Source organism: Chanodichthys erythropterus, chromosome 15, assembly GCF_024489055.1.
Source record: "Chanodichthys erythropterus isolate Z2021 chromosome 15, ASM2448905v1, whole genome shotgun sequence".
NCBI classification, from domain to species: Eukaryota; Metazoa; Chordata; class Actinopteri; order Cypriniformes; family Xenocyprididae; genus Chanodichthys; species Chanodichthys erythropterus.
This window is the reverse complement of record NC_090235.1, coordinates 31,449,334-31,511,840: the sequence shown is the minus strand read 5'-3', so window position 1 is coordinate 31,511,840 and position 62,507 is coordinate 31,449,334. Positions and strand designations below refer to the sequence as shown.

Below are 62,507 nucleotides of genomic sequence, written 5' to 3'. Positions count from 1 at the left end.
ATAAGCTCTGTACTCACCTGACGGAAGACGGCAGGGGATGAGCTGAAAGCTCTCAGATGCTGAAGGCGGCACGAGGGCGGCGCGGTGAACAGCTGCTAGAGAGCGAAGATGCATGTGCCACAGCTGTGGCGCGGCATTGAGGCAACGCCGCCGCCATGAAAACGGTGATTGTAGCTCTTTTAGAGCGGCGAGAGCCGCTGGGAAAGCTCTTTTAGAAAGCGGCGTTAAGCCGCGGGAAAAGCTCTTTAAACGGCGCCGGATGGCGGCAGGAGACGCGCTGAGAGATGGCCGGAAGCGGGCGGCTCGAGAGCGGCGCTCGAGGCGGCAGTCTGCGAGGGCGCCGGCGCTGTCTTCGTTCGGCGGTCTCAGCTCAGTCCGCTGCGAGTGCCTCTTCGACGGCGGCGAGAACTTCTCCCAGGGGAGCTTCTTCCAGGCGTGAAGGCTTCAGCCGGAGATCAGCCAAGAGTTATATGAAGTCGTCGCTGAAGGAGAGAGAACTGAAATCCTATGGCGAAGCGCCTGCTTATATAGCTACCCCGCCCATTTCAGCGGGAATATTCGCGGGCTTTGTCGCCATAGGCCGCGCAGCTATGCCGCGCCGTCATTGGTTCAACAACTTGTCTATGAGTGAACCAATGACGATGCAGTTACACTGCATTATTGAAAAAGACTTCAGTAACAGGGAAAAAGGAGACCTTTCCCATACGCAGTACGAGTGAAGTATCGAAAGGGAACTGAGTAATTTAGGCTACACCAAAACAAAAGATAACATCTATGCTTTCATGTCCAAAAACATTATTTTTGTCTTACATTTCATAGTAAATTCTATATCATTGTTTGATCATTTGTAAAGAGAACACACACAAAATGGCGGTCACTACAACGAGTCACGTCGCCGCTGATCGCCCAGAGTAACGTCACGCCTTCGTTGATCACCCAGAGCAATGTCACGTCACCACTGATTGCCCAGAGCAACGTCACGCCTTCGTTGATCACCCAGCGCAATGTCACGTTGCCTCCAGATCAGTCAGGGAGCGGAGAGGACTACGTTCCAGTGTGGCTGATCCTCCACTGACTTCAGCTCGAGCGGCAGGCATTCCGAAGCATCTGCCGGATGCTTCGCTCTCAAGCCAGCCGGCCGCCCCGCTCACAAGCCAGCCGGCCGATTTGCGCTCAAGCCGGTGGTCGCTTCGCACTCGGGTCTGCCGGCCGCGACGCTCTCAAGTGCGTCTGTTTCAACGCTCTCAAGTGCGTCTGTTTCAACGCTCTCAAGTGCGTCTGTTTCAACGCTCTCAAGTGCGTCTGTTTCAACGCTCTCAAGTGCGTCTGTTTCAACGCTCTCAAGTGCGTCTGTTTCAACGCCCTCAAGTGCGTCTGTTTCAACGCCCTCAAGTGCATCTGTTTCAACGCCCTCAAGTGCGTCTGTTTCAACGCCCTCAAGTGCGTCTGTTTCAACGCCCTCAAGTTCGCCGGTTGCAACGCTCTCAAGTTCGCCGGTTGCAACGCTCTCAAGTTCGCCGGTTGCAACGCACTCAAGCTCGCCGGTTGCCATGGACTCAAGCGCCCTGGATACGATGGACAAGATGGCTGCTTTGCCAGTGCCCACGGGCAAGATGGCCGCCCCCTCGGAGTTCCAGCCATTGAGTCTGCTCCAGAGACCGCTCCAGTCGGTGAACCATCGCCTCACTCTCGGAGGAAGAGGAGGAGGAGGAAGAAGGCGTCCTCCTCTCCTCAAGATGCAGACGCCCTTCAAGAGGCCGCTGTGGGCCTGGGGATCATTCCAGAGGTCTCTCCAGCTCCGCCCAAGCGACATGCTCTACCAGCACCGCCTAAGCGTCTTGTCCTGCCAGCGCCTACTGAGCTCCTCACTCTACCGGCGCCACCTGTACTCCTTGCCCTGCCAGCGCCACCTGTGCTCCTTGCCCTGCCGGCGCCACCTGTGTTCCTTGCCCTGCCGGCACCACCTGTGCTCCGTGCCCTACCGGCGCCACCTGTGCTCCTTGCCCTGCCGGCGCCACCTGTGCTCCTCGCTCTGCCAGCGCTGCCCAAGCTCCTCGCTCTGCCAGCGCCACCCAAGCTCCTCGCTCTGCCAGCGCAACTCAAGCGTCTTGCCCTGCCAGAGCCACCCGAACTCCTTGCCCACAAGCTCGCAACGTACCCCGTTGAAATCCCCAAGAACTTTTTGGGGGAGGGCAGTATACCTGAGGGTGGGGAGCTTGTGGGTGGGGAACCTGCTCAACCATGGCCGTTAAGGGCCTCCGAATTATTATGGCCCTTAATGGACTCTGACCTGCTGGGGAAGCCTATAGACTCTGACCTGCCGTGGCTGCCAGAGCCGCCTGACCTGCCGTGGCTGCCCGAGCCGCCTGAGCCGCCTGAGCCGCCCTGGCTTCCTGACCCGCCGTGGCCGCCCGAGGCTCCTGACCCGCCGTGGCTGCTTGAGTTCCTGGACCTGCCCTGGAGACCTCCATACCCGCCTGCACATCCAGTATCTCCTGCCTGTAGGTCTCCAGGGCACCCACCCCCCCTCCCCAGTTGTGCCATCTACGGCACAAGGACGCGCCTTCCGGGAGGGGGACATTCTGTCACGATCACCATCTGTTCCCGTCTTGTTCCTGTTCACTCCGGACTACATTTCCCATCATCCCCCCTGTCAATCACATGCACTCACTCCACCAATCACCTGTTGCCACATCCACCCTAGCACACCACACTGATCACCACACCCAGCTGCAGCTCATTATCAGGACTATAAAGGACTCACACTCACATCACCAGTTTGCGAAGTCTTGATTTCCCTGTGTGTCATTTCTAAGCGTTATATCTGTCTGCCTGTCTGTTGCCGTTCCTGCCTGTTTCCTGTTTTACGATCCTGTGCTGCCTACCTCTGACCCTTGCTTTGTTTACCGATCTACGAGTGATATCTGCCAGCCCTGACCACTGCCTGTACCGGGATTACGTTTATGTCAACCCTCTGCTGTACCTGTTTGCCCCTGTTTCACTCTGCTTGTACGACTACGCTTATCTTTAATAAAACGCTGCATTTGGATCCCCTGCCTCAGTCCCGATTTGTTACAGTAACACAATGGTAGTTGAACTAACTCAGTGTTACAGGATTTATTTTGAGTTGACAAAACATGAATAAAAGAAAACACTTGGAATGCCTCCAGAAGAAGGTTTTAGTTACAGATCTTTTGCAGAACAGCCATCAGTTTTAGGCAGGGCTGTATGATTAACCATAATTGATTTTCGATTTTGGCTTCCAGTGATTATGAAAACAGGATAATTGACGTGAAATGATTATTGTGCCACTGCCGCATTCCGTCCAATGCACCTTCCTTTCCTTTACAGCAGTACACTTTCATTCCTCCCTAAAAGCCCAAACTTGACATCCAAATCAGCCAAATAAGTGGGTGTTGTACTGTAAAATGCAGTCTACTGTTGCTAAACTGTGGGAGGGCCATTCCACTGAATGGGTGGCATCTGCTTGTTGTAACTCTTTGAAATTAAACTTTATTTTTAAAATCTTTTTTCAACACTGAATCTAATACTACACATATTAAATTATTCAAAATATGTATTGGTCAATCTCAGGCAACTTTATTTAATTTTTACAAGGTTTCAAAGCAGAAGATGGATGTACGTTTTCTCAGTCCTGTTACCAAAACTCATGTGCCCTTTAAAAAGCATGTTTAAAAGCATGTCAGTTAATTCCTTTGTATTCACCTCAAGAAAGTGTTTATTTTAAAGAAATGGTTATTTGTTCAAATAATTGATATTTGTGACTAAAAAAATCACTTTATATTAAGGCAAGGTATATTTTAATAAATGCGAAACCTTTTTTTTTTTTTTTTTCATTTAAAAGAAGACGCAAGCCTCAGGTTTATCATTTTTTAAATAATTTAATTTATTTAACAATTGTATAAATGATGGACCAAACAAAACTGATAAAAACAGTAGTTTAACTTTAGATTTTTAGAAAAAAAAATACAATTCAGTAACAGGAATGAGCACTTTGTAACAGGAATTAACACTGAGTAACAGGAATGAGAATCCATATGTGTGTGCATGTGTGTGAGAAAGAGAGTGTGTACATTGCCGTGTATGCATGTGTGTGAGTGAGATTTCTGGGTTGAAGGGATGTACTATGTGCTAGTAGTACATCACAGCGAAGGAAGTGGAAAGAGTTTAAGTTTAAGCCACTTTGTGGTGGACTGGCTTCCTGTAAATATGGTATTCACATTGTAAAGCTAATCCTAAAAATGTACAATTTAAGTAATTTCAACTGTAAACTCATGGTACAGGTGAATAGTATTATATCAACTAAAATTCACCCTATTAAATCAACAAAACAGATGATTCTACTCAATTCTGTTACTTTTACTCACTCCTGTTATTTTTCAGTTACAGGACTGCAAGGAACTGGATTGAGTTTTTAAGCAAAAAATTATCAAATACATGACAGGGCCACATGACATACATGCTAATAGCACGAGGATAAGCAAATTCTAGCGACTTACTTAAAGTTCATATTTTTAAAATAGATAAATAACATCTAAGAAATAATTTAGGTAACAGGAAAGTATGTTGAGATTGACCTTCTCGGTCATAGTTACAATTTCATCAAATATATATACATTAAAATGAGAGGACTTACTTTTGGTCTTCTCATGGCCTGCATAAGATCCAGATGATGCAACTTCCTGTTGAAAATGTGTCTTGTGGCATGTTCCAAGTTTTTTAGAGGGGGCAATGTGTGAGAGTAACAGGACTGAGTGAAAACCTGGGGACACGACTAAAATGTGTATTTTATATAACATATTATGGATTTCTTATGAAATTTCTTTTTATTTAGCATAAATGGTAGATGGAGTCAAAAAAAAAAAAAAGATTTCAGAAAGATTTTAAAGATTATATTTCATGATAAAGTTAAGTTTTAGATAGCGGGGACTTGTAACAAATGCTATTTTTTTAGTGTTCTCAGTAGTTTTTAATAATGTTTTAAATTATATATTTTAAATTTGTAGTGAGATGAATGTTTAGGATTCTTTGCCTGATAATAAAATGTACTTTAGAGTTAATTTTCAGGCGTATTTATACATACAATGTCCTAGGGACAGAAATGTCACCCATTCGGTGGAATTGCTCAGGATGCTTGATATTTAACAGTGTTATTAAAAGCATAAGCCATGAAAGAGATATTGTTAGGTGGCCTCCTGTGCATGCGCTCTGAGACGGGGCAGGACGCGCATAAGCGAAGTATACTCTGGGCTTCAGATATGCACCTAAATGGTCAAATAGCTTACACACAAATATGTTTAAATGGTGTTTTGGTAAGTTTCCTCTTAAAGGGTCATGAACCCCTCCTGTTTTAGCCTGTTCATACACACCTCTGAGCTGCAAAAACTCAGTAAAAATGGGCGTGTAAGGCTCTGGAAAAGTGGGAGTATAGAGGGGGAGAAGAGGGGAGAGAACAACCAATGAAGCACAGACATAGAACACACTCATTATACAGAATAATGAATATTAATATATGAATACGGAGAAAATGACAACAAACTCACAAGCACAAGGGGAATGCGAAAGAATATTTAATAGGGCTAATAATAGGCTACTTTGATTACGTTTAAGAGCACTGCAGTCTCAAAATCAATCTTTTGTCTATTATAATAATCGTGTCGTCACATTCAGATAGGCTACACCACTGTATCAGTATCCAGTTTGCACATATAATTCATTTGAAGAAGACTTGATCAAATATGTGTGCACCGTGCTGGTTAATGTTTGGTGCAGGAGAATGTGTGAAATAAAAACTTTAAACACGGATACTTTACTCTGTATGAGCTATGTGCCATGTGGCTAGTGTTATTAAACTCATCGCGGAGCTCTGCGCTGAAACCAATCATATGCGCGCTCCGCGTGTATAGCATAACAGTCGTATTTTTCATGTGTTCGTATTCAAACTCCGGTTCTGACCACATCGCGAACAAAATACAAACAACACGTGTTGTTGTGCTGGGGGAAACATACACATGGCTCGCGTGTTTGAACGCAGCTAGAGCAGGTGCAGAGGTGAATGAACAGCACTTTTGTGACATTTGAATTCTCCGCTGTAATACGTTCTCACGCGAACATATTTTCCATTTGTGCTGGTAGATTACAGCAAAACAATCCACATGCACACAAACCTCTGCTCTGGTCGCATCGCAGGAAAACACATTGTGTTGTAGCACTGAGGAAACGAACACCAACGATATGTCTATGAATGACAAGAGACGGAGGTGACAGAAGTGATACTTTCTCATGCATAATACCGCAATTATAATCGTATGCATACTACAGCGCAGTGATTGGATTAAATGAGATTTATGTCATGAATATATGTTGAGAATCACTCAAAACGGTCTACGTCAGCATGTTCGACCATGCCCATACTTGGTACACGATTACGTCAGATTTTGTGACGTTGTTGCTGCAGTCAGTAATGTTAATCTAACAACAAAAGACAAAGATAAAATCACTCACTGCTCTTGAATGAATAAACTGCAGTTTTAATAAGGATTAGTCTATTTTAATGTATGCAGCATTGTTATTTTATATTTTATTTAATGTCTGTTTTAGGCTATTATCTGAATACCACTGTAAGTTCATCTTCCTGAAAAACCTAAAGCATTATTTATAATATTTATTTTTGTTCCGTTGTATTTTTTTGTCTTTTGTTAGTAATTTAGTTTCTTTGTTCTTATTACTGACTGTTTATTTGTCCTTGTAATGAAGTGGGACTGAGGCAGAGATCCATTTGCAAGTTTTTATTCAAAGTGAGCATAGTCGTACAGGCTGGGTCGATCAGGGGCAAACAAGAACAGCAAGGAACAGGCAGAGTCGTAGTCAGAGTACAGGCAGTAGATCGAGGCAGGCGGATATCATTCACAGGTCGGTATACAAGGCAAGAGTCAGGACAGGCAGCAACGGGTCAATAAACAGGAACAGGCAAGATCAAACACGGGCAGACAGGAAACACAGAAACGCTCAGAAATGACACACTGGGAAATCAAGATTTCGCGGTGAGGTGGTGTGAGTGAAAGTCCTTTATAGTCCTGATAATTAGCTGCAGCTGAGTGTGGTGATTAGTGTGGAATGATTGTGAAGTGAGTGCAGGTGATGAGCAATGGAGGATAATGGGAAATGTAGTCCGGGATGTGACAGGAACATGACAGGAACAGATGGTGATCGTGACATAACGCCCCCCTCCCGGAAGGCGCGTCCTCGCGACGTAAATGGAACAGCTAGGGAGGGGGGGTGGGTGCATTGGGGACTGGTATGCGGACATGAACAGGGTCCCCAATGCAGGTTCCAGGAACTCGACCACCATGGCGGGTCAGGTGCTACGGGCAGCCACGGCAGGTCAGGTGGCTCAGGCGGCCACGGCAGGTCAGGTGGCTCAGGCGGCCACGGCAGGTCAGGTGGCTCAGGCGGCCACGGCAGGTCAGGTGGCTCAGGCGGCCACGGCAGGTCAGGTGGCTCAGGCGGCCACGGCAGGTCAGGTGGCAAGGGCAGCCACGGCAGTTCAGGTGGCAAGGGCGGCCACGGCAGGTCAGGTGGCAAGGGCGGCCACGGCAGGTCAGGTGGCAAGGGCGGCCACGGCAGGTCAGGTGGCAAGGGCGGCCACGGCAGTTCAGGGACCGCTGATGACCGCGGCCGTGCAGGGTTCCCACCCCTAGGTATACTGCCCCCCCCCCAAAAAGTTCTTGGGGATTTCAGCGGGGCCCGTCGCAGGTTCGTGGGCAAGGGGTTCGGGTGGCGGCGGCAGGGCCAGGCGTGTGGATGAAGCCGTCAGGGCAAGACTCCTGAGTGGCGTTGGCAGCGCAAGGAGTTTGAGTGGCGCCGGCAGGGCTGGAAGCGTGGATGGCGCCGGCAGGGCTAGAAGCGTGGATGGCGCCGGCAGGGCAAGAAGCACAGGTGGCGCCGGCAGGGCAAGAAGCACAGGTGGCGCCGGCAGGGCAAGAAGCACAGGTGGCGCCGGCAGGGCAAGAAGCACAGGTGGCGCCGGCAGGGCAAGAAGCACAGGTGGCGCCGGCAGGGCAAGAAGCACAGGTGGCGCCGGCAGGGCAAGAAGCACAGGTGGCGCCGCCAGAGCGAGGAGCACAGGTGGCGCCGGCAGAGCGAGGAGCTCGGGTGGCGCCGGCAGGACAAGACGCTTGGACGTAAGAGGGGGAAGAACAGAAGGAGCCTTCTTCCTCCTCCTCCTCCTCTTCCGAGGATGAGGCGATGGTTCACCGACTGGAGCGGTTTCTGGAGCAGACTCACTGGCTGAAGCGGGTTCTGGGGTGGACTCCATGGCTGGAACGCCCCCTACCTCCGTGAGCACCGAAGGGGCGGCCATCTTGCCCGTGGGCACTGGCAAAGCAGCCATTTCGTCCATCGCGTCCAGGGTGCTTAAGTCCACTGCAATCGGCGAACAAGAGTCCATAGCAACCGGCGAGCTTGAGAGCGTTGAAACCGGCGAGCTTGAGAGCGTTGAAACCGGCGAGCTTGAGAGCGTAGCAACCGGCAGGTTTGAGAGCGAAGCGGCAGACTGGCTTGAGAGCGAAGCGACCGGCTGGCTTGAGAGCGAAGCGGCCGGCTGGCTTGAGAGCGAAGCGGCCGGCTGGCTTGAGAGCGAAGCGGCCGGCTGGCTTGAGAGCGAAGCGGCCGGCTGGCTTGAGAGCGAAGCGGCCGACGGAGACTTGGGGATGCCAGCTGCTCGGACTGAAATCAACGGTGGATCGGTCACACTGGAACGCAACCCTCTCCACTCCCGGACTGATCTAGAGACCTGACGTGACTCTGGGCGATCAGCGGCGACGTGACGTTGCTCTGGGCGATCAGCGAAGGCGTGACGTTGCTCTGGGCGATCAGCGAAGGCGTGACGTTGCTCTGGGCAATCAGCGAAGGCGTGACGTTGCTCTGGGCAATCAGCGAAGGCGTGACGTTGCTCTGGGCAATCAGCGAAGGCGTGACGTTGCTCTGGGCGATCAGCGAAGGCGTGACGTTGCTCTGGGCGATCAGCGAAGGCGTGACGTTGCTCTGGGCGATCAGCGAAGGCGTGACGTTGCTCTGGGCGATCAGCGAAGGCGTGACGTTGCTCTGGGCGATCAGCGGAGACGTGACGTTGCTCTGGGCGATCAGCGGAGACGTGACGTGGCTCTGGGCGATCAACGGAGACGTGGACTGGTGTTGCTGTTATGGAAGCCGCCATCTTGTGAGTGTCCTTAGGTGCAGCGGCCATTACACAGCCAGCCGAGGAATCGCATTCCTCCGCGACACCCACAGTAAATGGAGAACCAACTAACAACAGAGCATAGTCCATAAAACCGCGGAGTGATGAACGCGGTCCCTCTCGTCTTAATCTACTCTGGAGAGGTTGGTTGACGCCATCACAAAAGAAGTCAATCAGAGCACAGTCCGGTAGATCAGAGAGGTAAGCAATGTTCAAATATTCCTGCACATATTCCTCTAGCGATCGTGTACCCTGTGTACTCCACAACAATAATTGAGCAATGTCCATACCGTTTATATGCTCTCCGGGAAAGCTGCTGGATCGTGGTGGCGGCGAAGTCTTCTGTAATGAAGTGGGACTGAGGCAGAGATCCATTTGCAAGCTTTTATTCAAAGTGAGCATAGTCGTACAGGCTGGGTCGATCAGGGGCAAACAAGAACAGCAGGGAACAGGCAGAGTCGTAGTCAGAGTACAGGCAGTAGATCGAGGCAGGCGGATATCATTCACAGGTCGGTATACAAGGCAAGAGTCAGGACAGGCAGCAACGGGTCAATAAACAGGAACAGGCAAGATCAAACACGGGCAGACAGGAAACACAGAAACGCTCAGAAATGACACACTGGGAAATCAAGACTTCGCGGTGAGGTGGTGTGAGTGAAAGTCCTTTATAGTCCTGATAATGAGCTGCAGCTGGGTGTGGTGATTAGTGTGGAATGATTGTGAAGTGAGTGCAGGTGATGAGCAATGGAGGATAATGGGAAATGTAGTCCGGGATGTGACAGGAACATGACAGGAACAGATGGTGATCGTGACAGTCCTCTGTAACTGTTTTGAGGACTTTTACTTACATTAATTAACCCAGTATTACATTTTTTCTTAAGTATTGATAATTGTGAAATTTTACTGACATTTAAAATAACTCATATCATCAAATAAAACTTTGATCATATCACCCACCTATAATCATGTTAAATAATTGATTTCAATATTGAGCAAAATAATATTATTATGATTTTGCCATAATCGATCAGCCCTAGTTTTAAGATTATTTCTTCCCAAAAAATAAATAAATCACACAGATCAGGTTTTGTAAATGTTTTAATAAAACAACTTACAAAGACAAGTAACTGAAATAAAATGTATTGAGAAAAGTTTATACTTAAGCATAATTTAAAATTATTAGCAAGCTTTGCAAGATTATGGCTTTAATGCATAAGGCCTGATTTTGAGATCCTACTAAAATCCTACAGCTTTATATGTTTCCCATAAGTGTTCTTGAATTTAATTGAGAAATTGTGAAATAATTGAAGTCTGGGCATGTCTTTTTGTTTGCTTCATCTGACCATAGAACATTTGAAAGGTAACTGACACTACTGGAACTTCAAACAAGATGGTTTCTATGGTCAGATGAAACAAAAAATTAGCTTTTTAGCAGCAAACACTTAAGATGGGTTTGGTGCACACAGGGGTAAAAAGTACCCCATGTGTACAATGAAATATACTGCTGTATCTTTAATGTTGTGGGCCTATTTTTTGCTGGAGGTTCTGGACATCTTGATCAGATACATGGCATCATGTATTCTATCAAATACCAACAGATAAAAAATCAAAACCTGACTGTCCATGCTATACATCATATAATGGGCTGTGGTTGGATCTTTCATCAGGACAATAATCAAAAACAAACATCAAAACCAACACAAAAATGTGTCACTGAGCACAAAATGAAGCTTCTGACATGGCCATCCCAGTCCCCTGACCTGAACCCTAAAGAAAATGAGTGGAGTGAACTGAAGAGAAGAAGCACCAACATGGAGCTGGGAATCTGAAGGATCTGGAGAGATTCTGTTTGAAGAAATGGTCTCTGATCTCTTGTCAGGTGTTTTCCAAACTCATCAGGCGTTACAGAAGAAGACTGTTCTCTTGGCAAAAGGAGGTTGCAAAAAGTATTGAATAAAAGGGTGCTAATAATTGTGGGCAACGTGTTTTGGAGAAAAAAATTTATTTCATAATGTTATTTCCCCCCCACTTTCAATTCTTTTCCTTCAATGAAAGGTTAGATTTTTGCTAATTTTATAAATTAAAGATCAAAAGGATGAACAATGCAGATTTATTTTTAGAGTCATCTTTGATCATATTTATGAATGGGGCTTATAATTCTGGCCACAACTGTACATCTCCATACAGACCATTGGCTCTAAGGTTGTGAACTTTCAGGGTGGCAAGTCCTTTTTGAACTGGACAACAGTTAGACTTTATAATTTGACTGCTTTCACAAACACAAGCACATCTGTCTCTTGCACTGCTCTTCCTGCCAATCTTGCAAGACTCAGAGCAAACCTTCATGAGGGCATTTTCAATTATGTATTTTTCAACAGCTCTCTTTAGTCCTTTCCTGGCAGGATGTTTAGTACTCAGTAAGAAATGGAGGGGTTTCAGAGAGTAGTGCACAATGTCAGGGAGGCTCTTCAAAGATTCAAGCCAGTTTTTAAGGGAATTTGGGTGTGATGAACCAGAAAAAAGAATATCTTCACCATTTATGTTTCCTCCGATAATATCTGTCTGACGCTCATTGAACATGGTGCTGAACTTTTGATTTGTCCCCATCTTCTTCTTTTTTTCTTTACAAAAATGTGACTCTGCCTTCACAATTACTTCTTTGAGTGTACCAGAGGCTTCTACATCCAAACAGTCTTTTACTGCAGTGTCTGTAAGCCCACTCATTGTTGCCTGACAGGTTTTGATGGCTGTTATGGCTTTCATTTGCCCCCCTAACTTGACATCTTTGATATAGTGAGTGCCATATGTGGTGATCAGGTTGCGGTAGGCGTCTGGATCGTAGGATGCAGGGAGTGATTTGATTGCTTCAAGAAACTCTGCATGAAGGGGAGGCTTTTCAGCTACATGATATCTGTAAAGAAACAGTAAATACCTTTGAATTCACTGAGATCAAAAGGGAGCAATTTCCAATTAAAGTTTTCATTGCTTTTCATAGTCACTCTATGAGGAAAAACAAGCCAGCTCTCACCTGTAAAAGCTGCATCTAACTTCATGTTTGGTGAAACTGTATTTGTCTTCTTTGGATTTTGTCATTGCAAATTTTGCTTCCCTGGAATGAGTGCTTCCGGCCGCACGTCCAGCAACCTTCACATCTAAACCAACTTTCCAGTCGACGGAGAGTGCTGATGAGGAATCATTGACCAGTGCTTCACTTGATTCAAAGATCTGACTGGAGACTTTCATTGAACACTTTGGCAAAGTCCTCCAGTCTACAACTGCTGCTGGTAGCTTCTGTTTTATTCCATTCATGTAATCATTCTTGCACAATTTGCAAGTGCTGTTTCCTAAATCCCATTTCTCCATGTTAATCACGTAAGATCCTTTTCGCTCCATGGTCACAACATCAAATCCCTCTCCAGCAAGATTGGACCCCGGAAAAAAAAATGGAGCATTCTCACACTCTTTTGATGCACCTGTGTCATCCTCTGCAGATCATGAGAAGCAATGCCCAGAAAATAATAAGATAAATCTGGAACTGTCCCATCATCTGTAATGAGATAAGAACATTTCAACATTTCTGTCAAATCATTATTGGTGTGAAAATTAACATCACAATAGCCTAGAATTGTAATAATAACACCTTCATAAAATTTGCAATATTGTTATTTCTAAAACAAATAACATTTTGTTTAAAAACATATTGAAATGTCATTTTCTCTTTAAAATCATAATATGATTAAGTGAATGATTTTTTTTTTCAGTTACCTACTATTAAATGTACAGCTGAGCTCATCAAAAATGAGTCATGGAATAAGTTGTCTCTCTAACCTGTATTTTATACGCCGGCTATGTCGATGTGGGTGTGAAAGGTTTGCAGTGCAAATGATATGCAAAAAAGTGGCTATGACAAATCTTCTAATATTAGTTTAACACATTGCATGGGCCTAAGATGAGCAATGCTATAAATATGTTCTGTGAACAAAGAAGAACATTTTAAGTACAAGTTAGCAGATATGCCAATAACATTTGAAAATGGATGGCAGTGTTACAAAGAAGACAAACATCTATGTTTATGAGTTGAATTTTAAAAGATGCTCTGGGGCCGTATTCACAAAACATCTTAAGGCTAAAAGTAGCTCCTAAATTGCTGATTTAGGAGAAACTCTTAAAAATAATGGGCGTGTCAGTCCTAATTTTAGGACTCCTAAATTTTTGCTCTAAGAGTATTTCACAAAGCATTTTAGCGCTAAAACTAGCTCCTAAATCTGTGAAACGTTAGGAGTAGTCAAGAGGACTCCTAAAGCCCCGGGTATACTTAACTTTCCGCGCCTGGACGCGTCACGCACGCAGTCACGTCTTTCAAAGTATACTACACCACGGATGCGCGCGAATGACCGCGTTCGTCACATGCGCAGTACAGTTTTTTTCCATGCTCTACCAGACATCGGAGAGCATCGTGTCATCAATGTGACATTCACTGGGCATGATCGGAAAAGAAAAGAAGTGCATCCTTTCCCATATTTTACTTATCCCCCTCCATGAATTTGCCCCCCTAAACACGTCTTTGTACTCTTTCAAACATGAATTGTACAAATGTGGTTACTTTCTAATCTCTTCGCACAAACGCTCGTCAAGTTCGCTGACCATTGTCGTGTTTTTCTCTTTTCAAGCGTGTTGTTTTTAAAAGGTCTTTTTACAATCTTCTTTGACGGCTGAACACTGTGCTCAATACTGTGCGCATTGCCACCTAGTGGACTCTTCTATACTACTTGCGCATGCGCTGTTGCACGCGGACTGTCCGCGTGGTCTCGAAATTTGGCCTGCACGCGGCCAGGGTGTGCGGCTGACCCCAAGCCCTCCGCATGATGAAAATTACGTCATGCGGACGGTGCCCGAACGCGGATGGCCAAAGTATACCCGGGACTTAAGTCACTAAGACCAAATCACAAACAGTCCTAATCCACCCAAAGATACTGTACACGATTGAGACAATAGGGATAGAGCCTTGGGTGCTGAACCTTTTCTTCATTAATACAATACATTTTGATTTATAGATTTGAATCTACGATGAGGCGCCAAAAATAAATCTTTAACAAATAAATAAATATTGTCCGATAACCTGTGGCAGTGGTTTTCTTGAGTTCACACTTACAAATGATTGAATAGAGTAATAAAATATATAATAAGCGTATTTGGTGTGCTGTCCAAAGAGATCGAGGGCTCCAAGCTTGGAATTTATCCCAAACCCAAATTTCTCCCCGTATCCCCAGCCGAGATGCAGAAAACTGTCAAAGTAACTATAGGTGAGTCAGCTCTTATCTGTGTATTCCTCCTCTCGAGCTGATTAGAAAGACTGTTTGAATGTGCTCCTCCCAAACTTGGTTTATAAAACATAATTTGTTGCTTGAATTCTGCATTCTCTTGAGATGCAGACATCTAAGAGGCAGACAATTAACTGTATATACTAGTTTAATTAGTGACACTTAGACTACATTTTAAAACCTTTATTTAAATATGACAACATTTGTATTTTAAAACCTTTATTAGAATATGGCAACATTTGTATTTTAAAGCCTTTATTTTAATATGGAAACATGACACCTCATTCTACAATATTTCTATGACTAAATCGCTGACTCCTCCCCCATCAGCCAATCACTGTGTGTTTACTCCATAGCAACGAGGTCAACCCCACCCTTACTCTTAGCTTAAGACTTCAGTCTATTCCTTAGTAAAGGTTTGTCTCAGCAGCTTTGAGAATAGGTTTTAAGAGAAAACTCTTAGCTAAGAACTTTTACTGCCATTTAGGAGAACTCTTAATGGTAAGATAAAATGTTTTGTGAATACGGCCCCTGGTTTCTTTCTGAGAGGTCCCAATAAATAAGGGAAGATACAAATTATCTGTTTATCTGCTATTCCTTTACATTATATTTTTAATTATTAATTTAATGCTAATTCATGAACAAACAGGTATACTGGTTAAGATTGATTGAAAACAATAAAAGAAACTGCTGGCAGTGACAGAGAGGCTAATAAAATTAAAGTCCCTAGTCAATGATATTCTTTCCTTGACCCATAATCTGGTAAACACCAGTCTACCAGTGACATCAGTGGTCCCAAAGGTTTGACGATGTGATGTCACAAGCAACTGGATACCATACTAGCATGATTCTGAGATGGTTGCAGCCGGCAATGATAAAACTTCCCACACTCTAGTTTGTCAGCTCAATGTAAGGAACACCACTCCTAACATTTTTGTTAAGTTTGATTTCTCTAGTGATGAGGAAGTCACCAGAGGCCAAATAAAAATGGCAAGCGCTTCCTGATATGATTGGTTTCAATTGACTGGCACTACAGATTTGGGTGCTGCACCAATGTACCAGGAAGTGAAGCTGATACAATAGCTGCGAAGACCAATTGCGTCACAGCGGCACGACGAAGGCTGCTTCCAAATGTGTCCTTTGTTTCCCTTCAGTTTGTGAACCCTGTTTTGTTTTCAGACAGTTTAATAAAACTTTAAATAAAGTCCAGTACAAAAATTACTGCCACTCATCAACAGCAGCTGTCACAGTTGTTAGGTGACAAGAACGATCCTCCTTAGGCTACAACTTCTCATTTAACAACCGAACTTCATGACTGTCGAAGGCATTGCCTTTGAAGTCTGCATCTTTCAAAGATTTTCAGGTGTTTTGCTTTAGGTGGAGTGTGCCTTTCGTCTGATACCTGTCTATAGAATGAAGTGGGGGTGTGGTTGCTATTTCCTCCTTAGATCCCTGACAGCCTTACTGAAAAAAATCAGCATTGCTGATCACCAGCATAAGGTATGTTAAGCACATGATGCTGGTTACTGGTCATAGGAAGCAGGTGAGCTGGTGGATCAGCAAATGTTTTATTTTGGTTGCTGGTAAGATCCCAGTAAGACCACAATAAAACTTTCTTACTGTGTGTTCATAGTTAATTAAAGACCAAGATATTTTTTCCAAGTATTTTTATGAATTTTTATTTAAGGAAATAAAATACATTGTCATTGTACCATTAGTGATGACACCTGCAGTTAACAAGCACCAAAAGAAAGAGGAACAACAAGAAAAGAAAAACAGAAACAGAGGAGACAAGCAGACAGCACAACAACTCACCGCCTTAGATGAAATCAACTGCAAACAAAATCAATGATAACTCACCAGAATATGCTCAGACAACTCCAAAATCAGCATTAGCATATCAACATATTATATACCAGTCAACTTTGTGATGATTTAGTGTTTTCCTTTTGGGCACTTAAATTATTTCTGTTTCAGCAATTGTGTCCTTTGAAACATTTTGACACATGCTCACAGCATCACAGACAATATATTAACAATTTATAAGATGAATACCTGTCTGGCCATCTGGAATTTTGGTATGGAGATAAAGGTTATGATTATAATTTGTGGGTAGTATTACACCACATCATGTGTGTATATTAGCACCATTTGTTGTTTTCTTGTGGTATGAGATGAGCGCTTGGACCCAGAAGCACTGCCGCGTGACGTCTGACTTAACAACCAAATTCCTAACCTTACCCATATCCCACCTCAGTAGCAGCAAGAACCCACTGTACATTTTACTTATTTTTTTATTTAACCCTGTTCTCACAATAATGCTTGCATACACAAAACTGGCCTATTCACACCAAGGAAAACACTCCACCCATCTTGGTTAACCACCTTCACAAAAAAGACCATGCTGGTAAACCATCTCTACTTGAGAACAGCATTACTATGCTGGACCATTAGCTAGAACAACACTATACTAGCACTAACTTTGACCAACAAGGCATTTGTGCTGGTTTATGCTGGATTTTCAGCAGGGCGCTGTGGTTTAACTTGACCCAGAGACCTTGCCACAGACACTATTTCACAAAAAAAGAGCTTCACTAAGTGATATTTAACAAAATAATTTAAATGATTTTATTTTCAAATTAGTCATTCTATTCAAATAATCATGATGATATAGTTGTCACATGCACACTTTCGACTCTGCTCCACTTACAGGGCACTGATCAGTGAGCCATTTTAAAGGCTGTCTCTATCACAAAATCCTATCAGTGCACTGAAATGTTCACTCCCTAAAAAGTCCTTCAATGCACAATGTAAACCAGGCCGCATCGATGCTCACTGTGTTCCCTTAACATCTGAAGCGCAAAACATAAATCATGTAAGCCAACTCACTACACATAATGACACGTGATAGATGTTTTTTTTTTTTTTTTTTTATGGAAACCATTATTAAATTATATTTCAGCATAAATATACATAGACAGGTAATGAAGATAATCTAGTTAACATTTATAAATAGCTGAAATTTGCACGTATATGTAACTTCTTAAGCCGGGTTCACACTGTGCGATTTTGGCCAAGATTTGGTCGTCTGAGACAAATTTTTCAAATCCTAAAAGATTCCTATAATCCTAGCCTAAAATCTGTTGTCTTTGATCGCTAGTTTGACATGTTCACCGACAGCCGATTAATGACCGTTGCGATCAAATTTTACCTCAGACGAAATTCTGGCAGTGTCAGAAGATTTGGCGCACAATCCTCCAGTGTGACTTCTCCTACGACGAACGTCAAATTGTCTTCGTTTTTCAAGACAAGCCGTGATCGAAATTAATGATAGAGATGTCGTTGTTAGCCACCATTTCAGTCCTGTGTGTAACGCAGCTCACTGTCAACGAATGTGTATGTTTTGATGATGTAAAACTCTGGACAAGTTTTCATGTGCGCGTCCGTTTTTAACGCGTTTTGACTGTCGTGCAGTCTGACATTAATGACATCTGAGATCCCACAGTGTGACATGAGGATCATGTTCGTACAGTCTGACAAGTAACCATCGAAAAGGACTATTATAAATCGCACAGTGTGAACCCGGCTTTAGTAATGAACCATCCCCCGAAAAGAGTCACTAGAGCAGATGGCCTATGTCACCAGGACTACCATCAGATAAGAAGCCCGTACACACGTGGACACGTTTAGCTTTATACATAAAAATGTTTTTTCATATTGGTGTTTTGTCCAAACGGAACAGCCAATCCGTATATTTTGTGAAACGATGAAGTCTCCACCCCACTTCTTGAACCTGGTCAGACACCGCTATGTCACAAAACAGCAACAACAACATTGGTGGACTACATACTTGTGTTTGTTCCGCAGAAGCTACTAAGCCTATTAGCTTTACTAAAGTAAAGCTTCATTACTAAGCTTTACTAAAGTTTATATACAGCGCACAGGGTTTATCCACATGCTTTTTGAAAAAAATTCCATAAAAACGGCGTGAAACCACTGAAACAGACTCAAAACAATGTATTATACATGCCAGACCAGTATGTGGCGCTGTGATTCTGCCACAGAGATACACTAAAAATGGAGATTGGGGCCCATGAGTGCTGCTATGTCTTCACTCTCTGCCCGGGAAAGAGAACTCTCCCAACAGAGTCAGACTGTAGTCATTTCTTTTTTCCAATTAGAAAATTGCAACTTTACCATCACTGACCCTGAATTGTTTTTTTTTTTGTTTGTTTTTTTTTATGTATGATTCATAAACGATTCGTTAGAAGCAGTTTGAAGAATCAGTCTATCTAAACCCCTCCTTTCCATGAGCCTGCTCTGATTGGTCAGATGGCCCAATCCTTTGTGATTGGTCTACCACGCCAACTGTGTGCCAGAAACGAAACGCCAATTTCACCGTATCAATTCGAGCCTGAGCCTCAGAAACTGATTGGAGCAGGACATTTCTTTATGGTAAATGTCACCTTAGTTTGCGTTATTTATAGGACGTAATCGCAGCGTCACTGTTATACTTTATGTATGTGCACAGAATGCCAAGCAAAGCTGAAAACCTCAAAACAAAAGATAAACATTTAGGCCAGATGTGTACACAGACTTTTTTGCCATAACTATTAATAAAGTAAAAAATGGCTAGATCACTGTTTGTCATTACAATGCATCTTAAAGGGTTTGTTCACCCAAAAATGAAAATTCTGTAATTTATTACTTACCCTCAAGACCTTCGTTAATCTTCGGAACACAAATTAAGATATTTTAGTTGAAATCTAATGGCTCTGTGAGGCCTGCATAGGGAGCAATGACACTTCCTCTCTCAAGATCCATAAACGTACTAAAAACATATTTAAATCAGTTCATGTGAGTACAGTGGTTCAATATTAATACTATAGAGCGACAACAATATTTTTGGTGCGCCAACAAAAAAAATTGTCATTTTGTGATGGCCCATTTCAAAACACTGCAAAAATGAATCAGTGTATCGAATCATGATTCAGATCGCGTGTCAAACTGCCAACGGCTGAAATCACGTGACTTCGGCGCTCCGAACAGCAGATTCGATACACTGATTAATTTATAAATTAGGCAAAAGGGATAATCCAAAGGCAGAAGTCAAAGTGACATCAAAAACCACAAATGCCTTTACTCTATAGGGCTATAAATGCCACACTCAGCTTCTTGGTCATAATTAAGTAAAACGAAGTAACTCCACATGATGTTTCTTTGTCTCTGTCATTCAGAGTGCTGTGGGTCACTGGCACTGCACTGTAAAAATTACTTTTATGATTTGTTATCACAACTTTTCAAAAAACTTTTGTCAAATCAGCTTATGTTGTTCACATAACATACTATTTTGACATTCTGTTGAATAAACTGAACTAAACTAATAAATCTCTTTCTTTGTATCAACTCAAGTTTTCAGTTAAAATGAACTGGTAAGGCTACTTTTTAAGTTCAGTCAACAAATTATGTTTACAGTGTGATTGTGTTTTTGATCATTTCTTTTCAATCTTTGTCAATGTCATATTCATGTCAATCTAATGCCATACCCACAATAATACGTTTTAATTAAAAATACATTTTCAAATGAATTTCAATATGTAAACACACAATTTCAATTTAAAAAAATCAGAATTGTGAGATAAAAATTTATCTCAATTATTTGTATTATTTTTTATTCCAAGGGTGGACGTTTTCCATAGTAGTGTGAAGGGGGCAGAATGCAGCACTTTACGGTGGATGGGAAACCATGTTGTATTGCTCCCGCATCACATTATGCACACTCTGCTTCTGACGCTGTGCTGCTACGGACTGCTGAATAAAGCAGACAAGATGGGGAGGAGCCGAAGCCTGCTGCCGTTTTCATATCTTTTTTTAAAGGGGATTGAGGTGGTCACAAATTTGTTCGGAGCCCTCCTAAAAAGGGCCTAGTGACGCCACTGGCGGCAATAGACCTGAAGAACACGTACTTCCATGTCTTGATTCTATCTCGACACAGACCTTTCCTTCGGTTTGCTTTTGAGGGTCAGGCATATCAGTTCCAGGTCCTCCCTTCAGGCAGTCCCTATCACCACACATCATTACGAAAGTCGTGAAAGCTGCTCTTGCCCCATTAAGGGAAGTGGGAATTTGCTTTCTCAAGTATCTCAATGGTTGGCTCATTCTAGCTCACTCTCGAGATCTGTTGTGCACACACAGGGACTTCAGATACCTCAGACACCACGTCTATCCCAGGTAAAACTGCTGGCAACTGGCTGGGTGTATAATAATAATAATAATAATAATAATAATAATAATAATTTTTCTGGATACTCAAAGCACTTTACATGGAAGGGGGAGGGGGGCATCTCCTCAACCACCACCAATGTGAAGCATCCTCCTGGATGATGCGACAGCAGCATATTGTGCCAGAATGCTCACCACACACCGGCTTATTGGTGGAGAGGAGACAGAGTGATAAAGCCAATCAGTGTATGGGGATGATTAGGAGGCCATGATGGACAATGGGCAAATTGGGCCAGGATGCCAGGGTAAACCCCTACACTTTTTCGAAGGACATCCTGGAATTTTTAATGACCACAGAGAGTCAGGACTTTGGTTTATCGTCTCATCCGAAGGACGGTGCTCTTTGACAGTAAATTGTCCCTATCACTATACAGGGGTGTTAGGACCCACACAGACCACAGGGTGAGCACTGTCTCTGCTGGCCTCACTAAAACCTCTTCCAGCAGCAACCTAGTTTTCCCAGGAGGTCTCCCATCCAGGTACTAACCAAGCTCAACCCTGTTTAGCTTTAGTGGGCAACCAGTCTTGGGCTACAGGGTGATATGGCTGTACTGCTTGCACACAGTGCCTTTCCCCTCCCTGAGGTGATAACATGTGTAACACAGTTCGTAGGTACGGGAAGAAGGAGGCTGGAACCGGTGAACGTTTAACAAACTTTAATACAAAATACACAAATACAAAATGAAATGCCGGAAGTCCCTCGTGGCCGACTGCTGGCCACACAAACATAACATAAAGTCCAGGCTTGGTCCTCTTTCGTCCTTCACTGTCATTACTCCTCCTTTTATGCTTCCAGAGCTCCTCCATGAGAGATATGAGACAGGTGCAAAGCACAGCTCACTGGCCTCGCACCGTTCCCTCATGGCTTTCGCCCTGCCCTGCTCGTCACATAACCCCATTGCCCCTTGCAGGCCAGGGGGTACCCACGAGACTGCGCTCTTCTCCCCCGGGGGCCAGTCTCGGCAGCCGCAGAACCTAGGGGTAAGAACAGATGAAACGAGAATAAAGGAGACGGAAGCACAAGGAGCAACAGAGACGAGAGAGGGAAGGAAAAAAATTCTTGGTCTAGTTCCCGGACACACTGCCGCTCGGTCCTCAGCCAGCCGAGAGGCTCTTTCTCGTGGTGCCATGTGATGGTACTGGATGCTCGGTGGCCGGCTCGATCCTCCTCCGTCCCCCTGGTGGCAGGCGATGGCTCCTCCGTCTGAGATCAGCTGGCAGCTCCTCCCCCGTTCCCTGCTCCACCCCTTCACGGCAGATGACAGCATGTCCCTCTTTCCTCCTAAGTTTCAGCACCAATGTAACACAGTTCATAGATACAGGAAGAAGGAGGTGGGAACCGGCGAATGTTTAACAAACTTTAATACAAAAGAAACAAATACAAAATGAAAGTAAAGTTCCCTAGAATGGTGAACCCTGAATATATTTGTTCAACACCCTGCAGCAGTCATATTCAGTGGAGGAATTTGATGCCAGGCTCAGTACTCGTGATGCATGCTCCTCGGGTCAGCCCATATACTGAGGTAGGTGCTTCCCATATGAAGTATTTTCCACAATACGGTTTCCCTAACGGTAAACCTGTGTCTTCCTCTAGGCAAAGCTCCGTCTCTGCCACCAGTTGCCACGTTTGTAATAGCTCCCCCAATCAGGTTGGATCTACTGCACTGACTCCGTAGTGTTCTTTCTTCCAGGTGGGAGGAAGAGTACTTCCTCAGCACTCTGGTCTGAGGAAGAACAGAAAGAGTCAAAAGGAAATCCAGCTGAAGTGATCTATTTCCATTGTAAGCTCATCTTGATCACTGTTTGCTATGAATTATTCTAAGCTTACACAGGATGCTAGGTAGGTTACGTTGTCTCATGTGCACTTATTTCCCGGCACACAGTACTTTGCCAACATCTGCATTACTAAGACTTTGTAGCAGTCCAGCGATTTGGCATTTTCCATGTGGACCCCTTGTGTCGTCACTCAACACCTCGTTGAGATGAACAACGGATACGGAACGTCTTGGTTGCTATAGGGTACAGCAGGGCAAAAGGTGCCTTTGATTTTATTTCCCTCTAAACAACTTGATGGCACAAAAACTTGCGGCAGCACTTTCCTAAACATCCGCTTTTTAAGATGCACGTACCAAATTGTATGATCCTTGATGCAATCACGGACAGCAGCGCAAAGTTGATTCTGAGGTAGTTTTATCTAGCATTACTGTTTAATGTTTTTTAAAATGTTGATTTAAGTAGCAAATAATAATCGATTAAATTACTGTTTATATTTTAAGACAAAGGTCTTAATGTCATAAGGATTTTTGCTTTGGAAATGTAAATAGTATTAGTAGTAGTAGGCCTATTCAAGTAAAATTGTCCAGCATATTGGAGTTTAGTAACAAAGCGCACAGTTGCTCAAATACTCTACATTCCTGGGCCAAATACCATGAAGCTGGTATGTTTAGATATGTGACCCGTCACGGAAACCAGGGACACAAGTCAGCAGCACAACATTCGCGTAAAATGAGAAAGATTTGTGATTTTTGTTTTTTTGCAGAATCTGTTAGTTGAGATCACAAAGAAGCCTCTCCATGTTTGAGATAGCAGTATTGGTATATTTAAAAGCGTACATTTTAAGTTTGAAATCGGCTTGTTTTTCTGAGATTCTATCTCGCAGTAGGGGCGTGTCATTGTCTGTTTGTATTTCCATACTGGAATCGGATACGCTGGCTTTTGTTTCTTTTGTTATTGCCCCCGCCCTCCAAGGGAAGCATGGCTACTTAGTATGCAGCGCCGGCTCTGGCTGGATTCTTTAGCTGCGGAAAAAGAGGCAAATTATTGGACATATAGAGGCAAACAGACGGTTACATCCATGAAGAAGACCCCGACAAAGAGAAAGTGTGCCCGAACGACTTATTTCATTGGAGGCAACAAGATCTGCAAGAATACTTTTCTGTTTCTTATGGGGTGAGTTTCCATAAACATCAAAGTTTGTCGTTTTGTGTTCATTCTAGGAATGCGTACACGTTTTCTCATGTGCATATTGTTATTAGCTAGCTCAGGACTGTCGTTTTAATTTAATTACTATAACATGCTTTTAGATGGTAATGTTAGCATCTGCTATTAATTTGAATAACGCTTCAATTGCTTGAATTGACTGGTGTGAATGACTTAGCCCACTTAAACCTGCCTGTTAGCATTCTTGAATTGAATGTGATGCTAATAATTTTAGCCAGTGGTGGAGGAAGTGCAACTTAATATTCTTAACAAGGATTTACTAATGTAATAGTAAATGTATCAGATTAAATTACTACTTAAGTAAAAGTATAAAGTATCCGTAGCCGTAAAATGTGTGTTATAAGTCAAAAGTAAAAGTATTTATGAAGAGTTTAATGTACAGGATTTTTTAATCCTTTGACTCAAACCAGGTCTAACCACGATTTGAGGTCTAAACCAGGACTATAGTGACCAAAATGATCATGGTTGTCACAGAATCCTGTTCAAAAAGTCCTAATCCTACACAATGAAATCAATTCACCAAGTTTTATGTAGAAAACCAGCAAATAATAAATTAAATTAGCATTCGTATGTACTTTTTGTTTACATAAACATTAAAATAATAACATTAAAAATGATGGTCAGATTTTAAAGGAGTGTCTTGCAACATGTTATCTACAATGCACAAGTTCAAATAGAGTTTTGACAAAAAAAGTTTTATAAAAAGATAAAACTCAGCTTTACTGGGGGTATGGCTTATCTAAATGAGCCCTATTGTCACTCCCAGCAGGTGAGAATAGGTGAGAACTGCAACTTTAGAGGCCAATTTCTCTCTTTAGAGCTTTTTGAGTGCCTACCTTCAAATGGCCACTTCTCCTCCAAATATGATCAGATTTCAATGTGTTACACATCGTTGGAAAGCTTTGAGACTACACTTTCTGAATCTGTGAATAACTCTAAATGCCCCAGAACCGACTTGTGTCCCTACTTTCCTTGATTGGTCACATATGTGGATTTTAGGCACCATGAAAGAGTATTGGATCTTACCTGGTTTATCACCTTAGTAACTTATGCTCAATGGCTAACCTACTCCAGGCCAGGGTATGTTTTAAGTAAGAGATCTAAACCGAAATTAGACTAATCAGCTGTGAACAAATGACACATTGTGACAATATTGTGAATATAGTCACTACCCCAATTTCTCTTGCTCCAAATTAAAGGTCACTACATTGTAAAGATTTTTTAAAAGACAAAATTGTCTGGCTTTTAGCAATGGTCATTTATTATAACTATTTTATATGATTTATATATAATTATTATACCTCTAAATGATCACACCTGAGCAATTTTAGTTTAACAGTTATATTAAGCATTTAGTTTAAATGTAATATGTAATATAAATAAGACTTGGAATTCACAAATAAAGCTTTAAAATGACTACATGTGAGCTGTGAGCAAGTCTTAATATGCCTATATTTATTATCAACAGTCACACTTTATATTAGGTGTCTTTACTATGTACTACTAACATCAAAAAATGTCTTCATATTGTATTGCAAACCACTTAAATTAATTAACATAATTAACAAATTAATTACAGCTGTAATTCTATGCAGTTTTTTTTTTTTTTAATACAAACCTGATTCCAAAGAAGTTGGGACACTGTACAAATTGTGAATAAAAAAGGAATGCAATAATTTACAAATCTCATAAACTTATATTTTATTCACAATATAATATAGATAACATATCAAATGTTGAAAGTGAGACTTTTTGAAATGTGTTGAAAACTGTTCTTTTTGGAAAACTGGGATGCCATGTCATCCGGACTAAAGAGGACAAGGACAACCCAAGTTGTTATCAGCACTCAGTTCAGAAGCCTGCATCTCTGATGGTATGGGGTTGCATGAGCGTGTGTGGTATGGGCAGCTTACACATCTGGAAAGGCACCATCAATGCTGAAAGGTATATCCAAGTTCTAGAACAACATATGCTCCCATCCAGATGTCGTCTCTTTCAGGGAAGACCTTGCATTTTCCAACATGACAAAGCCAGACCACATACTGCATCAATTACAACATCATGGCTGTGTAGAAGAAGGATCCGGGTACTGAAATGGCCAGCCTGCAGTCCAGATCTTTCACCCATAGAAAACATTTAGCGAATCATAAAGAGGAAGATGCAACAAAGAAGACCTAAGACAGTTGAGCAACTAGAAGCCTGTATTAGACAAGAATGGAACAACATTCCTATTCCTAAACTTGAGCAACTTGTCTCCCCAGTCCCCAGACGTTTGCAGACTGTTATAAAAAGAAGAGGGGATGCCACACATTAGTAAACATGGCCTTGTCCCAACTTTTTTGAAATGTGTTGATGTGTTAAACTTATTTTTCCCTTAAAATGATACATTTTCTCAGTTTAAACATTTGATATGTCATCTATGTTGTATTCTGAATAAAATATTGAAATTTGAAACTTCCACATCATTGCATTCTGTTTTTATTCACAATTTGTACAGTGTCCCAACGTTTTTGGAATCAGGTTTGTATAAGTATAATGTAAAAACTTGTATGTTCTCAATAAGTGCATTGAATCAAGTAAAAACTTGTATGTACACAATAAGTGCATTGTATCAAATTATTAATTTCAATGATAGTACATAGTAAAGACAAACTTTAACTTTAACTTAAAGCTGCAGTCCGCGATTTTTGGCCCTCTAGCGGTTAACATACAGAACTGCACGCGTCTTGTGGAAGAACATTATAGCCGGAGCTACTTTTCTCCTTGTATGTCTATGGCGAGTCACGCAGTTACTGTGATACTATGCGGCGGGTACTACCAGTCCGGTCTGAAATAGTCTGAATATAAACACTTATTATAAGTGTATCATAATGATTCAGGGTAAGACAAAAACACGGTTTGGAAAAGGGATTCATGTTTTACATTCTCATTATATAATTTTTTAAAGTTTTGACACAAAAAAAGTTACGGACAGCAGCTTTAACTTTCTCTCCTTTCCTTTTGCTCTCCTCTTTCTATATCACCCGTCATAATAAAAGTCCTAATAATAATAATAAAAAAAAACCATCCACTTAAACACACAATAGACACTGCTGAATTAACATTCAAATATTTTAAATATAACATCAGTGTGGCGACCAGTGTGGGCGAGAGCCGTGAGGGAACGGCGCGAGGCAGTTAATGAGCTTCACCTGGGAGGCGTACCGGCCTTGAGTCCCTCACGGAGGCGCTCCAGGAGCATAAAAGGAGGAGCGACTACAGTGAAGGACGAGAGAGGACCAGGCCTGGACTTTATTTTATTGTTTATTATGTTTGTGTGGCCGGCCGACGTCCGCGAGGGTCTGCCGGCATTACTTTCGTCTTGTTCTTGGTTTATTTTGAATTAAACTTTGTTTGAATGTTCGTCGGTTCCCGCCTCCTTCTTCCCACATTTACAAACTGTGTTACAATCAGCTTTCTTCTTTTAACAATGTGATAAACTTTTAACTCTTACAGCAGTTTAGTATTAAGTGAGTAATTTACACCAAAACAAAAGATAATATCTATGCTTTCATGTCGAAAACATTATGTTTGTCTTACATCTCATAGTAAATTCATTGTTTGTGATTATTTGTATAGAATGATTATTTCGAATATACAATCATATAAACTTAGTGAGACACCATTTGCAAAATAGTCATTAAAGCAAGTTCATTCACATGCTTTGTGTCAAGTTAAATCAGAGCTATCATGGCCCTGTAACATGATGGTAGTTAAACAAATTCATTGTTACAGGATTCATTTTGAGTGTTTTATCATGTTTTGACAAAACATTAAAGGTGCCCTCAAATGAAAAATTGAATTTATCTTGACATAGTCAAATAACGTCTCAGGTTACGTATGTAACCATGGTTCCCTGAGAATAGGGAACGAGACTCTGCGCTGATTGCGCTTTGGGGAACGACACGTGACCCAGGTGTCTGAAAGCAACTATCCAAAAACTCCAATCCCTATTGGCCGGCGACAGCCTATGACGTCATACGGCGCGACCCGGAAGTATAAAGGGAGCGCCTGGAGAGACAGAAGACATCTATCGTCTTGAGGGACTGTTCTGCAGGCAGGCAGCCCGAAGCATGGCTGGAAAGAGCAGAGTCTCGTTCCCTGTTCTCAGGGAACCATGGTTACATACGTAACCTGAGACGTTCCCTTTCGAAAGGGAACTTCAACTCTGCGCTGATTGCGCTTTGGGGAACGATATACCCACGTCACCATGCTTAAGGAGAGTGCATGCCAAATAATATGGCTGACAAACGTCAAGCAGTTTTGAAGGAAACGCTTAGCAACTCACCCTCGGGTCACACCAGGCTGTCAGTGACAGCATTCCCTATGGCCAACAGCCCAAGCTGAGCCAACAGAGGCCTTCCAGAGATAGAAGGCCTACTAAGGCCGCTAGAGGCATCTGAAACCAACTTTTCCACAGACAAAGTGGTTTCTTCAAGGGAATGAAGCCAGGGAACCGAAGGGAACCCTGTCCAGTCACTAGAGGGGAACGAAGTTACCCCTAATGCCACCAGGGAGGCCGACCTGGTCTGTCATAGGACAAACTTAGGGCCCTATAATACACCCGGCGCAATGCGACGCAAGGCGCAGCGCAAGTGTGTTTGCTAGTTTGCGTCCGGCGCCGTTCGCGTTTTCCAGTTCAGCGCCACGTCCTTAAATTAGTAAATGCATTTGCGCCAGTTAGTGCGCCCATGGGCGTGCTGGTCTAAAAAAGAGGTGTGTTCAGCCGCATCGCCGGCGCATTGCTATTTTAAGGAGCTGAAAATAGACTGCGCCATAGACCAACTCAAACCTGGTCTGAAGTCTAAAGTCAATGGCGCAATATTTTTTTGTTAGAGCATGTTGGTAGAAACTGCGCCTCTGGGCGCGTCGATTTGCTTATTACACACAGGGATGCGCATCACACAAACATGCCAAATATTAAAAACAAAAGGATTACAGTGTAAAAGAATATTATTGTGTAGGCTACATAAATATAAAAATGTAACTTCGTTTACCTTCTAACTAAACGTTTAACTTCGCGCACAAGCAGATCGGTTTCTTCGCTTGAAAAGCGTTCAGCTTTTCCGCCAACAAATTCCACCATGTAAATAGCAATCCGCCATGGCACGAGCGCATCTCGCTCTTAAAGGGAATGGGAGATGACACTCTGATTGGTTTATTGAACGTTACACCCATTACTCATTAAGAGAATAGGGACAACCCATTTCAAAAATGCGCCCCGGCACACGGACCGTTTTTCCGTCGTTAAAATAGCAAAAGTGGATTTGGACACGCCCTGAGTGCACCTGCGCCGTGTGCTTTACACTTTGCGTTTAGATCGTTAAAATAGGGCCCATAGTCTTGGCCAACCCTGTCTGAGTACAGAATCTCCATAATGCATTCTTCATAGAAGAGAGCAGGTAAGAGTGACTGCAGAAAGGCAGAAGCAACTCAGACCCACGCGTAGAGATGGGCATCCTGGAGAGCAGAACTCAGCTGAGTGCTATGAACCCTCCTATTGAGGGGAGATAATCCACTCATCCTAGGATCTACTCAGTGCTTAATTAATGCACTGAGGAGGCTGTGCGCTAGAGAACCCTGATACAGGGGAGCACAAACCAGCCTGGGGCTGAATCTTAGGAGGAGGCCTGATAAGGCCTACCACCATGATCAGCTTAGGGAGCTAAGCACTATTACAACATAACCCCAAAGGGGAAGTACAAAGCTCACCTAACAGGTAGACCATGCAATGGGCACGTGCTCATGGAGGCCAAAGAGGAGCCTACAGCATGATAGTAACTATATGTGAAACAGAAGTATATTCAAAAAGTGGCCTGAAGGGGCCACCCTGAACACCTGTCTGGCTGCAGCAGACAGGCAACTTCAACGGCAGCATGGGAGACTGCAAAGTGCCCGTATGATAATCTACCCAACACAATCCAACGAGCAGTGTACTCAGTAAAAGCACCTTTTTACTCTTTCAAGCAAGAGGCATAGTCGAGGAAGGCCCGTGCGGGCCTATCACCTCCACAGACACGTGGGCATCAGCTCGTGGCAGTGTTCTTAGGCACCAAAGAATGATAAATAACCGACACCAAGGAGGTTAAATATCATCTGGGCACCTGGCCAACCAGAAGTGTATATAAAGGTTCTCAGAGAGAAATACACATCAACATATATCACTATGTTGAAAAAGGGCGGCCCATAGGGCCTAGCAACCTTTAGACATATGGCATAAGTCCAGTGGCCATCTCTAGGAGCTTTGAATAGATCCACCTTAGACATCTAGATGGCTATTAGCTCAACTAGCGTAAGATCAGGCTCAGGGAGATGGATGCAGTTCAAACCAAACCTCAGTAAGGTTTAACCACAGCATACACCCTGAGGGGCTAGCCACTCAAAGTACTCGGAAAAGCACCATAAATTCTCACAGCGAGAAGAGTACGTAGCTGAACTGCAAATGATACACCAGAGGCCGAGAAGAGGCCTACCTTAGTAAACATATGGCATCAGCAAGCAGCTGTCATAACCAGTCCACCCAAAAGCCATGTATTTAGTATTGAAACTTCCTCAGAAGAAATACATAGAACGCTGCCACCCAACGTGAACAGGCCTGATTAGGGCCTATCCGTCGAGGTGGGGCGTGGCCTTTTTAAGGTGGTCAGGTTTTTCCAAAGCATCCTGCCAACAAATCAACTAAAAAGGAGGCCTAATGGGGCCTACAATCTCAGCGACAAGTGGTGTTCAGCAACTGTAGAGTAAGAACACAGACTGTGACAGACTCAAGGAGGCTGATGTAGTTATAACCAAACCTCAGTAAGGTTTACCACCAGAACTCACCCTGAGAGGTCAGCCACTCAGAACAGTACTCCGAAAAAGCACCTTTTTACTCTCAAAGCGAGAGGAGTACATAACTGAACTCCAACATGCTACGCAGGAGGCCCATAGGGGCCTACCTTAGTAAACACATGGCATCAGCAGGTGGCGACCATAATACCAAACATTAGGCCATGCATTCAAAGATTAGTTTCTAAAGGAGTGCATATTACGCCACATACTCCAAGAGAGACCCGCTTAAGGCCTACTCAACAGAGGTGGGGCGTGGCCAATGGTGGTATTGGATTCACAAGCATCCTGCCAGTATGTCAGCTAAAAAGGAGGCCTATAGGGCCTACAATCTCAGCAACAAGTGGCATTCAGCCCGTTTGTCCATATTAACACACACTGAGCCAACATGTAAACTAAAAAGGAGGCCTTATTAGGGCCTACCATAGTAAACACGTGGCATCAGCCAGTCCAAGACCATATCAACCATCAGGCCATGCATTCAGTGGAAAACCTTCACGCACTACTTAGAGAGGGAATGCACATTACGCCACCATACTCCACGAGAGGCCTGCTTAAGGCCTACTCAACAGAGGTGGGGCGTGGCCAATGGTGGTATGGGCTCTAGCACACACAGCATGACTTATCTACGCAAAGATAAGGGCCTACCACCTGAGATAACAGCATCAGAGAGTCTAAAAAACAGTCTACAACCTAGCTGTTAAACTCAACAATTGCACCTACAAAACAAGGGGATAATGGGCATTCGGCCTAACAACTACCTCGGGAGGAGGCCAGAACTAGGAACTATTCGACCTGACAAGGGATAGTATACATAGGGTTAAACGTAAATAACACACCTAGCCTAGCTCTAGCCTGGCCGCTAAGCTACGGGACTTCTTACAGGGCCACAAACCTAGTGAAGCTTGGGCTTCACCTTCAAATCTAATGGAAAGAGAAAGAAAGCGAAGCTCACAAGCAAACAATGTCAGGCGGACGATTAAGGCTGACCTAAACATGCATAATAACTGAAGTGATGAGTGCCAACTCAAACTACCCTAGAACACAGCAGATGAGAAGCTACTTCTAAACAACAGGTGGCTAAGAGGCGGCCATTTTGTGGCCTGCACACTAGCCAGCTTATCAACTTCAGTTTGCCCAAAAAAACCCTACTTTTTCCTGACTGCATGCCCAGAAAACTATACAGGAAAATAAGGTCTTATTTTAAACACATAAAATATAGACCCCCTGCGGCTCAAAGATCAAAGACTCCTAATGCTCCTTTTTTACATAAAAAGGATGGAATCCAAGGCTCTTTTAAGCCTAAAAGATCCTCTTACTATCAAACAGAAACAGCGGGCTGACATGAATAATCACTATGGGCCCAGCCATCAGTTTGACCATAAGAAGCATCTGAGCATGAATATGTTTATATACATATACACATGCAATAAACATACATATATACACAGGAGGCGGAAGAAGAGGAGAGGGTAGATATAAATCGCCCTAAGTAGCTGGGAAATCGATTACAAATGCAACGGTGTTTACAATCGATCACCCACCTCACTCCTGCTTCTTCCTCCTCCCGTCTGTCTGGGTTCAGATACAAATCTGGACGGCTAGGGGTTTTTCCATGCCCTCCCGATCTCAAACGAGTAGATCAGAAGGGAATGGAAAGTCATGGAAGCCGCTGCAGTAATGGACAGAAAGGAACCGCTCGTCGAGCCATCCGCGCGCGGCCCCCTTCTTAACGCGCTCTCACGGCAGCTGCAGCCCGCCGAGAAGCGCGTCCCAAACACACAGCAGCTCCACACACACACAACAGCCAGAGGAGCGCTCGCGCCGAACGCGATGACGTCAAACAGAAACGTCATCCAGTCAGTCGCAGGGAAGTCGAGAAAGAGAGAGACAACTTTCTCAAACTTCCCAACGAACTCATCTGCGAGTCCTATGATCGCAGCTACCGTACTGCCTCAGCAAACGGGGCCAGTACCATAAGGCACAGACGCAGACACTTCTTCCCTCGGGAAGAGTGTCAAACGAGAACGGAGCGTCCCGAAAAGGGAGACGCTCACAGTAAACAATAGACAAACACAGACATCGCCCTCAAGCACTGTGTATGCTCGCTCCTCTCCAGACAGAAAAACGCCCAGAAAATGTGAATATAAGTGTCAAACCCGGGGACACGAATAAACACATCCTTTTGAACGTTAGTAAGGCAAATAAAATCCCTACCGGAGTTGGTATAGTCGTAATCAGACAGAACAGGACCGAAAGACGAAAATATGTCTTCTGTCTCTCCAGGCACTCCCTTTATCCTTCCGGGTCGCGCCGTATGATGTCATAGGCTGTCGCCGGCCAATAGGGATTGAAGTTTTTGGATAGTTGCTTTCGGACACCTGGGTCACGTGACGTTCCCCAAAGCGCAATCAACTCAGAGTTGAAGTTCCCTTTCGAAAGGGAACAAGAGTTCAGTACATGGAAATGACATACAGTGAGTCTCAAACACCATTGTTTCCTCCTTCTTATATAAATCTCATTTGTTTAAAAGACCTCTGAAGAACAGGCGAATCTCAACATAACACCGACTGTTACATAGCAGTCGGGGTGTACGCCCCAAAATTTGCATAATACCAGCCCATGATGTTACCAACATTATGAAAGGCATTAGACAAGGGCAGCCAGTATTAACGTCTGGAGCTGCACACAGCCGAATCATTAGACTAGGTAAGCAAGCACAACAGCGAAAAATGGCAGATGGAGCAATAATAACTGACATAATCCATGATAGCATGATATTTTTACTGATATTTGTAAATTGTCTTTCTAAATGTTTTGTTAGCATGTTGCTAATGTACTGTTAAATGTGGTTACAGTTACCAACGGTTAATTACTGTATTCACGGAGACAAGAGAGCCGTTGCTATTTTTATTTTTTAAACACTTGCAGTCTGTATAATTCATAAACACAACTTCATTCTTTATAAATCTCTCCCAACAGTGTAGTGTTAGCCGTTAGCCACAGAGGACAGCCTCAAATTCACTCAGAATAAAACTTTAACATCCAAATAAATACTTTACTCACATAATTCGAAGCATGCATACAGCGTGCATGACGAACATCTTGTAAAGATCCATTTGAGGGTTATATTAGCTGTGTGAACTTTGTAAATGCTCTGTAATATAGTCGACAGCTCATGTGGCAGAAAGCTCACGATTTAAGGGGGCGGCGACGAGTGTAAATCAGTGCATTGTTAATGATGCCCAAAAATAGGCAGTTAAAAAAATTTATTTAAAAAAATCTATGGGGTATTTTGAGCTGAAACTTCACAGACACATTCAGGAGACACCATAGATTTATATTACATCTTGTGAAAAAGCATTCTTGGGCACCTTTAATGAAAGAAAACACTTAGAATGCCTCCAGAAGAAGGTTTTAGTAATAGATCATTTGCAGAACAGCTGTCAGTTTTAGCAGTTTTAGGCAGGGCTGTACCGTAATTGATTTTCGTTTTTGGCTTCCAATGATTATGAAAACAGGATAATTAACATGAAATGATTATGTGCCACTGCCACATTCCATCCCGTGCGCCTTCCTTTCCTTTACAGCGGTGCACTTTCGTTCCTCCCTAAAAGCCCAAACTTGACATCCAAATCAGCCAAATAAGTGAGTGTTGTACTGTAAAATGCATTCTACTGTTGCTAAACTGTGGGAGGGCCATTCCACTGAATGGGTGACATTTCCTTGTTGTAACTCTTCAAAATTAAACTTTGTTTTTAATCTTTTTTCAAGTCTGAATCTAATACATTCAAAATGTACCAAAACTATTCAAAATGTGTATTAGTCAATCTAATACACAAGGTACAAGGTTTTAAAGCAGAAAATGGATGCACATTTTCCAATTTTTTTCATTTAAAGGTCCCGTTTTTCGTGTTTTTTTTTAAGCATTGTGTTTATAGTGTGCAATATAACATGTGTTCATGTTTCGCGTGTAAAAAAACAGTATTTTTCACATAATTTACTGTATAATTTAATGTATACCGCTGTTTCCACTGTCATAAAAACGGGCTGATGACTTCCTTGTTCTATGAAGTCCCTCCTTCAGAAATACGTAACGAGTTATGATTGTGCCAGCGGTTCCTGTGTTGTGATTCGATAGCAGCTTCCTGCGCACCTTGCCCGGAAAGGTCACGCCTCTTACCATAACGTGGAGATGTTTTATATGTGCATTATAATTTTTGGGAACCGAGTTAAACATAAATTGTAACCATTGATCTCTAAGTACAGCGTCCCTGGGAAGGCCAAACAAAGGTGATTGGACTGCGGGATGAAAATAACAGCGTTTCGACGACATGGCGACAAACACACTCTGCAAACGCAAGTCTTGCTCTTCTCCATGGGAGCGCAACAAGACCACGCCCCCTTTTTTGTGTATTCATGTGGGCGGAGGTTAGTCAAAAAACTGTTTTAGTGACGTCATTAAAGAAGGAAGTAGAGGCATGTAGTCCAAACTGGCCGTTCGATGTAGGCGACTTCTGTTTAAATAAAATAAAATCTTGCTTGGCATTGAACTTTGAGCTTTAAAATTTTACAGATTTTATTTATACTCTAACAACAACATTACACACTAACTAAAGTTTGAAACATGGGATCAAGAAGAACTGGACCTTTAAAAGAAGACAGAAGCCCCAAATTTATCATTTTTAAATAATTTAGTTTATTTAACAATTAAATAAATGATGGACCAAAAACTTTATTTATTATTTAACTTTATTTTTAGAGGACAAAAATGGGTAGGCCTTGGGTGGGTCTTTCTGGCCCCTGCATGATATGGTTTCTCTCCATCTTCTACAAAAGATAAGAAATACAAAGACAAAAAGTTTAAGTCACTTTGTGGTGGTATGGTATTCACATTGTAAAACTTCACATTGTAAATTCAAATGTAAAACTCATGGTACTGTTGAATAGTATTTTATCAACTAAAATTCACACTATTAAATCAACAAAACAGATGATTCTACTCACTCCTGTTACTTTTACTCACTCCTGTTATGTTTCATATGAGTAACAGGACTACAAGTAACTTGATTGAGTTTTTAAGCAAAAAATGATCAAATACATGACATATGGCCACGTGCTAATAGCATGAGGATAAACAAATTCTAGTGACTTACCTAAAGTTCATATTTTTTAAATAGATAACATCTAAGAAATAATTTAGGTAACAGGAATTTACATTGAGATTGACCTTCTCAGTCATAGTTATAATTTCATCAAATATAAAAAAAATTAAATAAGAGGACTTACTTTTGGTCTTCTCATGGTCTACATAAGATCCAGATCATGCAACTTCCTGTTGAAAATGTGTCTTGTGGCATGTTCCAAGTTTTTTAGAGGGGGCAATGTGTGAGGGTAACAGGACTGAGTGAAAACCTGGGGACACGACTAAAATGTGTATTTTATATATAACATGTTAAAGATTTTATTATGAAATTTCTTTTTAGTATAGATCGTATATGGAGTCCCACAACAATGCCAAAAAAAAAAAAAAAAAGATTTCTGAAAGATTTTAATGATTATATTTCATGATAACGTTAAGGTTTAGATAGTGGGGACATGTAACAAATGCTATTTTAGTGTTCTCAGTAGTTTTTAATAATGTTTTAAATTATATATTTTTAATTAGATTAATGTTCAGGACTCTTTGCTTAATAATAAAATATTATATATTATAATATTTTAAAGTTAATTTTCATGCATATTTATACATACAATGTCCTGGGAATATAAATGTCACACATTCGGTGAAATGGTTCGGGATGTGCTTGATATTTAAATGACAAAGATAAAATCACTCACTGCTCTTGAATGAATAAACTGCAGTTTTAATAAGGATTAGTCTATTTTAATGTATCCGCAGTGTTATTTTATATTTGACTACTTTATTACATTTGATATTATCTGAATATCACTAAGTTCATCTTCCTGAAAAACCTAAAGCATTATTAATTTCATTTGTATTTTTGTTCTGTTTTATTTTTTTTGTCTATTTTGTTTGTAATTTAGGTTCTTTGTTCTGATTGTATTGCTGACTGTTTACTTGTCATCTGTAACTGTTTTGTTAAGTTTTTTTCTGAAGTATTGATAATTGTGAAATTTCAGTGACATTTAAAATAACTCATGTAACATTATTTAACATGTTAAATAATTTTGATTTCAGTATTGAGCAAAATAATCTTATGATTTTGCCATAATCGAGCAGCCTTAGTTTTAAGAATATTTCTTCCAAAAAATAAATCACACAGATCAGGTTTTGTGAATGCTTTAATAAAATGAAATACAAAGACAAGTAACTGAAATAAAATGTATTGAGAAAAGTTTACACTTAAGCATTTTAAGCATTTAAAATTATTAGAAAGCTTTGCAAGAATATGGCTTTAATACATAAGGCCTGATTTAAGATCCTACTAAAATCCTACAGCTTTATCCATTTTCCATAAGTGCTCTTGAATTTAATTGTGAAATTGTGAGCTGATTCAAGTCTGGGCATGTCTTTAACCAGAACCCCATTTCTTGAGCTGAAAATGTCAGCCAGAGGGGCAGCCATTGGAGAAGGTTTGTGTTCATTACACTGTGGGCCTTGTAGACTGGGAGCACATTTCACTTCGTACGTAAAAAAGAAGGTACCATATTTAAAAACACAAGTGTCATGTACAACTCCACTTCTAAGATCAAAAGAGCATTTACCAAGGAGATCGTTGTTCCAGTAACTATCTGCATCATATACTTCAAAGGTTAGTTTATTGGCCATGCTGATCTTAATAGGACCAAACTCAAATGTTTCTGGCCAACGTGGATTGTTATTATCATCAATAGTCTCAGTGCGCTTAATTTGTGTGCCATATTTAACTAATACATAACCATCTGTTTCAGTATGTACATCTCCATACAGACCTTTAGCTCTGAGACTGTAAACTTTCAGGGTGGCAAGTCCTTTTTCAACTGGACAACAGTTAGACTTTATAATTTGACTGCTTTCACAAACACAAGCACATCTGTCTCTTGCACTGCACTTCCTGCCAATATTGCAAGGCTCAGAGCAAACCTTCATGAGAGCATTTTCAATTATGTATTTTTCAACAGCTCTCTTTAGTCCTTTCCTGGCAGGATGTTTTGTACTCAGTAAGAAATGGAGGGGTTTCAGAGAGTAGTGCACAATGTCAGGGAGACTCTTCAAAGACTCAAGCCAGTTCTTAAGAGAATTTGGGTGTGATGAACCAGAAAAAAGAAGATCTTCTCCATTTATGTTTCCTCCGATAATCTCTGTCTGGCGCTCATTGAACATGGTGCTGAACTTTTGATTTGTGCCCATCTTCCTTTTCTGTTCTTGACAAAAATGTGACTCTACCTTTACAGTTGCTATGTTGTATGAACCAGAGGCTTCTACGTCCAAACAGTCTTTTACTGCAGTATCTGTAAGCCCACTCACTGTTGCCTGACAGGTTTTGATGGCTGTTATGGCTTTCATTTGCCCCCCTAACTTGACATCTTTGATATAGTGAGTGCCATATGTGGTGATCAGGTTGCGGTAGGCGTCTGGATCATAGGATGCAGGGAGTGATTTGATTGCTTCAAGAAACTCTGCATTAAGGGGAGGCTTTTCAGCTACATGATATCTGTAAAGAAACAGTTAATGCATTTGAATCCCTGGGATTAAAAAGGGAGCAATTTACAATTTACAAAGATTTCATTTCTTTTCATAGTCATTCTATGAGGAAAAACTACCCAGCTTTCTCACCTGTAAAAGCTGCATGTAACGTCATGTTTGGTGAAACTGTATTTGTCTTCTTTAGATTTTGTCATTGCAAATTTTGCTTCCCTGGAATGAGTGCTTCCGACCGCAGCTCCAGCAGCCTTCACATCTAAACCTACTTTCCAGCCGACCGAGAGTGCTGATGAGGAATCATTGACCAGTGCTTCACTTGATTCAAAGATCTGACTGGAGACTTTCATTGAACACTTTGGCAAAGTCCTCCAGTCTACAACCGCTGCTGGTAGCTTCTGTTTTATTCCATTCATGTAACTATTTTTGTGCAATTTGCAAGTGCCATTTCCTAAATCCCATTTCTCCATATTGATCACGTAAGATCCTTTTCGCTCCATGGTCACAACATCAAATCCCTCTCCAGCAAGATTGTACCCTGGAACAAAGGGAACATTCTCACACTCTTCTGATGCACCTGTGTCATCCTCTCCAGAAATGGTCATGAGAAGCAATGCCCAGAAAACAACAAGGTAAGTCTGGTAGTGCCCCATGATCTGCAGTGAGATAAGAACATTTCTGTCAAATCATTATTGGTGTGAAAATTAACATCACAATAGCCTAGAATTGTAACAATAACATTTGCAATATGGTTATTTTTTAAAACAAACAGCAAAAAAAAGTATGTTAAACAGTAATTCTCTTTCAAAAAAATATGATCATTTGAATGGTTTTTATAGTTACCTGCTATTAAACATACAGCTGAGATACTCAAAAATTAGTAAGTTGTTTACCTAACCTGTATTTAAAGGTTGTGTGGTTGTGGGTGTGAAAGGTTTGCAAATTATATGGCATGACATGGCTATGACAAATCATCTAATATTAGTTTAACACATTGTCTGGGCCTAAGATGAGCAATGCTATAAATATGCTCTATGAACAAAGAAGAACATTTTAAGCACAAGTTATCAGATATGTCAATAACCTTTGCAAATGGATGGCAGTGTTACAAAGAAGATGAACATCTATGCTTAAGAGTTGCATTTTAAAAGATGCTCTGGTTTCTGTTCATTTCTGCTATTTCTTTACATTATAATTTTAAGTTTTAATTTAATGCTAAATCCTTTGAAGGATGCAGCCTCTGAGTTGGGATGCAGCTAAAGGTCCATGTAACGCTTCACAATTTTCAGTTTTCACAATCACAGTTTTCAGACTATACAATGCAAATGCAAAAATGAAAACATTTTTCTTGTTTTTCGGTTATATCATCAATGGATATTTGCCATTCCCCCCCCCCCCACCCCCCCCCCCCCTTTTATTGAAAATAAATAAATCATAGTGCTCTTAAATTGCAGCATATAGATATATCAGATTCCCCTCATCTCCTGCAAACTGCCTCTACTGTACAGTTAATAACTTGATTTAAGGGCATTTTAGTGAACGAGAAGCATGTGAAGTGTGGAAGCTCAAGCTGGTTGTCATGGTAACGAATAATGCCTGCTAAAGAAAATATTTTTACTGTATAAATATTGTATTAAAAACAATAGCTAAAAACCTAACAAAATTAAAAACAAATAAATTATGCAATTTTTTTGTATATATACAAAATATATTTTCGCTTGGTAGTCTTTTTATCTTTCATATATTGACGTAAAGGATCTTGGCAAGCACTGCTGCTCGAGCTGCCCTCTGTCTGCTCGTGGTTGTACTGTAGCCTACCATGTAAAATGAACCCCCTGACCAAGGGTATAATGTAGGCCTATATTAATAAAATAAAGTAAAAACGAATAAGTAGGTAAATACAAGCTGGACAATGTGCTACATCAGCCAGGCCACCGGGATTTCACTTTTCCCAGCTACTTGCAATGGCCAGTCTGGGACTGCCTTATATTTAGCACACTTATATTAATAATAAAAATGATAGCACTTCAGGTGGAAAAAGCCATCCTCGTGTTCAGTCTTTTAAACTACTCCTCAACATGCATGCAGTGTAAATAAAACAGTTACATCAATGAAATGACAGTAGTCCATGGCCACACCCCCGTGATAATGTACAGCCCACAACGCAAATTACAAGACAAAAAAATGGAAAAATAGAAAATCGGTTAGATTTCATTTATTCAAATGATTGTTTCCAAAGTCATAATTTAGCAAAGCATCTATTAAAGAAGTACATGAAAAACAAAAACAAAAAAATTAACGCCTGGTTTAAATTTTTCATTTTTGCATTTGCATTGTATAGTCTGAAAACTGAATTGTGAATCGTTACACGGACCAAGCTAAAGAGTACTTTCAGGAAAAATGTAATTGCTGGATTTTCCCAAATGATACTCTCTTCCTCTTTTGCTTTAGTTGGAGTGTGCCTTTCCTCTGATACCTGGCTATAGAATGAGCTGGGGGTGTGCTTGCTATTCCCTCCCTGACAGCCCTGCTGAAAAATTGATCACCAGCATAAAGTATGTTGAGCACAGGATTCTAGTTACTGAGCTGGTGGACCAGCATATGTTGTATTTTGTTTGTTGGTATGATCCCAGTAAGACGACAACAAAACTCACATATGTGTTGCATTTCACATTTCTTAATGTGTGTTCATAGTTAAAGACCAAAACATTTTTCTCCAATTATTTTCAATAAATGATTTAAACGCATGTTACATGAACACAGCTAAGTGTACATATAGTCTCAATCTACAGAGAGTAAAAGTAACACTGAACCCGTGTTGCAGTTCAATAAAATATAGTTGATTCACTCTACAAGTGATTATTGACCTTTAGTAATGACACCAACTGTTAACAAGCACCACAAGAAAGAGGAACAACAAGAACAGAAACAAAAATAGAAGAAAAAAAGTTTCTAAAGTCTCTAAGTCAAAAAGTCTGAAGTCAACATTTAAATTATATCTCTTTCAGCAATTGTGTCTGTGGCAAGCAGAGTGGGGCTGAGAGCCGTGAGAATGGAGTCTTCTGGAGGAGCTCCAGGAGGATAAGAGGAGGAGGAGTGATGACAGTGAAGGAAGAGAAAAGTCCAGGCCTGGTCCTCTCTCATCCTTCACTGTCGTCATTCCACCTTTTATCCTTCCAGATCTCATCCGTGACACTCGAGGCTGGTGTGGCACAGAAGTGATGCTCATTAGCACTCGTGTCACTGGACTTGCTCCATTCCAATGGCTCTTGGCCCCGCCCTGCTTGCCACAGTGTCCTTTGAAGTATTTTGACATATATCTATGTGTTAACCTTTGTGCATGAAAAATGGATCACGTACAGTTAATTGTTTTTTTTAAAGAAAACTATGCAACACAAAATAAGACAAATAGTTTATGTTATTGACTTGACAAAGTTATAGACAGTATACATTGCTGTTTTTAATTAAAATGGATTTAAAATATAATGAACCAAAACAATTCAACTTTTTAGTTCTACTTTAAAAAGTGTGAGCAAAACAAATTATGTTTAATACAATACATTATGTTTTAATCTAATATTGTTTTTCCATTTACATCATTAATGCGTTAATTGTAGAAAAGCAAGCATAAATAATTGCAATATGTAGTTTTTCTGTCTGCTAGAGGTCGCCTATTAAAAACAAAGGCGTAGCTTGATGATGTCAAGTTTGAGTGTGGAACATGTGGTCTTCACCTCACAGCCGTTGAAAAAGAATTGAGATACGACTCAGAAATCGTATTCATGGATGCGATTATTAACGTTACTATAGTATGAAGCAGACCAGGAACGAGTGTTGCGAGAGCTGACTGAGGCCGCTGGAGCGATTGTTGATTGATCTGTGTGTATTTTACAATTTTTATTTTTTATTTTACTCTAGATGTATTGTTTTGTTTGTACTTATGTGTATTTAAACGTCGGAAACTTAAAATAAACATTATGTGGTTGAAAACACTGCATATTTGTGATAGGCCTACAGTATATGAAAAGCATGATTTACAAATAGTTGGAAACATTTGGGATATTGTAAGTACTCAACTGAACAAAATATATAACACTGGCCTAGTGGTCTTTGGATATTTTACTGCAAAAATTTTACATATTGCAGCTTTAACCACCTTCACCAGAAAGACCATGCTGGTTTACCATCTCTGCTTGAGAGCAGCATGACTATGCTGGACCATTAGCTAGACAGGCACTATACCAGCACTGACTTTGGATCAACAATAAGGAATATGTGCTGGTTTATGCTGGATTTTCAACAAGGCGCTGTGGTTTAGCTTGACCCAAAGATCTTGCCTCAACCACTATTTTGCAAAAAGAGCCCCATAAGTGATATTTAACTAAATAATTTAAATGGTTTTACTCTTAAATTAATCATTCTATTCAAATAATTATGATGATACAGTTGTCACATGCACACTTTGGACTTTTGCGTCTCAATCAGCTCCCAAGTTCAGTAGTCAGGCACTGAACAGACACTGAACATGTTCACTTAACAGAAGTTCTGAAGCATGAAACCCCTAGTAAAAATTAATATATGAGTGAGTCTCAAACTCCATTGTTTCCTCCTTCTTATATAAATCTCATTTGTTTAAAAGACCTCCGGAAAACAGGCTAATCTCAACATAACACTGACTGTTACGTCGGGGTGTACCCCCCAATATTTGCATATGCCAGCCCATGTTCCCAACATTATCATTATGAAAGGCATTAGACAAGGGCAGAACGTCAGGACGTGCATAGCTGAATCAACAAACTAGGTAAGCAAGTAAGAACAACAGCGAAAAAGGGCAGATGGAGCAATAATAACTGACATGATCCATGATAGCATGATATTTTTAGTGACATTTGTAAATTGTATATCTAAATTTTTGTTAGCATGTTGCTAATATACTGTTAAATGTGGTTAAAGTTACCATCGTTTCTTACTGTATTCATGGAGACAAGAGCCATCGCTATTTTCATTTTTAAACACTTGCAGTCTGTATAATGCATAAACACAACTTCATTCTTTATAAATCTCTCCAACAGTGTAGCATTAGCTGTTAGCCACGGATCACAGCCTCAAATTCATTCAAAATCAAATATAAACAATATAACAGTAAACAATACTCACATAATCTGACGCATACATGCCGCATGCATGACGAACACTTTGTAAAGATCCATTTTGAGGGTTATATTAGCTGTGTAAACTTTAAGGTACTGTTTAAGGCAAGTGCGAGCTCTGTGGGCAGAGAGCACGGAATTTAAAGGGGCCACAGCATAAATCGGCGCGTTTATAATGATGCCCCAAAATAGGCAGTTAAAAAATTTTATAAAAAAAATCTATGAGGTATTTTGAGCTGAAACTTCACAGACACATTCAGGGGACACCTTAGACTTATATTACATCTTTTAAAAACATAATCTAGGGCAACTTTAAGACTTTAAGTATACCAGTTTAGTTTACCAAAAGTACAATTACAATGTATTTTACATAATATGTAAATGTCTTTGTACCTCTAATAGATTTAAGTATATTTATTTTTCATTAGGGACATGGATCACAACCACAAGCCAGCTCACAACAAATAATGACACACAATAGATTAAACCAATATCTGATTATATTTCAGCATAAACTTAGATCAGAACAGAAAATTTATCCAAAATCTTTTTTTTTTTCTTTTTTTTTGGCATAATGCTATCATTTTTAACAGTTTTGGTGTTTGTTTTAGTAGCCTAGTCTAAATAGTTTACCAATTTACATAATGTTCTTGAAAACTATTATACCGAGCAGCAGCCCCCTATATTTATATTTAACAATCAAATGATTAATTAGTTAGAAACAAGTCGCTATAAATAAAGGTGCCATCAGTTGTCTTCTTATAAATGACTTGTTTGTCATTGAGTCAGTGTTGCTGATGCAAAGTAGGCCCTTCCTTACCAATCACCAAGTAGCTAAATTAGGATACAATTATGAGTCATTCACAAACTGTTAAACTCTAAAGTGTTGGTTACTTTAAAACTAACCTTCATCTGGGAGATCATAGGCATTTGTGAATATTTGGTCTGTTAACTGGTTGCATATGTAATGGGGTATGTAGCCCGTCTTGTAGGGGGAATTTGTTAAAGATGTCCTGGAAGGTCCCTGTTTACAGTGCTTTTAGTCTTATTATATACTAATGTATATATGTTGTGTCCTACTTTATTGAGATGCACTCTACAGACCGGCAAGGGTAGGCCTCAGCTAGAGTAACGTCAAAAGATGGCTTCCTGAAGTAAATGTATGTGAAACATAGTCTAAAATAGTCCTCCCTTCCCTGATCTAATAAAGTGGGTAAGACGCCCCTACTCCCTGACAGCTTTCAAGCAAAAGAAAAATAAATAATACACTGAAGGTAACTACAAAAATTAAACAGGATTTATTTTCTGTGTATATTTTCCTTCCTTGTAATGAAGTGTTACTTTAATTTAAATAATCACTAAATAAAAGCAAAAAATAAAAAAAATACAGTCTTTGAGTTTTCTTTTAAATTCACTATGGCACAGTCACTTTCAATGTAAAAGTTATTGACTTTTAACCTATACAATAGTCAAACCCAATGGTTATTCAAAATAGAAAACACCTGTAATTTTTCTATACCACACTTAGGATGAGTTTTCACTGTGCAAATGATCACTGTTAAACAGTCACACTTGAAAGAAAAAAACAACAACAGAAAAAAACAATGGCATATACAATGAAATTTCACATTAGAAACACTTACGTGAAACGTCTCTTTAGGTGTTCACAGTTTACATTTGGTTCTGTAGTTGTAATTAACTCTCACAGTTCACTGTTCATCAAAATATCAAAAAAAAAAAACTAAGGGAAAAAACAGTCTATAGGATAGGGCTGGGCGATATATCGAATGCTTTTCGGCCAGCCCTATTATAGGAAAATGATTTGAGATGAGTGGTCTCGACGTAGCGTGCGTTGAAATAAACTCCTAATTGAATCACTCAGCCTCAATGAAACATCCCAAAAATGAAAATGTATCAAGATGAGTCGAACCCCAAATGAATCAAACTGAGATGAATCAATCTGCTTTGTCGTTGAATGGCAGGGTTACACAAAATAGTCTGAAACTTGAAATTTCACAAAAACTACGTCCGCACAAAGGGCAATGTACAGACGTTCGCAGTTCTCTTGCGCGATGACAAGTGCAAAACAAAAAAATAACGTGAGACCAGTTTGTAAGGCTGCTTCTCAATTAAAATGTAAAGAGTGCAAAACACCACAAAAACGTGACAAATCTCTTCAATCGTCGTCAATCAAGGAAAAACTACTTTAGAAGAAGCACTTACAGTTGTCATAGCTTTCACAAACTTTTAACGTTGCTGCGTCACTGCGTTACAGTTGCATAGCAATGCAATCCACAGAGCAAAACAACACAAAAACTCCAATGACGAAATGCGGGATACAGTTCACAAAAAACACGATGCTGTTGTCCTTTAGTCGACTAAAGCCCCGTTTAACACTATTGAACGAGCTTTTCGATCATGACACAACACTCGCTTTCTTTGTGTGTCACTCTCAAACACAGCGTGCATCTCCTCTCTCTCTCGCAGTGCGCTCCGAACACGGAAAATCAGTCCACCCCCCAAAAATAATAATGTTTTTTTTTTAAATAATATCTACCTGTTACATTTCCCCCCTGCTAAACTCTGCCACTCCATCGACATTTCCAGCAGATTCATCTCTGAAACACAAACAACATATTAGGAAGACATCACATTACAAATGTACAACTCAATCTCCAAATACCTTAAGGGTTACAAAACTTATTTTAGAATGTAGTCTTCCCTGTATTTCACAGGTAAAGTACACTTTCTCTTTCAACTTCTGTAACATCAGCATCATCTGAGTCATCTTGTACCCTCAACTCTGATTCTGATATTACATCCTGACCCCCATTGCTGTCATGCTGTCCTACTTCCCCTGACTCCCTTTGATCCACCCTTGTGTGTGCACAGTAAGTGGAATGTTGTGCAATTTCTGGAAAACAGATAATGTCTGACATGTCTGTGTCTGACTCTGGCTTGTCCCTCAATCTGCACCGGTGTGCACGCGGTGTTGTAGGTGTCAGGAATGAACAGTGCTGAAGCTGATCCCTGTGTACTACCTTCACTGAACCCCCCTTTTCTGGTTTAATAGTAAACACAGGTATGTCTGAGTGGTTTTGCTTTATTACTGTGTACGTTGTGTCTTCACATTTATTCTGAATTTTGTTTCTACCCCTGTGTTTGTGATTACGCAGTAGCACCCGATCTCCAGGTCTCACAAGAGCTCCAAATGACTTGCGGTCATATATCCGCTTTCTTCTTCTGGAAGCCTCTTGAGACATTGCGTTTGCAACCTCCACAGCAGTCTTCAATCTTGCATGATGACCCCTTCACCCAATCGTCCAGGTTATCAACCTCATCCTCTTCTAAATCCTTTTCCCCAAGCACATCCATTGCTAAACATGCATCCCTTCCAAACATTATATAGAATGGGGAATAACCAGTGGATGATTGGACATGACTGTTGTAAGACATCACCAGCTCTGGGAGGTGAGTCTTCCAATCCCTCTTTTTCTCTGGTGGCAAGGTTCTAAGCAAATCATGCATGGTACAGTTGAATCTTTCACATTGAGCATTCCCCTGTGGATGGTATGGGCTTGTACGGCTCTTTCCTATACCATAGATTTTGCAAAGCTCCTTGATCACGTTGGCCTGAAAACACCTGCCTTGATCTGAATGCAATCGAGCCAGGCAACCGTAATACACAAAACAGTGCTTAATCAGAGCTTTTGCTGTGGTGTTTGCTGTCTGATTCTTAGTAGGAACAGCAACCATGACTCTGGTGAACATATCGGTAAGAACAAGTACGTTTTCGTACCCTCCAGAAGACTGCTCAAGCTGTGTATAATCCATGGCAAGGACCTATAATGGGGCTGAGACATTACTACATGTCATAGGAGCTCGGAGTCTGGGAAAACATCCTTGGCCAATATACATCTTTTGCACTGCCTTATCCAGCATGGAGCATCCACATCCAGTAGGCCAGTAGTAACTTCATCTCATTCGAGCCAATGTACTTCTCTCCCCGAAATGACCTCCGTGTTCATGATGGCCCTCATACACTTCACGCTGTAAAGGTTCAGGAACAACCACCTGCCAGACCTCCTCTCCACCCCTAGGGTCAAGGATGCATCTGAACAGCACTCTCTGCCGCAGCTTAAGACGGTCAAACTCCTTGGCAAGCTTCTTCAGTTTAGGTTCCATACAACTTTGATCCACTCTGCTTGGTTTCTTGCCCTCGGACACTGCTTTATAAATGGGACAGATCACAGGGTAATTTCTTTGATGCTTTCCAATCTCGCTCCAGGTATAACCACTTATTTCTCCTCTTACAGATGCTTGTATCGCAGCTTTACCTTCAGATTCCTCCTGGACAATCTTTTTGGCTGGCCACAAACATGCCCGCACTTCATCAGCTCCTAGCTGAATGAAATCCTTGCCGTCATCATCCTTCTCTGGTTCCTCCTTGGAAGGGATTCTCGATAATGCATCTGCACTCGTGGTTAGTCGGCCTGGTTTGTAGCATACTTCAAAGTTATGCTCTGCCAGTTGTGCTACCCAGTGTTGCTCAACCACACCTAGGTTAGCTGAATTAAGGTAACAAAGCGGGTTATGGCCAGTAATCATGGTGAATTTTGAATACATAAGGTATTCTCTGAACTTTTCCGTGACTGCCCACTTCAATGCAAGCAGTTCCAGTTTTGAACGCACTATAGTTTTATCATTGTTCTCTGATCTCCTCAGACCTCTGCTTGCACATGCCATGACATGCTCAGTCCCTCCTTGCTTCTGACTGAGTACAGCCCCCAGTTCATGATGGCTTCCATCCGTGGCAAGTGTGAAGGACAAACTGAAGTCGAGGTATGCAAGGACGGGGGTGACTCCTTCAACTCGTCAAATGCAACCTGGCATTCTTGTCTCCAGGCGAAATTTGCAGAGGTTCTATTCTTTCCTCCACCTACCAATGCATGAAGCGGTTTGGCAATCTGTGCGAACCTTGGGACGAATTGTCTATAGTAGCTCATAAACTCAAGTACTTGCCTGACCTCTCTTACACTTTTCGGAACTGGCCACGTGTCCAGGAATTTAACTTTTTCGTTATCCACTTTTATGCCTTCTGCAGAGATCTTGTGCCCCAAAAACTTAACTTCCTGCCTTAGGAGAAAGCATTTGCTCGGCTTTAGCTTTAGTCCATGATGTTTCAGACGGTTGAAGACAAGTTCTAACCTCTCACAGTGGCTCTCAAAGTCTTTGGAGAAGATAATGACATCATCCAGATAAACCAGAAGAATGTCAAAGGTCAAGTCACCAAGGACCACTCCCATTGGCACCCACTCAAACAGGCCAAATGGAGTGGTGACAGCCGTCTTCTCTCGATCCATCTCACTCACTGCTACCTGAAAGTACCCAGCAGTCAGGTCTAGTGTAGAGAACAGTTTAGCATTACCCAAAGCGTCCAAGGACTCGTCCACCCATGGAAGCGGATATGCATCCTTACACGTCACTTGGTTCAGCTTTCGGTAATCACAGCAGAAAAGCACACTGCCATTTTTCTTCATGACGATAACTGCAGGTGATGCCCAGGGTCTACTGCTCTCTTTGAGAACTCCCTGGGATACCAGATCTTGGACATGCCTTTTGACCTCTTGGAATATCTGTGGTGGTACTCTACGATGTCGCTGCTTTAGTGTGCACCACAGCCATGGTGTAACCATAATCTTGGTCATCCTTGGAGAAAACATCTCTGTGCTTCGATAACAACTCAATGAGCCTCTCACATTGTTCTGGTGTGAGCCCTTCAAATTTCACTTCAACAGGAACTGGTAGTGGCACAAGTGAGTTTTTATCAGCTTGAACCTCGTCTTCCACCAACTCCTTGACATGAAGTACACCTTCATCTTCCACAAATTCGAGCACATCCTTTGTGATCACCTCTTTGGGCCTATACACAGAAGCAACTCTGGCTCGGGGAGCAAGTCTAACAGCCTTTCCACTCAAGTTCACCATATGCACAGGGACCTTTCCACCCTCTGTTTTAGCAAGAACGTGAGCCACAAGGAGTCCTTTTGGCAAACTTGTTCCAGCTATAGGCTCTACTAGCACATGACTTGTCACCCTAGGTGACACTCCACAACAACCTTCCAGCACCTTTTCACAGCGGGCAGGAATAGTGACAGCCTGTCTTCCGGCAATCTTGACATAACCAATCCTTCCGTCAGGCCTCAGATGTCCTGCTTCTTTCTCAACTCTAGCAAGCACCCTCCGGACCTGAGCTTCATCTAGTCGATTATACTTATCAATCCTCTCCATTCCCTCTGCTGAGATGAACAAGGACTGAACTTCATTGAGTACATTCATCCTGATGATCCCAGACATCCCTTTCATTTCCTTCACATCAGGTCTTGTGTCAGTGAAAACAAATATACACTTCCCATGAAGTACTTTTCCCAGACATTCTACATCAGCCTGTAAGCATCCCAAGACAGGAATGTCCAGTCCATTGGCAGCGGTCAGTTTAACCCAGCACGCAGAGGATAACTTCAGGTTTTGCTCCTCGAAGTGCTGCCTGAAGTGTGACTCAGATATGGTGGACACCTCTGACCCTGTATCTAAGAGGCACTTGGTCTTGACACCAGCTATCTTCACCTCAATTGACAGGCAATCCCCAAAAGCACCTCCCTTATGTTTTTCAGCAGTTTCATCAGCCAGCCATTCTGCTTTGTGTCATCTAATCAATGAGGGCCCTGGACTTTTCTGGACTTACATGGGTTCGGGCCAAAATACCGAGCTCGGAGCCCTCTCCTCGGACAGCACACCAAATACGCATACTATGCATACTATTTACTATCTGATTATTTGTAAGTGTGAACTCGTGAAATGGCAGCTGGGCTTCTCTCTGCTCTGCTCTGGCTTGATCGAGTGCCCCTGCCTACTCTGCAAACTGCCTTTGCATCTCTGCCATCTCTTGTTTTAGTTCCTTGAGCTCAGACATCTTACTTGAACAACAACTTGTGAGCCTGGAGACGTGTGACTAATTCAACGTGCCTAATTCGATCCTGTTTGTGATGCCACTTTTGTAAAATAAAATAAATAATACACTGAAGGTAAGTACAAAAATTAAACAGGATTTATTTTCTGTGTATATTTTCCTTCCTTGTAATGAAGTGTTACCTTAATTTAAATAATCACTAAATAAAAGCAAAAAAAAAAAAAAAAAAAATACAGTCTTTGAGTTTTCTTTTAAACTCACTATGCCACAATCACCTTCAATGTAAAAGTTATTCGCTCCTGACGTTTAAAAAACGCGGCGCTCCCATTGAAAACAATTGAAAAAGTACACTAGCAGCTGGAAAAAACGCTCTGGTGGACACATGGCCTTAGGATGAGTTTTCACTGTGCAAATGATCACCATTAAACAGTCACACTTGAAAAAAAACAACAGAAAAAAACAATGGCATATACAATGAAATTTTACATTAGAAACACTTACGTGAAACGTCTCTTTAGGTGTTCACATTCACAGTTCAGATTTAGTTCTGTAGTTCTAATTAACTTTCACAGTTCACTGTTCATCAAAATATCAAAAAAACTTAGGGAAAAAGCAGTCTATAGGAAAACGATTTGAGATGAGTGGTCTCGACGTAGTGTGCGTTGAAATAAACTCCTAATTGAATCACTCAGCCTTAATGAAACATCTCAAAAATGAAAAAGTATCATAAAAGTATGAGTCGAACCCCAAATGAATCAAACTGAGATGAATCAATCTGCAATGTCGTTGGATGGCAGGGTTACACAAAATAGTCTAAAACTTGAAATTTCACAAAAACTACGTCCCGCACAAACGGCATTGTACAGCCGTTCGCAGTTTTCTTGCGCGATGACAAGTGCAAAACAAACAAATAACGTTAGACCAGTTCGGTTGAATCGAATGAAACCAGTTCGTAAGGCTGCTTCTCAATTAAATTGTAAAGAGTGCAAAACACCGCAAAAACGTGACAAATCTCTTCAATCGTCGTAAATCAAGGAAAAACTGTACTTTAGAAGAAGCACTTACAGTTCTCGTAGCACAAACTATTAACGTTGCTGTGTCACAGTTGCACAGCAATGCAATCCCCGGAGCAAAACGACACAAAAACTCCAATGACGAAATGCAGGATACAGTTCTCAAAAACACGATGCTGTCGTCCTTTAGTCAACTAAAGCCAGTCCACCCGTCAAAATAAAAGTCCCCCCAAAAATATATATATATATTTTTTAAATATTATCTACCTATTACACATATGTCAGATTTATTGCATGACTCAGGCAGGGAAAAGCTGGTGCTATCAAACGTTGTTTACTTAAAGGGATAGTTCTCCTAAAAATTAACATTATCCCATAATTTATTCACCCTCAAGCCATCCTAGAGGTATAAATGACTATCTTCTTTCAGACAAACACAATCTGAGATGTATTTAAAAATATCCTTAGTCCTCCAAGGTTTAAAATGGATGTGAATGGCTGCCCAAATTTTTTTATACACCTAGGATGGCTTGAGGGTGGGTAAATCATAGAATAAATTTTATTTTTGGGTGAACTATTTAATCAGCTGAGTCAGTGTAATGGTGAAGGGATAGATCAAAAAGGCCAATTGATGGAAGGTTTGCAAAGAAATTTCATGCTCCCTTGTAAAAATATTTTTAGTATTTTTAAAATACAAAAATACATTAGTTATATGGTGTGGCAGCTATATTTTGTAGTTTATTTTGATACACTTAAAATTAAGGTATTTGTTTTTTTTTTTTTATTACATTTTGATGTATCTTTGCCCAACCCGGCATGTATGTAACAAGCGAAGTATTTATCATAATGTACTTTAAATAACATACTTTAAATAACCATCAAGTATGTCTAAACTTTATTTTTTTCATTCATGTTTCTTTATCACTCCACAGTGCCAAAAATTAAGCAGTCCTGCAAAACAATATATAGGCCTATATCATACCGTCTAGTCCTACTCAAGAGGATGGCTCAAGCCCTAAGAAGAATAAGAAGAATTAAGGGCTCTAGCTTTGATATTTGACCACTGTTTGTGGTAAAAGAAAAAAGGTTAACAGTGACAGTATCTTTTTGTTTCTGTCAGAAATACAGATCAAACATGCAATTTCTATCATAAAGCAAATCATAATATGATTAATTGAATTGTTTTTATAGTTAACTGCTATTAAATGTACAGCTGAGATAATCAAAAATGAGTCATAGCATATAGCATATAGTCTTTTCATATGATGGTTGTATGGGTGTCAAAGTAGTTTGTAGTGCAAATGATATGCCATGATGTGGCTATGACAAATCTTCTAATATTAGTTTAATACATTGCCTGGGTGTAAGCTCAACATTAAATATGTTCCGTGAATAAAGAAGAACATTTTAAGTACAAGTTAGCAGATGTGTCAATAACCTTTGAAAATGGATGGCAGTGATACAAAGATGAACATTTATGCTTAAGAGTTGCATTTTAAAAGATGCTCTGGTTTGCTCATTGCCTTGACCCATAGTCTGGTAAACACCAGTCTACCAGTGACATCAGGGCTCCCAAAGGTTTGACAATGTGATAGCAAAAGCAACTGGGAACCATACTAGCATGATTAGATTGTTGCAGCAGCAGAGATGAAACTTCTCACACTGTCCAGTTGGTAACCTCAATATAAGGAGCACCATTCCTAACATTGATCTCTGTAGTGATGAGGTAGTCAACAGGGGCCATGTAAAAATGGCAAGCGCTTCCTGAAATTATTGGTTTCAATTGACTGGTGTTACAGATTTAGGTGCTGCACCAGTTTACCAGGAAGTGAAGTTGATACACTAACTGCATTTCTATTCAGAGGCTGCATCCTTTGAAGGCCAGTTGTGTCAAGGCTGTCCCAATTTCAAGGCTCCTTCAAATATGGTCTTGAAATGCGGCCTTTGTTTCCTTACGGTGACCGGGAGGGGACATGTTCAGTTCACTTAGTTTTGTCGTGGCCATGACATATAAACTCATGGGAACGTGATAATATGTCGTGGCTACAAGATATTAATTCGTGGGAACGTGATAATATATCGTGGCCACGAGATCGTTTTGTCGAGGTAACGACATCCTTATGTCGTGGCCACGCGATGTAAAGTCGTGGCCTCGAGATCATATGGTGATTAATATGGTTTTTATTCATTGTTATGTAGCCCTATTTGCTTTATTTTCCCCTTTTCGTGTATCCTTTCTGTAGGCCTATATTATGTTGTTAGCTATATTTTGTAAATACTTTAAATGCCAGATCATGCCAATAAAATGTGACTTTATGACTGTATTGTAGCCGTGAATATAGGATAAATGAGCGTCTGTTATCATTTGTAGACCCTCGTGCCCATGACAGCATTTGAATGAAGTTCGAATAATTTATTATTATTAATTGGTTGTTAAAAGAATATTTAAGCTAAAAAAAATAAAATCCATTCACTGATATAGCCTAGACAAAAACTTAATTTTGTTCATCATTTTATTTAGGTTTAATAGACATATTAATAATAATAATAATAATAATTATTATTATAATTATTATGTGGCCACAAGAAAAATATCTCGTTGCCTCACCATATGATCTCGAGGCCATGACTTTACATCGCGTGGCCACGACATAAGGATGACGTTACCTCGACAAAACAATCTCGTGGCCACGACTTATTATCACGTTCCCACGAATTAATATCTTGTCGCCACAACATATTATCACGTTCCCACAAATTAATATCTTGTGGCCACGACATATTATCACGATCCCACGAATTAATATCTTGTGGCCACGACATATTATCACGTTCCCACGAATTAATATCTTGTCGCTACGACATATTATCACGTTCCCATGAATTAATATCTTGTCGCTACGACATATTATCACGTTCCCACGAATTAATATCTTGTGGCTACGACTTATTATCACATTCCCACGAATTAATATCTTGTCGCCACGACATATTATCACGTTCCCACAAATTAATATCTTGTCGCTACGACATATTATCACGTTCCCATGAATTAATATCTTGTGGCTACAACTTATTATCACGTTCCCACGAATTAATATCTTGTGGCTACGACTTATGATCACATTCCCACGAATTAATATCTTGTCGCCACGACATATTATCATGTTCCCACGAGTTTATATGTCGTGGCCACGACAAAACTAAGTGAACCGAACATGTCCCCTCCCGGTCATCGTATTTCCTTTTAGTTTGTGGACCCTGTTTTGTTTTCAGACAAAATCCAGCACAAAAATTACTGCTACTCATCAACAGCAGCTGTCACAGTTGCTAGGTATATATATATATATATATATATATATATATATATATATATATATATATATATATATAAAATACAAACCATTATTTGATTATATTTCAGCATAAACATACATCGCTAGACAGGCAACAAACATAATCTAGCTAACATTTATAATTAATTTACGGATGAAATGTTGCATGTATACAGGATGGGCAGAATTTAAAAGATACATGTATTTCAAATAATCATTTCAAATATATAAAATAGCATTTTTTATCAAAATACTTTAGTGTTTTGTATTTTTGTAGTTTTAAAATACTGTAAAATACTTTGTATGAAGTCTACATGATGATATCATAAAAATGCAGCCTCTGATTGGTTCCTACTCAGAAGTTTGCCCAGACTTGTTGAGATCAGAACAGAAAATTGATTCATATGGAAGAAGGAGGTCAAGGTACAAAATCTTTATTTTTATTTATTTATTTATTTATTATAAATTACTATAATTTTTAACAGTTTTTGTGTTTGTTTTAGTAGCCTAGTCTAAATAATTTAACAATTTACATAATGTTATATATATGCTATATTTATGATTAACAATCAAATGATTAATTAGTTATAAACAAGTTGCTATAAATAAAAGTGCCATCAGTTGTCTTCTTATAAATGACTTGTTTGTCACTGAGTCAGTGTCCTTTCCTTACCAAACACCAAGTAGCTAAATTAGGATACAATTACGAGTCATTCGCATACTGTTAAACACTAAAGTGTTGGTTACTTTAAAACTAACCTTTATCTGTGAGATCACAGGCATTTGTGAATTTTTGATCTGTTAACTGGTTGCATATGTTGGATTTATTGCATGACTCAGGCAGAGAAAAGCTGGTGCTATCAAACATTGTTTACTTAAAGGGATAGTTCACCCAAAAATTAATATTATTCCATGATTCACTCACCCTCAAGCCATCCTAGATGTATATGAATATCTTCTTTTAGACTAACACAATCTGAGATATATTTAAAAAATCCTTAATCCTCCAAGGTTTAAAATGGTTGTGAATGGCTGCCCAATTTTTTTTATTCACCTAGAATGGCTTGAGGGTGAGTAAATCATGGAAAAAATTTTATTTGGGTGAAGTATTTAATCAGCTGAGTCAGTGTAATGGTGAAGGGATAGATCAAAAACATTGATCTCTGTAGTGATGAGGTAGTCAACAGGGGCCAAATAAACATGGCAAGCGATTCCTGAAATCATTGGTTTTACTGGTGTTACAGATTTAGGTGCTGCACCTGTTTACCAGGAAGTGAAGTTGATACAATAACTGCATTTCAATTCAGAGGCTGCATCCTTTGAAGGCCGCAAGGCCAATTGTGTCAAGGCTGTCCCAATTTCAAGGCTCCTTCAAATGCAGCCTTTGTTTCTCTTCAGTTTGTGAACCCTGTTTTGTTTTCAGACAAAATCCAGATCAAAAATTACTGCTACTCATCAATGGCAGCTGTCACAGTTGCTAGGTGACAAGAACAATCCTCCATAGGCTAAACCATCCCATGCATTGAAAGACGAGAAAAGTCCAGGCCTGGTCCTCTCTCATCCTTCACTCCTTATTTTACCCTTCTGGATCTCCTACTACCCAGAGTACTATTTATATAAATATAACTCATGCTGATTGGGTAGACATGTTGATTGACTGAATCAATACATATGCACACACACACACACACACACATGTTTGTTTTTGTGAATTGTGGGGACTTTCCATAGACTTCAATGCATTTTACACTGAACAAACTGTACATTCTATCCCCCTACCCTGCCCCTACCCCTAAACCTAACCCTCACAGGAAACTGTGCAAACTTTTACTTTTTCACAAAAACTCATTCTATATGATTTATAAACCCATTTACATTGTGGGGACCGCTGGCTGGTCCCCACGATGTAGGTGAACTCAGGTTTATATTACATCATGGGGACATTTGGTCCCCACAATGTAATATAAACAAAAGCACACACACACACACACACACACACACACACACAGAGACATGCATGTCCTTCAAACTAACTAACCCTCCAAACAGCACCACACTGCAATATTGTGGTGTCGTCAGTAATGTTCCTGCATTTGTTTGCAGTTTTTGGGGAGTACTCTTGGTTCGGGCCAAATACTGAGCTTGGAAGCCTCTGTTTGGACATCAGGCCAAATATGCATACTATTCTGATTATTTGTAAGTGTGAACTCATGAAATTATGTTTCATTAACAAAGTTCGGGAGGAACACATTAAAATGATCTGACTAATCATTACATCATTCGAACCAGCAATCAGCATGAGTGGAGACCTACAGTGGGGAAAATAATTATTTGATCCCCTGCTGCTTTTGTTAGTTTGCCCACTTATAAAGAAATGAGGGATCTATAATTTTTACGGTAGGTTTATTTTAATGGATAGAGACAGAATATCAAACAAAACATCCAGAAAAAAACATTATAGAAAAGGTTATAAACTGATTTGCATTTCAGTGAGTGAAATAAGTATTTGATCCCCAAGCAAAACATGACTTAGTACTTAGTGGAGAAACCCTTGTTGACAAGCACAAAGGTAAGATGTTTACTGTAGTTGGTCACCAGGTTTGCACATTTTGGTCCACTCCTCTTTACAGATTCTCTCTAAATCTTTAAGGTTTCTTGGCTGTCGCTTGGCAACTCAAAATTTCAGCTCCCTCCACAGATTTTCTATACAATTAAGGTCTGGAGACTGGCTAGGCCACTCCTTAATGTGCTTCTTCTTGAGCCACTCTTTTGTTGCCTTGTCGGAATGTTATGGATCATTGTCATGTTGGAAGACCCATCCATGACCCATCTTCAGTGTTCTGGCTGAGGGAAGGAGGTTCTCATCCAAGATTTTACAGAACATATGGACCTGTCCATCAGCCATCCATCAATGTGGTCAAAGAATATACACTAACAAGAAGCGACACTCAATATAACGTTCCATTGTAACACCGGTGCCCAGCAGAGGCCCTGCGTTTCCACCATTTTGTGGTGAAAGCGACTCGTCAGTCCACTAGTTTATATGGCAATATCAGCTGCTCCATTAAAAAAAAAAAAAAAAAAAATTACATCAAATCTGAAATCCAACTTGAATGATGAATAAAATACTATCACTAGTGATCATCAAATCCTTTTAACAGTTTATTTTACAGACTTTGTTTTTAAGTCTTCCACTTTTTTTTACAAAACCTTTTCTCTCTAGAAACCCAGTCAGTATGGGTTAAAATTCTTTGAAGTTCAAGTATTAGCATTATAAACACTGAATTAATACAACATATGAAATTAAATTAAGGACATGCATCAGAAAAAATGGGAATGTTGGACAATAAATATATAACAGAAAATAATAGCTTGTTTTTGCAGTGTTGTCTAATGCCAAAAGTGGGACTTTTTCTCAGCCTCACATGTGTTGACAAAGATGGCTCTACTAAAGTATGTTCGTGAACTAGATCTCTAAAAGGGATACTGGCAAGTTCCTTTAACTCCACAGGCATCTGAGATCACTGCATTTGTGACTATAGACAACTTCCTGCAATAAAATTAAGTAGCCTTTTGAAATGTAAAATGTTCTGTGATCTATCACTATAATGTTTCTCTTCATAGAAAACAATCACACAGGTCTGGGTTTATGAACGCTTTAATAAAACCTGAATTAAAAGAAAAAGTTAAAGTAAAATTTATTCTTAAGCATTTAAAGCAGGGGTCTCAAACTCAAATTGGCGGGGGGCCGTTTCTGTGATTGACACCTCATAGGAGGGACATATTAACATTCAAACGCAAAAAAAGCTCAACATTTCAGAAAATTTACTTTCCTTTGCATTATTTCTCATTTACTTCAAATTTCATTAGGCCTACTAAAATATTGTTTACTCTATACTATAAATATTTGATTTACCATACTAAAATGTAAACAGCAGTGTCTTTCTCATTGTTACAGAGTGTAATATAATTATATAATACTATTACTAATATAATACTATTAATTGCAATAGTCTGCTGTAACTTCTCACATCCAACAAGGTGCATGGAATAAAGAAAAATTAGTAATTTAGGAACAAAACCAGCAACACTTGTGGCGTAGAGGGGTCAGATATAAACAAAAATCTAGAGCTAAATATATCAACTTTATTTTGCCAAAAATAAAAATCTCTAATTGTTACATACATTATTAGTTTTTAACATTTAGTGGAAGTATTTTCCCTTACTTTATGTTAGCTTAAATAACATTAAAATCTTGCACTGAACAACACTGTACTGAACAAATACAATCCCTGAATACATTTGTACACTCTTCTGTTTCTTGCCAGACACCTGCAGCGCTTCTGCTCACACAGCTGACACACATTTGCCCAAGATGCTGTTTGAGCATCGGTAACATTTAATTGTTTCATCGGACGCGTTTCGGTGGTTTAAATCGACGCTTGTGACTTAAAGTAGAGTGCTTTTACTGTAATTTAGACAAGCGCGCTCGTAATAGAAGCGACGCGGTTGAGAGCGTGGCTCATGGTTGCATAGCAATGACAGACGCCACTGGAGCGAAAGCGCATTGGAAAGAAGGAGAATGCGGCGCGGCCGCTTATATGACGCGAAATGTGAATGCCCCTTAGAACGGCGACTTTTTCTTTGCATATCAGATAGATAGCAACTAGAGAATAATAATAATAATAATTTTGCGTGCCGGATTATGTTTTATTTTTGAGATCAGTTGCGGGCCGGGTAGAGGGGTAGGGCGGGCCGGCAGTTTGAGACCACTGATTTAAAGCATTCGATCATTATTAAGCTTTTCTAAGATTATGGCTATAAAAAGCATAAAGGATCTTAGCTCCAACTGTAATCATATTTATATATGCTGTCTATCACCACTCTTAGCTAATTCAAGCCTTGGCATGTCTCTAACCAGCACACCATTTCTTGAGCTGAAAATGTCAGCCAGAGGGGCAGCAATTGGAGAAGTTTTGTGTTCATTACACTGTGGGCCTCCTAGACTGGGAGCACATTTCACTTCATAGGTAAAAAAGAAGGTACCATATTTAAAAACACAAGTGTCATGCACAACTCCACTTCTAAGATCAAAAGAGCATGTACCGAGGAGATCGCCGTTCCAGTAGCTGTCTGCATCATATACTTCAAATGATAGTTTATCAGCCATGCTGATCTTAATAGGACCAAATGTGGATTGTTATTATCATCAATAGTCTCAGTGTGCTTAATTTGTGTGCCATATGTAACTGATACAGCACCATCTGTTTCAGTACTTACATCTCCATACAGATCTTTAGCTCTGAGACTGTAGACTTTCAGGGTGGCAAGTCCTTTTTGAACTGGACAACAGTTAGACTTTATAATTTGACTACTTTCACTAACACCAGGACATCTGTTTCTTGCACTGCTCTTCCTGCCACTCTTGCAAGGCTCAGAGCAAACCTTCATAAGAGCATTTTCAGTTATGTATTTTTCAACAGCTCTCTTTAGTCCTTTCCTGCAGGGTGCTCAGTATTCAGTAAAAAATGGAGGGGTTTCAGAGAGTAGTGCACAATGTCAGGGAGGCTCTTCAGAGACCCAAGCCAGTTCTTAAGGGAATTTGGGTGTGATGAACCAGAAAAAAAGCAGATCTTCTGCATTTATGTTTCCTCCGATAATCTCTGTCTGACGCTCATTGAACACGGTGCTGAACTTTTGATTTGTCCCCATCTTTTTTTCTTTACAAAAAACTGGCTTTCTGCCTTCACATCTGCTGTGTAGTTTGTACTAGAGGCTTCTACATGCAAACAGTCTTTTACTGCAGTGTCTGTAAGCCCACTCATTGTTGCCTGACAGATTTTGATGGCTGTTATGGCTTTCATTTGCCCCCCTAACTTGACACCTTTGATATAGTGAGTGCCATATGTGGTGATCAGGTTGCGGTAGGCATCTGGATCGTAGGATGCTGTAACGTATCACAGGTAGTAAATCAATTAGCTCCTTTTGTGTTTTGTACATCAAGGTTGTAGATCATGTGCATAACTATTTGAATAAAAATAAATTTTCTTCGTATTATTAAGGGTGATTAAATATTATGTCTGTTTTGGGTAGGTTTTAGTTTTGTTTTCTAGTTTTCAGTTCGTTTCTGTGGTTCCCTTTTGAGGTAACTCAACAATGCATCAGATGATGCTATGGGAATGCATCCCATGTGACTCGGTGTCTGAGGCATGTGTACCAACTTGGTGTACTCATGGCTGACGCAGTGATGACGTTGCAAGGTGCGCCACAACATATAAAATGTATAAATGTATAAAAGGGCACTTAAAAACATTTAATCAGTTTATAGTCTTTAGGAAGCTGCTTTCTATGTGACTGCAGTGTTATTCAAGGAAGAGTAGGTAGAATTATGGCAAGCAGACCATTTAAACGCTGTGTCCCTCCGTGCCAGTGTTTCATAACACTAGAAAATAGATATCTGTGAAGTCACAAGTTTGCAGCTCCGGTGAGCCTTCTATTTCGTCCAGATCTGCACACTGAGGTGTCAGGTTTGTGGAATAATTCATAATCCACTCATGTGGCCTATTCAGCTTCGAATCATTCAAATTAGAGGGGCTGAGCAAGTAGGGTTATGGGAGAATGCCTCAGGTTGAGCTCAGGTGGCTCAAAAAGTAATAATTAAGCTTTTGTTCACAATGAATGATGAAAATTCAGCTTTGTATCACAGAAATAAATTATATTTCAAAGTATATTCAAGTAGAAAAACATCTTAAATTGTAGTAACATTTCAGAATAGTTTTTTTTTTCTGTATTTTTGATCAAATAAATGCAGTCTTGATGAGCATGAAACTTCTTTCAAAAACATTGATTGATGTTTTTGTGTCCAATCTTTTGAATGGTACTGTATATCATGTAAAATATAAGAGGCCTATACAAAATTCACATGATATGCAATAATATGTGCATGCATGAGATAAGTCGTGTTTTCTGTCAAGAGTGGACATTATATTAACAACAATATTTGCTATGATCCTATTATCAGCATGCTCACAGATGTTTTTTTTCTTTTTTTTCTTTTATCTCACAGATTTGAGAATAATAGTGACCAGATACTGGAAAACATTGGACAAATTCTGCATGAATATGATGGTGAGATCACTGACTGGAAGTAGGAAAGTGTTATTTTTCTCCACTGCATAGAAACACCAGACACCTTGGAAATGTCAGGTATGTGATGATCACTTATATCTTTGAACATGATTTATTTCCAGGTATAACTGTGTTCTCAAAATGTGCCTTTGATGCTCATTTATATTGTTAACTATATTCTAAATAAACTACAAAATAAACTACTACTTTGTCCTTATGTTCTTTCTTCCCTCTCACATACCTGGCTGAAAGGCTTGTTATGCAGCTTATTATGCGGGTCACTGTCTCCTCTGGTGTGAATCACAGCATTATTCAGGATTATTCATATGTCTCCACGCATATTGTCTTTCTAAACAAAAAGTGTCTTCCAAAATTTAAATCAATATATTGTTTTTGTGAATGAGTGGGCAGGATGATTTTCATATAATTTTGAAGCAAAAACTCTACAAGATCCATTAGTCAAAGTGGACACATATTTAGCATTTGTTTTGTGGCTTTATTTCAGTAACTTACTTTTTCAATAACCAAGCATAGACG

The 62,507-nt window shown here is 40.6% G+C and overlaps 1 protein-coding gene and 2 pseudogenes across 1 annotated transcript; all 3 read right to left on the bottom strand.

Moving 5' to 3' along the window:
• Positions 1-11,410: 11,410 nt before the first annotated feature.
• Positions 11,411-12,806, bottom strand: LOC137037174 (perforin-1-like; annotated as a pseudogene).
• A 24,336-nt stretch (positions 12,807-37,142) lies between these two features.
• Positions 37,143-39,138, bottom strand: LOC137001998 (perforin-1-like). The gene is made up of 2 exons (XM_067361411.1): positions 38,510-39,138; positions 37,143-38,387 (listed from the first exon to the last, which is right to left on the bottom strand). Exons 1-2 carry the CDS (start codon positions 39,025-39,027, stop codon positions 37,187-37,189), a joined length of 1,719 nt encoding a protein of 572 aa, XP_067217512.1. The 5' UTR covers positions 39,028-39,138; the 3' UTR covers positions 37,143-37,186.
• Positions 39,139-49,173: 10,035 nt separating this feature from the next.
• LOC137037173 (uncharacterized) lies at positions 49,174-61,076 on the bottom strand (annotated as a pseudogene).
• Positions 61,077-62,507: the final 1,431 nt, after the last annotated feature.

Bases quoted from the DNA above. Each gene is read 5' to 3' on its own strand.
- LOC137001998 (XM_067361411.1), bottom strand. From the start codon at position 39,027: ATGGGGCACTACCAGACTTACCTTGTTGTTTTCTGGGCATTGCTTCTC. The intron at 38,388-38,509 runs GTGAGAAAGCTG...GTTTCTTTACAG, and splicing joins GTTACATGCAGCTTTTACAG to ATATCATGTAGCTGAAAAGC.